This window comes from Mobula birostris, unplaced genomic scaffold, assembly GCF_030028105.1.
Source record: "Mobula birostris isolate sMobBir1 unplaced genomic scaffold, sMobBir1.hap1 scaffold_891, whole genome shotgun sequence".
Lineage (NCBI taxonomy): Eukaryota > Metazoa > Chordata > Chondrichthyes > Myliobatiformes > Myliobatidae > Mobula > Mobula birostris.
Window position 1 is genome coordinate 34,498 of NW_027278608.1, and position 70,474 is coordinate 104,971.

The 70,474-nt window shown below is 51.3% G+C and overlaps 3 protein-coding genes across 3 annotated transcripts in view; 2 read left to right on the plus strand and 1 right to left on the minus strand.

The window, feature by feature from the left end:
• Positions 1–2,658: 2,658 nt before the first annotated feature.
• LOC140193828 (haptoglobin-like) lies at positions 2,659–16,448 on the plus strand. Its single transcript, XM_072250980.1, has 7 exons — positions 2,659–2,730; positions 3,109–3,167; positions 7,465–7,596; positions 9,593–9,667; positions 10,751–10,888; positions 12,320–12,394; positions 15,003–16,448. Exons 1-7 carry the CDS (start codon positions 2,726–2,728, stop codon positions 15,776–15,778), a joined length of 1,260 nt encoding a protein of 419 aa, XP_072107081.1. The 5' UTR covers positions 2,659–2,725; the 3' UTR covers positions 15,779–16,448.
• A 9,916-nt stretch (positions 16,449–26,364) lies between these two features.
• On the minus strand, positions 26,365–39,441 carry LOC140193826 (NACHT, LRR and PYD domains-containing protein 3-like). The gene is made up of 10 exons (XM_072250977.1): positions 39,385–39,441; positions 37,822–37,993; positions 37,658–37,723; positions 32,651–34,406; positions 31,279–31,365; positions 30,977–31,147; positions 30,652–30,822; positions 26,940–27,110; positions 26,617–26,784; positions 26,365–26,452 (listed from the first exon to the last, which is right to left on the minus strand). The coding sequence occupies exons 1-10, from the start codon at positions 39,424–39,426 to the stop codon at positions 26,365–26,367; spliced, it is 2,892 nt and encodes a 963-aa protein (XP_072107078.1). The 5' UTR covers positions 39,427–39,441.
• Positions 39,442–54,892: 15,451 nt separating this feature from the next.
• The window catches only part of LOC140193827 (NACHT, LRR and PYD domains-containing protein 3-like), a 17,440-nt gene continuing 1,858 nt past the window's right edge, over positions 54,893–70,474 (plus strand). Inside the window, exons 1-7 of the mRNA XM_072250979.1 lie at positions 54,893–54,917; positions 57,375–57,541; positions 61,495–61,666; positions 61,765–61,830; positions 65,343–67,095; positions 68,504–68,590; positions 68,746–68,916. Coding sequence (XP_072107080.1) covers positions 54,908–54,917; positions 57,375–57,541; positions 61,495–61,666; positions 61,765–61,830; positions 65,343–67,095; positions 68,504–68,590; positions 68,746–68,916 — 2,426 coding nt within the window. The 5' untranslated portion in view covers positions 54,893–54,907. The remainder of the gene's footprint in view (positions 54,918–57,374; positions 57,542–61,494; positions 61,667–61,764; positions 61,831–65,342; positions 67,096–68,503; positions 68,591–68,745; positions 68,917–70,474) is intronic.

Consider the following 70,474-nt stretch of genomic DNA (forward strand, 5'->3'; position numbering starts at 1 on the left):
ACGACGAGGCAGACCGCAGGTTCTGGAGTCCGTCCTTTGAGAGAGCCAACAACCGTGGGATCGACGCATGGCGTGATGAGGCTTTATCTTGCAGAGGGTGACATCAGGTTAAATTGACACACACATTCGAGACTAGTGTATTTGTTTTTTGGAGAAAAGAGATTTTTGTTTGTAATTTTGTGTGCCCGTCGCGTTAATTCTTACAACTTAAACCTGAACAGGACCTTCAGCCCACGATGCTGCGCTCAGAATTGGAAGGCTCAAATTCGCTTTTCGGTCGGCTGGAGAGTCGGGGGAGGGGGTTAGGTTGAAGGGAGTCCGGGCCAAGAGCAAGGCCTGTCGGCCCTGATTAAGGGGTTAGGACGGGGAGAAGGGTGTCCTGAGTGCGGAAGAGGGCCCTGGAGTGGGTCAGAGCCCCGGAATAACACGCCAGGGTCTCGGATGAACTATTCAGTCGGCGCCTGATCGGGGCCGAGAATAACGGGCTCGAATCCGGAATAAAGTTCGGAGGGGGTCCGACAATAAAGTGTCTGAGTCTAGAACTGAGATTCAGGGATGAGGCCGGGCAAACCCTCTCGTGCCCCGAACTTGGCGATAATCTTTGTCAAAGATCTCCGGCCTGCCAGCGGTCATTTGGAGCAGAAATGACTACCGATTGGCGAATTACCAGCGATAATTATGATTTTGTTTTAAAAGGAAAAAGGAACAAGACTTGGTGCTTCTTTGCATCAATTCATCGTTCCGATTGAAGTTTGCAGCAGACACGGAGCGGTGCAGGCCCTTCGGCCCGCGATGTCGTGCTAGCCCTTTAACCCACTCCGAGATCAGCCCACCCCTGCGCTTCCACTTAACTCTTCGTTTTCCACCGTGTCTGTCTCGGAGTTTCTCAAACGTCCCGAGCGTGTCTGCCTCGGGCACCACGGACCCAAAAAAAATCTCCCTCTGACATTCCCCCCAGAGGGACAGAGAGGGGAGGGGGAAAGAGAGTGGGGAGAGCGAGGGGAGAGAGAGAGGGGGGGAGAGGGGAAGGGTGGAGAGTGCAAGAGGAGAGAGAGTGGGCAGAGGGGTGAGAGGGAGCGAGAGGGCAAGAGAAAGGGCGAGAAGGTGCTGTTAAGGGGAAGGAGGAAGTCGCGGAGATGGGGATGGGCGTAGGGAAGGAACGGAGGGGGTGACAGGGACGAGGAGGAACAATGGGGGGAGGGGGCAGAGGGAGGGGGAGAGGGGAAGGGAGAGGACCAGCCGGTGGTGTTTAGGGGAAGAAGGGGGTCGTGGAAATGGTGATGGGCTTAGGGGAGAGAGGGAGGGGGGTGGCGGGGAAGCGGAGGGGCGATGGGGGAGGGAGAGGGGGGGAAGAAAGTAATGAGAACGGGCAAAGAGGGAAAGAGAGGTTAGAGAGTGGGGAGAGCGAGGGGGAGAGGGGCAGAGAGGGGAGAGGACGAGAGAGAGTGGGGGAGGGCGAGGAGAGAGGGGAGGGAGTGGGGTGAGAACAGGAGAGAGAGAGTGGTTAGAGAGATGGGGATGATAGAGGGAAAGGCAGAAGAGGAGTTGGTGGTTTAGGGAAGGGAGGGGGTAGCAGGGATGGGGATGGGCATAGTGGAGGGAGAGAGGGGTTACAGGGACGTGGAGGAGCAATGGGGAGGGGGGACAGAGAGGTTTAGAGAGAGAGGGTGAGAGGGGGAGATAGGGAGACGGGAGTGAGCGGGGCAAGAGAGGGGGAGAGCGCCGGGAGAGTGTAGGGGAGAGAGAGGGGGGAGGGAAAGGGAGAGGACGAGGTGTTGGTGTTTAGGGGAGGGAAGGGGTTGCAGAGATGGGGTTGGGCGTGGGGGAGGGAGGGAGCGGTTAACGGAGACATGGTGTGACGATGGGAAGAGAGAGAGAGAGGGCAGAGAGATTAGGGGTGAGAGGGTGGAGAGAGAGGGGGAGACAGTAGGGAAGAGAGAGGGGGAAAGAAAGTAGGGGAGAGAGAGTAGGGGAGAGAGGGGAGAGAGAAGGGGCAGAGAGGAGGAAGAGAGTGGGGGAGAGAGAGGGAGGAAGGGGAGAGAGAGAGGGGGCAGAGAGAGGGGGTGGAGAGAGAGGGGGAGAGGGGGAGAAGGGGGGTGGAGAGTGGAGGAGAGAGGGCGGAGAGAGGGTGGAGAGAAAGTGGGGTAGAGAGAGGGAGAGAGAGGGGGAGATGGGGGACAGAGAGTGGGAGAGAGAGAGTGGGGAAGAGAGGGGGAGAGAGAGGGAGGGAGGGGAGAGAGAGTGGGGGGGAGAGAGAGCGGAGCTGGGGCCAGGATTGTACCCCCGCACCCACCCCCGCCCCGGGGACCCTGTCACCTCCCTCCCCGGCCCGCCCTGTCCCCGGCAGCCATCTACCGACTCATCACAACCCCAGTGTTTGCGGAGGGCCGGCCCTGTAAAAGGTCCCCCCTGCGGGCGAAAACTAACGATCGCTGCCCTCGGCTGGGGGGCGGGGGCCGGGCGCTTACCGGCAGCGATGTTTGCGTGGGAGGTTCGTTGACACCGCTTTCTCTGCCGCCTGCCGGCGGGGTCAAGCCCGCGAATTGCTGAGTCGTCGATACTACAGCGTCCATGTGGAATTTTACCAGCCGTCCAGGTACAGAGTCCGCGATGGACCTCCTGCCCTATAAAAGTAGGTCCCCCAGCACCCCTCACTCGTCAGTCAGCTCGGGTGAGGGTTGGTGCTTGGCAATCCGCAGAGAGAAGGAGGGAGACAGTCGTCAGCATGTGGTTAGTCGATCGTGTGGAGGGAGCTTCACTCTGTGTCTGACCCCGGGAGTATGTGATGGGACGGTGTGGAGGGAGATTAACTCTGTGTGTCTGACCCCGGGAGTGTGTGATGGGACGGTGTGGAGGGAGATTCACTCTGTGTGTCTGACCCCGGGAGTGTGTGATGGGACGGTGTGGAGGGAGATTCATTCTGTGTGTCTGACCCCGGGAGTGTTTGATGGGACGGTGTGGAGGGAGATTCACTCTGTGTGCCTGACCCCGGGAGTGTTTGATGGGACGGTGTGGAGGGAGATTCACTCTGTATGTCTGACCCCGGGAGTGTATGATGGGACGGTGCGGAGTGAGTTTTAATTAACTCAAACATTTTAATTTTTCCAGGTTCCTGGTTTTGAACTTTGTGGCCGTCTTCTCCTTGGTGGCTTCTGATCATCACATCGGTAGGCACCTTCCAAGCAGCAAAATGTTCCTCGCGGTAGAACTGATCAAAGAGATTGTGATGTCTGTGTCCTGCTCGGGTTCAGAGTTGACTTGCTCTTGGTCCGAGACTACCCCACGATAGGAAACATCCTCTCCACATCCACTCTATCTGTGTCCTCTGGTCCTAGACTCCCCTACTACAGGAAACATCCTCTCCACATCCACTCTATCTGTGTCCTCTGGTCCTAGACTCCCCCATTACAGGAAACATCCTCTCCACATCCACTCTATCTGTGTCGTCTGGTCCGAGACTCCCCCACTACAGGAAACATGCTCTCCACATCCACTCTATCTGTGTCCTCTGGTCCTAGACTCCCCCCACTATAGGAAACATCCTCTCCACATCCCCTCTGTCTAGGCTTTAAATATTCGATAGGTTTCAACGAGGTCACCCCTCATTCTTCTGAATTCCAGTGAATACAGGCCCAGAGCCGTCAGAAGCTCTTCATATGAGAAACCATTCAATCTAAGAGTCATTTTTGTCAATCTCCTCTGAGCCCTCTCCAGTTTGAGCACGTCCTTTCTCAGAGAAAGGGCCCAGAATTGCTCACAATACTCCAAGTGAGGTCTCACCAGGGCTTTATAAAGCCTCAACATTACATCTTTGCTTTTATATTCTAGTCCTCTCGAAATTAATGCCAACCTCGCATTTGCCTTCCTCGCCACCGACACAGCCTGCAAGTTAACCTTCACGGAATCCTGCACAAGTCCCTTTGCCCGTCCAATTTCTGAGTTTTCTATCTGTTTAGAAAATAGTTTAGGCCTTTATTCCTTCTGCCAAAGCGTATGACCGTCCACTTCCCGACTCTGCATACCATCTGTCACTTCTTTGCCCGTTCTCCTCATCTCCCCAAGTCCTTCTGTAGACTCCCTGCTTCCTCAGCGCTACCTGCCCCTCCTCCCACCTTCACCTCGTCCGCAAACCAGGGCATCACAGCAGGCCATCACTTCCGTCATCCATATCATTGACATATAACGCAACTAGCAAGCGTCCCCAACACAGGCGCACGGGTCACCGGCAGCCAGCCAGAACGGGCTCCCTTTCTTCCCACTCTTTGCCTGCTGCCAGTCAGCGGCTGCTCTATCCATGATGGAATCGTTCCTGCAATACCAAGGGCCCGCAGTTTGTCAGGCAGCCTCATGTGTGGCATCTTGCCAATGGCCTTCTGAAAATCCAAGTACGCAACGTCAACCGATGCTCCCCTGTCTATCTGGCTTGTTATTTCTTCAAAGAATCCCAACAATAGACAATTGACAATAGGTGCAGGAGTAGGCCATTCGGCCCTTCGAGCCAGCACCGCCATTCACTGTGATCATGGCTGATCATCCACAATCAGTATCCAGTTCCTGCCTTCTCCCCATATCCCTTGACTCCGCTAACTTTAAGATCTCCATCTAACTCTTTCTTGAAAGCATCCAGAGACTTGGCCTCCACTACCTTCTGGGGCAGAGCATTCCACAGATCCACAACTCTCTGGGTGAAAAAGGTTTTCCTCAACTCCGTACTAAATGGCCTACCTCCTTATTCTCAAACTGTGGTCTCTGGTTCTGGACTCACCCAACATCGGGAATATGTTTCCTGTCTGTAGCGTGTAGAATCCCTTAATAATCTTACATGTTTCAATCAGATCCGCTTTCATCCTTCTAAATTCCAGTGTTTACAAGCCCAGTCGCTCCGATCTTTCAACATATGACAGTCCCGCCATCCCGGGAATTAACCTCGTGAACCTACACTGCACTCCCTCAATAGCAAGAATGTCCTTCCTCAAATTTGGAGACCAAAACTGCATATTATACTCCAGGTGGGGTCTCACCAGGACCCTGTACAGCTGCAGAAGGATCTCTTTGCTCCTATACTCAACTCCCCTTGTTATGAAGGCCAGCATGCCATTAGCTTTCTTCACTGCCTGCTGTACCTGCATGCTTACTTTCAGTGACTGATGAACAAGGACACCTAGATCTCGTTGTACTTCCCCTTTTCCTAACTTGACACCATTCGGATTGTAATCTGCCTTCCTGTTCTTGCCACCAAAGTGGATAACCTCACACTTGTCCACATTAAACTACATCTGCCCACTCACCCAACCCGTCCAAATTTCCCTGCATTCTCATAACACCCTCCGCACATTTCACACTGCCACCCAGCTTTGTGTCATCTGCAAATTTGCTAATATTACTTTTAATCCCTTCATCTAAATCATTAATATATATTGTAAATAGCTGCGGTCCCAGCACCGAGCCTTGCGGTACCCCACTAGTCACCGCCTGCCATTCTGAATGGGACCCGTTAATCCCTACTCTTTGTTTCCTGTCTGCCAACCAATTTTCTATCCATGTCAGTACCCTACCCCCAATACCACAAGCCAGGCTAGATTTTCCATTGAGGAAACCATGCTGACGATGACCTGTTTTATCTTGTGCCTCCACGTACCCCGAAACCGCACCCTCATCCTGTCACAGGTTTATCAAACTCCGGTCGGGCCACACTTGGAGCAGTTCTGGTCGCCCCGTTGCAGGATGGGTGTTGGGGGCGGCGGGAGGGCTCTGGAGAGGGTGCAGGATTAGAGTGCGTGAGCTGTAACGTGAGGCCGAGCAAACTTTGTGCAGTTCTGGTCTCCTGACTTGAGCAAGGAGGTACTGACTTTGGAGACGATGCAGGGGACGTTCACCAGGTCTATTCCGGAGATGAGGAGGTTAGACTATGAGGGGAGATCGAGTCACCCGGGACTGTACTCACTATAATTCAGAAGAAAGAGAAGAGATCTTATAGAAACAAATCAAATTATGAGAGGGCTAGATAAGATAGAAGCAGGAAAGTTGTTTACCACTGGTGGGTGAGAACTAGGGGACACAGCCTCAAGATTTAGGGAGAGTGGATTGAGGACGGAGATGAGGAGGAACTGCTTTTCCCAGCGGCTAGTGAATCTGTGGAATTCTCTGCCCCAGGATACTCAGTAAACATACTTAAGCCAAGGCTGGGGCGATTTAGTCATAGTCATACTTTATTGATCCCGGGAGAAATTGGTTTTCGTTACAGTTGCACCATAAATAATAAATAGTAATAAAACCATCAATAGTTAAATAGTAATATGTAAATTATGCCAGGAAATAAGTCCAGGACCAGCCTATTGGCTCAGGGTGTCTGACCCTCCAAGGGAGGAGTTGTAAAGTTTGATGGCCACAGGCAGGAATGACTTCCTATGACGCTCTGTGTTGCATCTCGGTGGAATGAGTCTCTGGCTGAATGTACTCCTGTGCCCACCCAGTACATTATGTAGTGGATGGGAGACATTGTCCAAGATGGCATGCAACTTGGACAGCATCCTCTTTTCAGACACCACCGTCAGAGAGTCCAGTTCCATCCCCATAACATCACTGGCCTTACGAATGAGTTTGTTGATTCTGTTGGTGTCTGCTACCCTCAGCCTGCTGCCCCAGCACACAACAGCAAACATGTTAGCACTGGCCACCACAGACTCGTAGAACATCCTCAGCATCATCCGGCAGATGTTAAAGGACCTCAGTCTCCTCAGGAAATAGAGACGGCTCTGACCCTTCTTGTAGACAGCCTCAGTGTTCTTTGACCAGTCCAGTTTATTATCAATTCGTATTCCCAGGTATTTGTAATCCTCCACCACGTCCACACTGACCCCCTGGATGGAAACAGGGGTCACCGGTACCTTAGCTCTCCTCAGGTCTACCACCAGCTCCTTAGTCTTTTTCACATTAAGCTGCAGATAATTCTGCTCACACCATGTGACAAACTTTCCTACCGTAGCCCTGTACTCAGCCTCATCTCCCTTGCTGATGCATCCAACTCTGCCAGAGGAGGGGGAGTTAAGGGTTATGGGGGGAAAAGGCAGGTAAGTGGAGATGGTCAGATCAGCCGCGATCTGTTGGGGCAGGCTCGACGGGCCGAACGGCCGACTCTTGCTCCTATTTCTTACCTTCCAATTTCATGATGTACGTCTCCGATGCTAAGCCCAATTTCGCCTTGGACTTTGATGAATGGGGGTGGGGGGATTAACTTGGTTTAATTTACCATCCTGTCCGGTGAAAACCCCGTGAGGGCGAATGGCTTCTCCCAGTCCTAGTTCGACCTCACTGGGAACAGGGGAGGGTGGGGGTGCGGGTGGTGAGGAGTCAGTGAGAAAGAGCGGGTGGGGTGGGGTTCGCGACGGCGGCGAGGAGGAGGGGCCGCGTTCGTCGCTCACCAGACCTGTCCCCCCACTCCCCACCCCCCGCTCCCAACGCCAGACTGTGGACAGCCCGGAAAGGTCGATCACGCCGACGTGCGCTACCTGACTCGGGAGGGGCAGACGACGGTGGGGGCCGTGATCCAGTACGAGTGCAAGAAACCCCTGTGGGTCCTGGAAAACGCCGACAACGGTGAGTCGGGAGCCCGCGCTGGAGGGGCCGGCCGGTGGGGGAGTGCCCGGGGTGGGAAGGGGGTGGGGTCGCGGAACAGGGAGCTCGGTGTACGAGGGTGGGGGACACTCACACCGTGAAGGGCGGGGAGTGTCGAGGGACAGGGGGACTCCGGTGTACGAGGGTGGGGGACACTCACACCGTGAAGGGCGGGGAGTGTCGAGGGACAGGGGGACCCCTGCGTACGAGGGTGGGACACACTCACACCGTAAAGGGCGGGGAGTGTCCGTGACAGGGGGACCCCGGTGTACGAGGGTGGGACACACACACACACACACACACACCGTGAAGGGCGGGGAGCGTCGGGAACAGGGGGATCTCGGCGTACGAGGGTGGGACACACACACACCGTGAAGGGCGGGGAGTGTCGGGGACAGGGGACCCCGGTGTACGAGGGTGGGACACACACACACACCGTGAAGGGCGGGGAGTGTCGGGGACAGGGGGATCTCGGCGTACGAGGGTGGGACACACACACACACCGTGAGTGGTGGGGAGTGTCGGGGACAGGGGGGTTTAGCAGGGTGATTTTGGCCTGAAGGACACTCTTGCTCCGAGACCAGGTCGGGAGAGTGGTGAAGGGAGATGGGATGGAGAGGTGGCGGGGGTGGGGGGGAGGGGTTGATATTTCAATGTTAACACGACATTCTCCCTCTCCATTAATCGTCCTCTTCCCGCCTCCTTCTCTCCATCCACCTGTCTCCCAACTCTCTCCCGTCCACTCCCTCTGTTGTACACCCTCCATCTCTCTCTCTCTGTCTGTCCCCTTCTCCACCACGCTCTCACATTCCTCTATCCCTCGCGCTCACTCCCTCCTGCCGTCCTCATCTCTCCTTGCACGCCTTCTCTCCATCTGTCTCTTACACACACACGCACACATACCATCACTCTCCTCATCTGATCCTCTCCCTCTCTCTCCATCTCGCTCTCTCTATCTCTCTCACACTCTCTCCATCTCGGTCTCTCCCTTTCTCCAATTCCCCCCCACCCGTCTCCCCATCTCTCACTCTCTCCACCCTCTTTCTTGTTCTCCATCTCTTTCCCTCACCATCTCTCTTTTCCCTTCTCTTTTCTTTCCATTCCATCTTTTCATCCCTCTCTCTGTCTCTCTTTCTGTCTGTCTCTCTGTCTCCCTCTCTCTGTCTCTCTTTCTGTCTGTCTGTCTCTCTGTCTCCCTCTGTCTGTCTGTCTCTCTCTCTCTGTCTGTCTCTTTCTCTCTCTCTCTCTGTTTCTGTCTCTCTCTTTGTTTCTCTCTCTCCCTATCTGTCTCTTTATCTCTCTCTCTGTCTGTCTCTTTCTCTGTCTCTCTCTCTGTCTCTTTCTCTCTCTCTCCCTGTCTGTCTCTTTCTCTCTGTCTCTCTATCTCTTTCTCTCTCTGTCTGTCTGTCTGTCTCTCTGTCTCTGTCTCTCTCTCCCTGTCTGTCTCTTCCTCTCTCTCTCTGTCTCTCTCTCGCTCTCTGTCTGTCTCTCTGGCTCTGTCTGTCTCTCTGTCTCCATCTCTCTCTCTGTCTCTCTGTCCGTCCGTCGCTGTCTGTCTCTGTCTCTCTCTCTCTCTGTCTGTCGCTGTCTGTCTCTTTCTCTCTCTGTCTCTGTCTCTCTCTCTCTGCCTCTCACACGCCCTCACTTCCCCGTTCAATTCCGGTCTCTGTTACTCTGCCCCTCACCCTGTCCCACTCTTTCTGCCTCTCTCCCGCGCCTTCCCGAACCCCTTGCCCCTTTCTGGTCGCCGCCTCATCTGTCTTTCTCTCCCTCTGTCTGTCTGTCTGTCTGTCTCTCTCTCCCCCCACTCTCTCTCTCTCCCTCTGTCTGTCTGTCTCTCTCTCCCTCTGTCTGTCTGTCTGTCTCTCTCTCTCTCTCCCTCTCTCTCTCTCTCTCTCCCTCTCCCCCCACTCTCGCTCTCTCTCTCTCTTTCTCTCTAACTTTCGATTCTGTCTCCCCACCCGCTCCTGTTCCTCAGGCGTCTACATCTGCGCCGAAACCGGCAATTGGACGAACAGAAAGCTCAAGACAGAACTTCCCCAATGCAAGAAGGGTGAGAGAGAGAGAGAGGGGCGGCCAGCGGGGGGTGGGGGGAGCGGTGGCTGGGGTGGACGGGGAGGAGGGGGGCTGGTGGGGGGAGAGGGGGGCGGGTAAAGGTGGGGAAGGGGTCGGTGATGAGGAGAGGGGGGTGGGCGATGAGGGAAAGGGGGCCGGCAGGGAGGGAGAGGGGTCCGGCAGGGAGGGACAAGGGGGTCGATGAGGGGGCGAGGGGGTGGGCGATGAGGGAGAGGGTTCAGCGGGGAGGGAGAGGGGACCGGCAGGGAGGGACAGGGGTTCGGTGAGGGGGCGAAGGGGGTGGGCGATGAGGGAAAGGGGGCCGCTGGGGAGGGAGAGGGTTTGACGGGGAGGGAGAAGGAGCCGGCCGGGCGGGGCAGGGGGTCGGTGAGGGGGCGAAGGGGTGGGCGATGAGGGAGAGGGGGCCGCTGGGGACGGAGAGGGTTTGACGGGGAGGGAGAAGGGGCCGGCAGGGAGGGACAGGGGGTCGGTGAGGGGGCGAGGCGGTGGGCGATGAGGGAGAGGGGGCCGCGCTGGGGAGGGAGAGGGTTTGACGGGGAGGGAGAAAGGGTCGGCGGGGAGGGAGAGGGGGTCAGCGAGGGGGGAGAGGGAGCCGGGTGAAGGGGTGCGTCGGTGACAGGGAGAGGGGTTGGGCGATGAGGAAGAGGGGGCCGGCGGGGAGGGAGAGGGTTTGGTGGGAAGGGAGAAGGGGGTCGGCAGGGAGGGTGAGGGGTGGAGGGGGTGGAAGTGGGCGATGAGGGAGGGTTTGGCGGGGAGGGAGAAGGAGGTCGGTGAGGGGGAACGAGGGGGAGTGGGCGATGAGGGAGAGGGGACCGACGGGGTGGAAGGGGGCCAGCGGGAAGGGAAAGGGCGTCTAGTGAGGAAGGAGGGGGTTTGGGGAGGAGGGAGAGGATGTGGGCAAGGAGGGAGAGGAAGTGGGTGATGACGGAGTGGGGATGGTCGGGTGAGGGGGCGGGTGATGAGGGAGAGGGAGCCGGCAGGGGAGGGAGGGTCGGCGGGCTGGGACGAGCGGGGAGGACTCACAGGCGGGGGAATCTGACCTCTGGGTCTCGACCTGCAGTCATCGACTGCGGGCCGCCGAAGGGGATCGAGCACGGACACGTGGATCACCTGACCGATCACCTGGAAAACGACTACCTGTCCATCGTGAAGTACACCTGCCACTCCGACTACCGGGAGGAGGTGTACAGCGACGAAGGTGTGTGTCCGACCGAGCGACTGACGGGGAACGCCCCGGCCCCCCTCCGGTCCATAGATCACGCACATACACACACACAAACTGTATATCAGGCCTGTCCTTGTCCCACCCTCACTCTCCTCTCCCCCACACTCTATCCTCTCTAACCCCCACTCTCCCCTCCTCTTTGCTCCTCGCTCTCCCCCTCTCACCTCCAGTCCCTCTCCCCGTCATCCCTCTCTCCCGCCCCTCGCTCTCCCCTCCCCTCTCTAACCCCTCCTTTCCGATCTCTCCGTCTCACTTTCTCTTCCGCTTTCTCCCCTCCCTCTCTCTCTCCGCCCCCTCTCCCAACTGTCTCCCCCTTCCCTCCTTCTCTCTCCCCACTCATTCCCTTCCCCCAATCTTTCCCCAGTTCACCCCTCCATCTCTCTCCCCACTCTCTTCATCCCCCCTCCATCTCTCTCCACTCCCTCCCCCCCCCAGCCCTCTCTCCCATCACTGCCCGCTCTCTTCCTCTCCCTTCTCTCTCCACACTCCCTCCCTTCCCCTCTGTCTCTCTCCCCCCTCTCCCAACTGTCTCTCCCCTCCCTCCTTCTCTCTCCCCGCTCATTCCCTTCCCACAATCTTTCCCCAGTCTCCCTTCCATCACTCTCCCCACTCTCTCCCTCCCCCTCCATCTCTCCCTACTCCCTCCCCTCCCGCTCTCTCTCACCCCTCTCTCCCATCAGGCCCCAATTTCTCCCTCTCCCCCCTCTCTCTCCCCACTCCCCCCTTCCCCGTCTGCCTCTCCACTCCCTCTCTCTCTCCCTCTGTCCCTACTCTCCCTCCCCACTCCCTCCCCTCACCCCTCTGTCTCTTTCCTCCCTTCCTCTCCCCTCCCTCTCTCTCCCCCTCTGTCTCCACTCTCTCTCCCCTCTCCCTTGTCTCTCCCCACTCCCTCCCCTCCCCCCTCTGTCTCTCCCCTCCCTCTTTCCCTCCTTGTCCCGATTCTCACTCCCCTCCCCTTGTCTCTCCCTACTCCCTCCCCTCCCCCTCTGTCTCTCTCCTCCCTCTCTCTCTCCCTCTGTCCCTACTCTCTCCCCTCCCCCTTGTCTCTCCTCACTCTCTCCCTCTCTCTCCCCACTCCCTCCCCTCTCACGTCTGTCTCTCCCCTCCCTCTCTCTCTCCCTCTGTCCCTACTCTCTCCCCTCCCTCTTGTCTCTCACCACTCCTTCCCCTCATCCCCTCTCCCCTCCCTTCACCTCCCCTCCCCTTGTCTGTCCCCCCTCTGTCTCCTATAGATCCCCCTATACCCACTCTGCCTCTGCCATCCCTCTCTGCCCTCTCTTTCTCTATCCCCTCCTCCTTTCGTCCCTCTCTCTCCCCTCATCCTCGCCCTCCCTCTCTCCACCCGCCGCCCCCACCCCCAGCGGTGTTGTAATTTTTTAAACCCAGTTCTATTCCCATTTCCAGGACTCTACGTGTGTACCGAAACTGGTCACTGGATGAACAAGGACCTGGGAGAGAAGCTTCCCAAGTGTATCCCAGGTGAGTCCCAAACCCTGGGGGAGGCAGTGAGGGGCAGCAAAGATGGCGACTATGTCTTATTCAGAGTTCGGCGAGGTTTGGTTTGTCACCGAGAACACTCGAAAACTTCTCTAGTTGTACGGTGGAGCGCATTCTGACAGGCTGCATCACTGTCTGGTACGGAGGGGCTACTGCACAGGACCGAAAGAAGCTGCAGAGGGTTGTAAATCTAGTCCGCTCCATCTTGGGCTCTCGCCGACAAAGTAGCCGGGACATCTTCAGGGAGCGGTGTCTCAGAAAGGCAGCGTCCATGATTAAGGACCCTCCAGCACCCAGGGCATGTCCCTTTTCTCACTGTCACCGTCAGGTAGGAGGTACAGGAGCCTGAAGGCACACACTCAGCGATTCAGGAACAGCTTCTTCCCCTCCGCCGTCCGATTCTAACTTCTGGGATCCAGGGGTACAGGGAGACGGTTTCTTGAAAGTGGGGTCACGGGTAGACAGGGACCCCGGGGAGTGTTGTAGAACAGAGGGACCCAGGGGTACAGGGACACGGTTCCCTGAAAGTAGATTCACGGGAAGACGGGGACCCTGGGAAGTGTGGTGGAACAGAGGGACCCAGGGGTGCAGGGAGACAGACGGTTCCCTGAAAGGGGAGTCACGGATAGACGGGGACCCTGGGGACTACTGTAGAACAGAGGGACCCCGGGGAGTGTTGTAGAACAGAGGGACCCAGGGATACAGGGACACGGTTCACTGAAAATGGAGTCACGGGTCGATGGGGACCCTGGGGAGTGTTGTAGAAGAGAGGGACCCAGGGGTACAGGGACACGGTTCCCTCAACGTGGAGTCACAGGTAGACAGAGACCCCGGGGAGTGTTGTAGAACAGAGGGACCCAGGGATACAGGGAGACGGTTCCCAGAAAGTGGGATCGCAGGTAGATTGAATTGACTTTATTTCTTACAACCTTCACATACATGAGGAGTAAAAATCTTCACGTTACATCTCCATCTGAATTTGCAATTTATAGTAATTTGTAATAAATAGTATGTACAACAGGACAGTCAATATAACTTAGAAATAGAGTTGTGTCGGCTTGAATTAACCAGTCTGATGGCCTGGTGGAAGAAGCTGTTCCGGAGCCTGTCGGTCCTGGCTTTTATGCTGTGGTACCGTTTCCCGGATGGTAGCAGTTGGGGCAGTTCGTGGTTGGGGGTGACTCGGGTCCCCAGTGATCCTTCGGGCCCTTTTTACACACTCGTCTCTGTAAATGCCCTGAACAGTGGGAAGTTCACATCTACAGATGCGCTGGGCTGTCCCGCACCCATTCTCTGCAGGGTCCTGCGATTGAGGGAGGTACAGTTCCCGTACCAGGCAGTGATGCAGCCCGTCAGGATGCTGTCAATTGTGCCCCTGTAGAAAGTCCTTAGGATTTAGGGGGGCCCATATCAAACCTCCTCAACCGTCTGAGGTGAAAGAGGCGCTGTTGTGCTTTTTTCACAACACAGCCGGTGTGGACAGACCGTGTGAGATCCTCAGTGATGTTTATGCCGAGAAACTTAAAGCTGTTCACCCTCTGAACCCCAGATCGATCGATGTCAATAGGGGTTGGCCCGTCTCCATTATCCCTATAGTCCACGACCAGCTCCTTTGTTTGGTGTGGCTTTGACGGAGAGGTTGTTGCTCTCTGACGCCACTGTGTGAGGGCGATGACTTCTTCCCTGCAGGCTGCCTCGTTTAATATTTGAGATAAGGCCCAATCAGCGTAGTGTCGTCGGGCAAATTTAATTAAGAAGTTAAAGAGATAAACTATTCTTTAACTGGCTAACTTTCCGCATTTCATTTAAATGCGTAATTTATTACTCAGTTAAATGATAATTTGTCTGTTTTTTAAAAAAAATACTTTAAATCCATGATTAGGTGGGACAGCCGCTTAATTGGTCCGAAATGCGCCGGTCCTGATGTGGCCCAACGGACGGACATCGTTTAAAACGTTATATTACATCATATTTCGACAATATAACATATATTTTAAAGTGTAATGCAAACATTTTTCTGTTGTTTAAAGGCGAATAACGGCCCCTTCTCTCCTTCCGACGCCCCCTTTCTCTCTCTCCACTTCTCCTCAAACTCCTTCTCTCTCCCCCATCTAATCCCCTCTCGCCAATGCTCTCCCATTCCTCTCTCCCCCTTTTCCCTTCTCTCTTCCCCCTCTCCTTCCCCATACTTCACCCTTCTCGCCTTCTGCCTTTCTCCTTCTCTCCTCTCTTCCTCCTCTCTCTCATCTGTCTCCTCTCTTTCTCCCTCTCCTCTCTTTCTGTATCCCCTCTCGTCTCTCTCCCTCCCTTGTCTTTCCTCTCCCTCCCCTCTCTTTCTCTCTCCGCCCCTCTGCTCTGATCTCTCTCTCCTCTCTTTCTCTCTCTCCGCCCCTCTCTCTTTCCTCTCTCTCCTCTCTTCCTCCCTCTCCGCTCTGACTGCTCTCCTCTCTCTCCCCTCTCTTTCTCTCTCGCCTCCCCTCTTCTCTCGTCTCTCTCTCTCCCCTCTCCCTCTCTCTCTCTCATTCTCCCTCTGCCTCTCTCTCTCCCCCCCCCCCCCCCCACCTCTTCACACCACCCCCTCCCGGGACAGTGCACTGCGGCGAGGCGATAACTCTCCTGCACTCGGAGAAGGAGACCGACCACACCGAGCTGGTGACCCACGGGGCCGCGCCCTGGACGGTGCTGCTGGAGCGGGTCAGCAACCCGGGCGACCTGCGCAACGCCGTGCTGATCGACCACCGCTGGGCACTGACAAGCGTTCACAACTTCGGCACCGAGGACGAGAAGGAGGCCGCCGGCGTGTTCACCGTCCACGTCGGCGTGGAGGACGCGACCGACCTGCGCACCGGCCGCCGCTACCGCGTCGAGCGGGTGGATTTCCAGAGCGCCGTGTCGAAGGAGGGCGAGGCGTACCGCAACGACATCGCCCTGCTGAAGCTGGCCGAGCCGGTGGCGTTCGGTGACCATGCCATCCCCATCTGCCTGCCGTCCGTCGACTACGCCACGGTTGGCCGGCTCGGGGTGGTGGCCGGCTGGGATCTGGACCACAAAGGCGGCGCGCACCACGTCACCTACGCGACGCTGCCGGTCGCCCCGAGGGACGCCTGCGCCCAGCATTTCGTCGACCAGCACCCGGGCCTCTTCCCGGCCGACATGAGAGAGCAGTTCTGCACGCACGCCGTGGAGCAGCGCCCCGACGCGGCCCAGCGGGACCAGGGCGCCGTCTTCCAGGTCGAGGTGAACGGCACCAACTACGCGGCCGGGGTGCTGAGTTACGACGACCCCGGCGAGGACCACAACCACGCTGTCTTTACCAACGCCTTCGACCATATCAACTGGATCAAGGGGGTGATCAGAGTTCACTGAGGGAGACCTCCACACCGCCCATTCCTCCGTGCGCCTGCCACGACCCCCTCTCCCGTCCTCTGTGGCCCCCCACGCCCACCGAGTCTGCCCCACCCTCTTTCTCCCCCACCCCCTCTCTCCTTCTTCGCCTCCCCTCCCTCTCTCTACGCCCCCCCATCCCCGCGCGTCTGCCCCGTCCCCAGGTTCCTAGGTAGCTCCTCCCGCCTCGCTCCCAAATGAGCCGGATTGTCTCCTGCCCACGCTCCCAAGGACGGAGGCCCTGCGTTCCCCGCCACCGACCCCAATCCCAATCCCAAATATCAGACGCCCCCCCCCCACTCCTCCTCCGCCGCTCCCCCCCCGCCCCCCCCGGAACTGATCGGACGGGAGCACTCGATCCCATCCCCGATCTGTCACCTCGCACCCGATTTACAGAGGGGTGACGGGGGTAAGCAATTGTCCCGGACCCCGGCTCAGTGGAAAGGTTTCTAGCCTGCCCCCTCCGCCCGCTGCCTTCCTCTTCTCGATCACGTCCCGGCTCGGTTTCCACCCCCACCCCGCACTCCATCTCCGACACGCCCCCAGCGAGGCAGCGCCGGTGCCCGGGCAAACGGGGCCGTTTTCGTTTCCTTCCGGAAGGCGAAGAATTTCTCTGCGGAAACCCACCGCCAATAAATTCGGTGGAAGAGAACTCGGTGTCTCCCGTGTCGTTTGTTCAATTCGCTTGTCCGGGTTCGGGCGGGGTCGGAGGAGTGGGGGGGGGGGCCGGGCTGGAACGAGGGGTATGGCGGAATAGGTGTGTAGTGGGGAGGGTTGAGTCGGGCCGGTGTTCTCGAAGTTGGGGAGTGTCCTGAGCTCGTTGGGAATGGTTGGCGCAGGGAGAGCAGGAGAGGGGTCAAGCCGTCCAGAATATTGGAAGGAATCTCCTCCGGTTACTTGTTGGCCCCTTCTGCGACGCTACGCCCCCCCCCCCGCCCACATTCCTTCCCCTACATCCCTCGCCACCTCCGTGAACCCGCTCCCTCCCCCTACGCTGATCAGACATGGGAGCTGATACCCAATTTCCCTCCCGTCCCCAGCCTCCCGTCTTCTTCCCGTATCTCTCCGCTCCCTGACCGATCGAGAAGCGGCCGAACTCTGCCTGAAATTCACGTGAAGACCGGGCCTCCTGTGGCAAGGAATTCCACAGACTCCTCTCTCTGGGTAAAGAATTTTCTCCTCGTCTCGGCACCCCGGCCCCCACCTCTGTTCTGAGGCCGTGCCCGCTGGCCTCAAACTTCCCCGCCGCGGTGCATACAGGCCCAGAGCCGTCAGACGCTCTTCATGTGACAAGCCGTTCAGTCCCGGAATCATTTTCGAGAACCTCCTTTGAACCCTCTCCAGTTTCAGCACATCCTTTCGAAGATAAGGGGCCCAATACTGCGCACAATACTCTAAGTGAGGCCTCACCAGGGCTTTATAAAGCCTCAACATTACCTCCTTGCTTTTATATTGTAGTCCTCTCGAAATTAATGCCAGCCTCGCATTTGCCTTCCTCACCACCGACTCAGCCTGCAAGTTAACCTTCAGGGAACCCTGCACAAGTCCCTTTGCCCCTGTAATTTCTGAATTTTCTTCCTGTTTAGAAAATAGTCTTTGCTTTTATTCCTTCTGCCGAAGTTCATGGTCGTCCACTTCCCGACTCTGTATACCATCACTTCTTTGCCCGTTCTCCTCATCTCCCCGGGTCCTTCTGTAGACTCCCTGCTTCCTCAGCACTACCTGCCCCTCCTCCCACCTTCATCTCGTCCGCAAACCAGGGCATCACAGCAGGCCATCACTTCTGTCATCCATATCATTGACATATAACGCAAAAAGCAAGCGTCCCAACCACAGGCGCACGGGTCACCGGCAGTCAGCCAGAACAGGCTCCCTTTCTTCCCACTCTTTGCCTCCTGCCAGTCAGCGGCTGCTCTATCCATGATGGAATCGTTCCTGCAATACCAAGGGCCCGCAGTTTGCCAGGCAGCCTCATGTGTGGCACCTTGCCAAGGGCCTTCTGAAAATCCAAGTACGCAACGTCAACCGATGCTCCCAAGTCCACTTACACCTCAGGTATTTTTTTTAAATTCCTCTCCCTTTAGAAAATAGTCGACGCTTTCATTTCTTCTACCGAAGTGCATGGCCATACACTTCCCGACATGTATTTCATCTGCCACTTATTTGGCCTTCCAAGTCCTTCTGCCGTGTCACGTACCCCGTGACGGGTTAAAGAAACAGCAGAACACTTTGGACTCTGGTATGGCTACTCACTGATACTCTGATATTATTTATTAGTAACTACGCAGTACAGTCATATATAACCGGATATATCAACCAGGTTCGCAGTGTTACGTATATATAGGGGTGCAAATATAACTTCCAAACGATTGAGCTCGGGGGAAACAAGGCTTAGAGTCTTGAGATGGTAAAGTATAAAAGTATAAAGCTCTGCGATCGAGAATCTCCGGAGGCGAAGGCCCCGAAACCTCGGCTTTGCGTATCGCCTGTTGCCGGGGCCGGGGTCGAAACACTCGGCAGAGATGGTGCTCGGTGCATCGGTGTCGGGGAGCTGGTCGGAGGCTCGGAGTTTTCCGGACGCACTCGGGAGTCGGTCTGTGGTCGGGTGCTTCCGAGATGCTGCATCGGCGAGTTGGCGGCGCTGGAGGTTCACCGTCTGCGTGAGGTGATGGGACTTCCGAGAGACTCTGAGACTGTTACTCTGCCCATGGTCTGTTGGTATCAAATTACGGTATTGCTTTGCACTGTTGTAACTATATGTTATAATTATGTGTTTTTTGTTAGTTTTTAAGTCGGTTTGTCATGTGTTTTCGTCATATCCTTCTGGAAAAACATTTTTATCATTTCTTAATGCATGCATTACTAAATGACAATAAAAGGGGACTGCGTGTCCTTATAATCATAATCATAAGTTCAGTTCATCCACGGAATAGTGATGAGAGAGATGTTTGTAATCCAAAAGGCGAATGTTGTGAGATTAGATTAGATTATGAGGACGCTCAGTCCTCTTTTATTGTCATTTAGAAATGCATACATGCGTTAAGAAATGATACAATGTTTCTCCGGAGTGATATCACAGAAAACAGGACAAACCAAAGACTAACACTGACAGAACCACATAATTATAACATATAGTTACAACAGTGCAAAGCAATACCATAATTTGATGAAGAACAAACCATGGGCACGGTAAAAAAAAAGTCTCAAAGTCCCCGAGTCGATCGACTCCCGAGTCCCCGATAGCAGGCGGCAAAAGGGAGAAACTCCTTGCCGTAAATCTCCAGGCACCGTCAACTTGCCGATGCCCTGGAAGCAGCCGACCACAGCCGACACTGAGTCCGTCCGTCCGAAAACTTTGAGCCTTCGATACCGCCACCCAATCGCCGTCCTCTGCCGAGCGCCTCCGACCTAGCCCCGGCCGCCGAAACAAGCAAAGCCGAGGATTTCGGGGCCTTCTGCTCCGGAGATTCCGGTTACCACACAGCAGCAGCGGCGGAGAAGCGGATATTTCAGAAGTTTCTCCAGATGTTCCTCCGTACTCTCACGTCCGTCTCCATCAAATCAGAATTGTGCACGGTCCCCTACTTGACAGATAACAGATATCATTCACCGGAGAGGCCGCGCCCACACTGCCGTCGCGCCGCCATCTTCTCCTCCTTCTGTTTCGGTATTCCACAGATTCCGCAACTGCAATACAAAATAACAATAGTGATAGGGTTTTATCTCCGAAGTTGTTCCACTCCATATACGAAATATCACCGACAGTGAGCTTCAGCGAATATCCTTTCAACACAAGCGGTACCACAACCGAATTCAGCTACGGGACATCCCGAAGTGGTGGCCACAGGATACTCAGACAGAATCCACGTATGGATTATCACCAACAGTAGCTTATCACAAAGGGGACCCTGTTCAAGGGAACCACCACCCAAGCAAGGGTCGACACACCGGTAGATTCCACAAGGTTACCCCAAACACACAACGTGATAGCCACTTATCCAGCTCCACGACATACGAAATAACCCTAAAAGTGATTTGCCACAGGGGTGTCTTTCTTCAGTGAGCTACCACACCCAAACAAGGGTAACACACAAGTGGTATTCACGAAGGTTTCCTCTCACCAGAGAACCCACTCTTGTGGACTAACTACGTGACAGTCACACCTTCGCATTCGAATGGAACTCAAACTCACCCTTATGGGCTACTTAGAGAGAGAGTCCAAACAGTGACCTCTTTGTCACTTGGTTTCTTCTGTTTCAAACTTTCCACTCCCCTCTTCTCTTCCTTTAAAGTCACCGAATGGGACCACAACAAGGGGACTGTTCTTCTGTAGTGAGGTTATCAACCCAGGCGAGGGTTGGCCACACGAATAACTCCCCACTGGTCACACCTTGTCCACACTGCGAGAGCCACCGATCGATTCTGCTGATCGATCCTTCCCCCGCCCAAAAAAAACACCTTTCTTCGGGCATAACAAAGTTCACCCAGTGTCCAAAACCATGTGTCTGTTTGTCTATCAGCTGACCTTCTAGTTATCCCACGGTGGGTGGGGGTGTTGGTGAAGTGGGTGGTGACCAGTTACAGGAGGCGGCCGGCCGCATGGCGGAACGAAAGCCGTGATGTCACTGTGCGGGGCAGGATGCTCGATGGGCTGAGTGGCCATTTTCCTGCCTGGTACGTTCACAAGAAAAGCGTTGACCGCAGAGATCTCGTAAACCGATTTAATGAGGACAGGCCCTCAGGCATTCAAATTATTTGTCGCTGAAACAAAACCAGTCATCGTAGTAATTCAATCATCCAGACAGTTGACAGAGATGATAAACAATGAACCCAGCACCGATCCCTGCGGCACCCGACTGGTCACCGGTCTCCAGTCAGACAGTTAAAACATCTTCTACCACTTGCAGCCTCCTCCCGAGAAGTTGATGCCGAAACCAATTTACCTCCTCATCAAACACATTGATGAAGGAAGAGCAGTAGATGTAGTGTATATGGATTTCAGCAAGGCATCTGATAAGGTACCCCATGCAAGGCTTATTGAGAAAGTAAGGAGGCAGGGGATCCAAGGGGACATTGCTTTGTGATCCAGAACTGGCTTGCCCACAGAAGGCAAAGAGCGGTTGTAGACGGGTCATATTCTGCATGGAGGTCAGTGACCAGTGGTGTGCCTCAGGGATCTGTTCTGGGACCCTTACTCTTCGTGATTTGTATAAATGACCTGCATGAGGAAGTGGACGGATGGGTTAGTGAGTTTACTGATGACACAAAGGTTGAGGGTGTTGTGGATAGTGTGGAGGGCTGTCAGAGGTCACAGTGGGACATCGATAGGATGCGAAACTGGGCTGAGAAGTGGCAGATGGAGTTCAACCCAGATAAGTGTGAGGTGGTTCATTTTGGTAGGTCAAATATGATGGCAGAATATAGTAGTAATGGTAAGACTCTTGGCAGTGTGGAGGATCAGAGTGATCTTGGGGTCCGAGTCCATAGGACACTCAAAGCAGCTGCGCAGGTTGACTCTGTGGTTAAGAAGGCATACGGTGCTTTGGCCTACATCAACGGTGGAATTGAATTTAGGAGCTGAGTGGTAATGTTGCAGCTATATAGGACCCTGGTCAGACCCCACTTGGAGTACTGTGCTCAGTTCTGGTCGCCTCACTAGAGGAAGGATGTGGAAGCCCTAGAAAGGGTGCAGAGGAGATTTACAAGGATGTTGCCTGGATTGGGGAGCCTGCCTTCTGAGAATAGGTTAAGTGAACTCGGCCTTTTCTCCTTGGAGCGACGGAGGGTGAGAGGTGACCTGATAGAGGTATACAAGATGATGAGAGGCATTGATCATGTGGATAGTCAGAGGCTTTTTCCCAGGGCTGAAATGGCTTCCACAAGAGGACACAGGTTTAAAGTGCTGGGGAGCAGGTACAGAGGAGATGTCAGGGGTAAGTTTTTTTACTCAGAGAGTGGTGAGTGCGTGGAATGGGCTGCCGACAACGGTGGTGGAGTCGGATACGATAGGGTCCTTTAAGAGACTTTTGGACAGGTACATGGAGCTTAGAAGAATAGAGGACTATGGGTAAGGATAGTAATTTCAAAGGTAAAGACATGTTCGGCACAGATTTGTGGGCCGAAGGGCCTGTATTTTGGTGTACGATTTCCATGTTTACTTCATCTGGAATGTCAACTCCCAGAAAATGCTTGACTAACTACCCATGTAAAACTCGGCGAAACACTTTGCCGAATTCTTCTACACTATTCTGGAATACTTTTAATCGGGTAAACTACCTGTTGTTTCTCCCAAAGATGGAATTATCACGTCGTTGCACTCTGATTCCGGACCAGCACCATTCTAGCACATTTGTTAAGAGTTACACTCAGTTCCCGCTTCCCCGCCGGCAGAGTGTTTACATAATTCATGTTTATTTTCCCCACTACCGCGTCTCCGTCGTCATGAGATTTAGAAACATATAAACATCGAAAACCGACAGCACGGTACAGGCCATTCAGCTCAGAAAGTTGTGCTGGAATATTCCTATCTTAAAAATTACTAGACTTCCCCATAGCCCTCTATTTTTTCTAAGCTCCACGTACCGATCCAAAAGTCTCTGAAAAGACCCTATCGTATCAAAGCTTCACTCTGTGTGTCTGACCCTGAGAGTGTGTGATGGGACGGTGTGGAGGGAGATTCACTCTGTGTGTCTGACCCCGGGAGTGTGTGATGGGACGGTGTGGAGGGAGATTCACTCTGTGCGTCTGACCCTGAGAGTGTGTGATGGGACGGTGTGGAGGGAGATTCACTCTGTGTCTGACCCCGGGAGTGTGTGATGGGACGGTGTGGAGGCAGATTCACTCTGTGTCTGACCCCGGGAGTGTGTGATTGGACGGTGTGGAGAGAGATTCACTCTGTGTCTGACCCCGGGAGTGTGTGAGGGGACGGTGTGGAGGGAGATTCACTCTGTGTGTCTGACCCCGGGAGTGTGTGATGGGACGGTGTGGAGGGAGATTCACTCTGTGTCTGACCCCGGGAGTGTGTGAGGGGACGGTGTGGAGGGAGATTCACTCTGTGTGTCTGACCCCGGGAGTGTGTGAGGGGACGGTGTGGAGGGAGATTCACTCTGTGTGTCTGACCCCGGGAGTGTGTGATGGGACGGTGTGGAGGGAGATTCACTCTGTGTCTGACCCCGGGAGTGTGTGATGGGACGGTGCGGAGGGAGATTCACTCTGTGTGTCTGACCCCGGGAGTGTGTGATGGGACGGTGCGGAGGGAGATTCACTCTGTGTGTCTGACCCCGGGAGTGTGTGATGGGACGGTGCGGAGGGAGCTTCACCCCGTGCTCAACGCCGGTAACAAATCATGCTTGACTAATCTATTGGAGCTTTTTCAGGATGTAACCAGGAAGATAGACGCGGGAGATCCAGTGGATGTGGTGTACCTTGACTTTTTGAAGGCATTTGATAAGGTACCACATAGGAGATTGGTGGGTAAAATCAGAGCTCATGGCATTGGGGGGAGGATATTGATATAGATAGAAATCTGGTTGGCAGATAGAAAGCAAAGGGTAGCAGTGAATGGGTGTTTCTCGGAATGGCAGGTGGTGACTAGTGGGGTGCCACAGGGCTCGGTATTGGGACCACAGCTGTTTACGATTTACGTCAGTAATTTGGAGGAAGGCATTGTGAATAACATCAGCAAGTTTGCTGATGATACTAAGCTGGGTGGCAGTGTGACATGTGATGAGTATGTTAGGAGATTTCAAGGTGACTTGGATCGGCTGGGTGAGTGGGCAGAGACTTGGCAGATGGCGTTTAATGTGAATAAATGTGAGGTTATTCACTTTGGGAGCAAGAACAGGAAGGCAGATTATTATCTGAACGGTGTGGAGTTAGGTAAGGGAGAAATACAAAGAGATCTAGGAGTACTTGTTCATCAGTCTCTGAAGGTGAATGAGCAAGTGCAGCAGGCAGTGAAGAAGGCTATTGGAATGTTAGCCTTTATTACAAAGGGAATTGAGTACAAGAGCAAGGAAATCCTTTTGCGTTTGTACAGGGCCCTGGTGAGACCACACCTGGAGTATTGTGTGCAGTTTTGGTCTCCAGGGTTAAGGAAGGACATCCTGGCTGTGGAGGAGGTGCAGCGTAGGTTCACTAGGTTAATTCCTGGGATGTCCGGACTGTCTTACGCAGAGAGGTTAGAGAGACTGGGCTTGTGCACGCTGGAATTAAGGAGATTGAGGGGGGATCTGATTGAGACATATAAGATTATTAAGCGATTGGACAAGGTAGAGGCAGGAAATATGTTCCAGATGCTGGGGGAGTCCAGTACCAGAGGGCATGGATTAAGAATAAGGGGTGGGTCATTTAGGACAGAGTTGAGGAGGAACTTCTTCTGCCAGAGAGTTGTGGAGGTGTGGAATGCGCTGCCTCAGAAGGCAGTGGAGGCCAATTCTCTGGATGCTTTCAAGAAGGAGCTAGATAGGTATCTTATGGATAGGGGAATCAAGGGTTATGGAGACAAGGCAGGAACCGGGTATTGATAGTAGATGATCAGCCATGATCTCAGAATGGCGGTGCCGGGTCGAAGGGCCGAATGGTCTACTCCTGCACCTATTGTCTATTATCTATTGTCTATTCCATCCCCCATCCCTTTCGTACTTGGGTCCTAAGTGAAATCACGTCTGACATTACACTCGATTTTAACTGTCTGCCGGGGCTGTTAGCCACGATGAGGGTGGGAGGTAAAGATGAGATCCTCGGCAGCCAGAGTCTGCAAATCCCACGTCGCTTAGCCTGGAGAGAGACGCTGCTGTACCAGTGTGAGGAGCTCATAGTCATACTTTATTGATTCCGGGGGAAATTGGTTTTCGTTACAGTTGCACCATAAATAATAAATAGTAATAGAAACATAAATAGTTAAATAGTAATATGTAAATTATGCCAGTAAATTATGAAATAAGTCCAGGACCAGTCTATTGGCTCAGGATGTCTGACCCTCCAAGAGAAGAATTGTAAAGTTTGATGGCCACAGGCAGGAGTGACTTCCTATGACACTCTGTGTTGCATCTCGGTGGAATGAGTCTCTGGCTGAATGTACTCCTGTGCCCAACCAGTACATTATGTAGTGGATGGGAGACATTGTCCAAGATGGCATGCAACTTAGACAGCATCCTCTTTTCAGATACCACCGTGAGAGAGTCCAGTTCCGTCCCCACAACATCACTGGCCTTACGAATGAGATAGTTGATTATGTTGGTGTCTGCTACCCTCAGCCTGCTGCCCCAGCACACAACAGCAAACATGATAGCACTGGCCACCACAGACTCGTAGAACATCCTCAGCGTCGTCCGGCGGATGTTAAAGGACCTCAGTCTCCTCAGGAAATAGAGACGGCTCTGACCCTTCTTGTAGACAACCTCAGTGTTCTTTAACCAGTCCAGTTTATTGTCAATTCGTATCCCCAGGTATTTTTAATCCTCCACCATGTCCACACTGACCCCCTGGATGGAAACAGGGGTCACCGGTATCTTAGCCTTAATAATAAATAAAATAATAATAACACTAAGTGAGAGAGTGGTATCAGACCCATTATTGCAGATCACCGGGTCCGGGGGCAGCAGTAATCCCCGGTCACTGTTTCTCCTCTAGCGAGACTCCAGTCCGACACCCAGACAGGAAGTTGCAGCGTTTTATTCATTTCATCATGACAAATGTAAATTGAAGACTGTGTGAGCTGCTAACGTGTCCGGGTATAAATAAACTGCTCCCGACTCACGCACAGTTACACACAATTCACCGACCGGGCACAACGGGTGACAGATTGAATAATCGGTCCCGTTTCTCACCGTCAGTCTGCACCGGAGAACCGATGATTATATAATCACACGAGGAAATCTGCAGATGCTGGAATTTCAAGCAACACACATAAAAGTTGCTGGTTGAACGCAGCAGGCCAGGCAGCATCTGACGAAGGGTCTCGGCCCGAAACGTCGACTGTGCCTGTTCCTAGAGATGCTGCCTGGCCTGCTGCGATCACCAGCAACTTCTTTGTGTGTTGCTTGATCGTAAAGTCACACTTCAGGGCCGTGTCCGGGATCGCTGCAGATCCTGGGTCACTGCCGAGGTGTCTGTCAATTTAACATCATTCTATCGGCCAGTCTGCCCAATGCATTGTCCTCAACAAAGGGAGCAAAAGGATTCTCTCCTGGGATAATCCAGCCCCGGGACACCGGTGTCCCAGGCCGAATCCTGGACTGCCCACCCCCTCCCCCCGCCCCGGGCTCATCCCGGCTGTGTAATTCCCCGGGGTCTCACGTGTTTGTGCTTCTCCAACCCGGACATCCGGCGGCAGCGGAGGCGCCGGACAACAGGCAGAAGTACGTCACTGCGGGACCGCTCCCGAACGTCACAGAGCGGGAGACTGGATGCATTTCCGGTAGAACCGTCGGGAACTGAACCCGGAGCGCGGCGAGTTAAAGGGAAGGGCGGGAGTTAAAGGGGAGGGCGGGAGTTAAAGGGGAGGGGCGGGGAATCGGCCAAAATGTCCCCATCCCGCGGGCGGGGATGTTCACACATTCAGATGTTCACAGATCCACTCTCAGTCCGGCTCTGGGTTCCTGCAGAGATCTCAGTTCCTTCTCCCCGGTCTCACTGAACTGATTCCAGTCCAGCCTGAAACAGATGGGAGAATAGAGATGAAATAAACAGATCACACAACAGCGTTAGTAACAGGCGACTGGGGTTAATGTTTCAACAACACTCACAGACAAATATCACCAGAAAACCCGCGGATCCGCTGATATTTTATCAGACTGATCATTAACACAAACACTCACCCGATCCGCTCCAGACTCGGGAGGGTCAGTATGAGGCGGCGGAGAGCGGGGACAGATCGGTCTGTGAGTGAGTTTGATCCCAGGTGCAGCTCCGTCAGTGATGGTTTTGTACTGAGAGCGGAGACGAGATCCTCGGCACCAGAATCTGTGAGACCGACACGGGTCAGCCTGGAGATGAGAGAGAGTGAGGGTGATGGACACAGAGAGACAGGAGATGGTACAGATCCCCAGTGTTTATCAGTAACACAATTACTGATCACATTAATGTTCAGTGTCAGGCACCCAGTGACTGTAAACACAATCTCCCACAGTCTGGTACTTACCGCAGTTTCCGTATTTTACACTCCGGGTTCCTCAGAGCCGCAGACACCAGTTTCACTCCTGAATCTCCCAGTTCATTATCACTCAGGTTCAGCTCCGTCACTGATGGGTTTGTACTGAGAGCGGAGGCGAGATCCTCGGCACCAGAATCTGTGAGACCGACACAGTTCAGCCTAGAGATTAGAGAGAGTGAGGGTGAAGGAAACAGAGAGACAGGAGATGTCATACGCAGGGAGGGGGCGTTGGGCACGGACCCAAATGCAAGGCACAGACGCTGACGTACTACGAACCGGACTAGGCGTCTCAAGAAGGCAAGGGAAGTCGGGAGGAAACCATGCTGGACATGGACACGGACCCTGGACGAGACAAGGACACCGGGCCTGGGCTAGACCTTGGACTGGGAGAGTTGGACCTGGACGAGGAACTTGAAACAAGGAGCCGGACTAGGACTCCGAGCCAGAGACTGGACAGGGACCCGGAACATGGGTCTTGACTCGGGGTCGGAGTCCGGATCCAGGCGAGGACTCGGGACTAGGAACAGGCCAGACAAGATAATGGTTCAGGGAATACGAACCCTTGACATGGACTGGACGAGGCTCTAGGACGAGGCTTGGACTAGGAGAGGTTCTGGGACGTGACGAGAGACTCCAGGGCGAGACCAGGGATCCCCAGCGCAGGATGAGGTACTTCAGCACTGGGCTGGGCGTGAAACTCCGGATTCGGCTGGGCCCTTGGACTGGACGAGGTACTCCTGGACGGGACCCGGCTTGGTTTGACTGGGCTTGGCTGAGCTCTTGGGTACTTGGACTGGTGTCTTGGGTACTTGGACTGGGCTTGGTTGGCTCTTGGGTACTTGGCGGGGCTTGGAGTCGGGACTCCTTCTTGGGTCTCGGAGCCACCGGAAATCTTCTAGGGCACAGGGTCAGGATGCTTTCCAGGACGCAGGGCCGGACCCTTCTTAGGACGCAGGGCCCGAGGTGGCTGCGGAGGTAACTTTCCGTGGTAACCGCCAAGGAACTTGCCGTGGCAACTGTCAGGGATACAGAAGAAAGGGAAGGGAAGGGAAAGAAAGGGAAGGTCAGGTCAGGTCAGGGAAGATCATGTCGGATCTTAAAGACTTCACGGACCGAACCAGGACAGGAGACGGTGTAATCCCCAGTGTTTATCAGTAACACAATTACTGATCACATTAATGTTCAGTGTCAGACACCCAGTGACTGTAAAGACAATCTCCCACCGTCTGGTACTAACCAAAGTTTCTGTACTTTACACTCCGGGTTCCTCAGAGCCGCAGACACGAATTTCACCCCTGAAGTTCCAAGTTTACTATTAGTCAGGTCCAGCTCCGTCAGTGATGGGATTTTACTGAAAGTTGAGACGAGATCCTTGGCAGCAGAACCTGTGAGATCAACACGGTACAGCCTGGAAATGAGAGCGAGAGTGAGGGTGAAGGACACAGAGAGACAGGAGATGGTACAAATCCCCAGTGTTTATCAGTAACACAATTACTGATCACAGTAATGCTCAGTGTCAGACGCCCAGTGATTGTAAACACTATCTCATAGTCAGAGTCATACTTTATTGATCGGCGGGGAAATTGGTTTTCGGTACAGTTGCCTCATAAATAAATAAATAGTAATAAAACCATAAATAGTTAAATAGTAATATGTAAATTATGCCAGGAAGTAAGTCCAGGACCAGCCTATTGGCTCAGGGTTTCTGACCCTCCAAGGGAGGAGTTGTAAAGTTTGATGACCACAGGCAAGAATGACTTCCTATGACGCTCTGTGCTGCATCTCGGTGGAATGAGTCTCTGGCTGAATGTACTCCTGTTCCCACCCAGTACATTATGTAGTGGATGGGAGACATTGTCCAAGATGGCATGCAACTTGGACAGCATCCTCTTTTCAGACACCCACCGTCAGAGAGTCCAGTTCCACCCCCACAACATCACTGGCCTTACGAATGAGTTTGTTGATTCTGTTGGTGTCCGCTACCCTCAGCCTGCTGCCCCAGCACACAACAGCAAACATGATAGCACTGGCCACCACAGACTCGTAGAACATCCGCAGCATCGACCGGCAGATGTTAAAGGACCTCAGTCTCCTCAGGAAGTAGAGATCGCTCTGACCCTTCTTGTAGACTGCCTCAGTGCTCTTTGACCAGTCCAGTTTATTGTCAATTCGTATCCCCAGGTATTTGTAATCCTCCACCATGTCCACACTGACCCCCTGGATGGAAACAGGGGTCACCGGTACCTTAGCTCTCCTCAGGTCTACCACCAGCTCCTTAGTCTTTTTCACATTAAGCTGCAGATAATTCTGCTCGCACCATGTGACAAAGTTTCCTACCGTAGCCCTGTACTCAGCCTCATCTCCCTTGCTGATGCATCCAACTATGGCAGAGTCATCCGAAAACTTCTGAAGATGACAAGACTCTGTGCAGTGGTTGAAGTCTGAGGTGTAAATGGTGAAGAGAAAGGGCGATAAGACAGTCCCCTGTGGAGCCCCAGTGCTGCTGATCACTCTGTCGGTCACACAGTGTTGCAAGCACATGTACTGTGGTCTGCCAGTCAGGTCGTAAAGAATCCATGATACCAGGAAAGCATCCACCTGCATCACTGTCAGCTTCTCCCCCAGCAGAGCAGGGCGGATGGTGTTGAACGCACTGGGGAAGTCAAAAAACATGACCCTCACGGTGCTCGCTGGCTTGTCCAGGTGGGCGTAGACACGGTTCAGCAGGTAGACGATGGCATCCTCAACTCCTAGTCGGGGCTGGTAGGCGAACTGGAGGGGATCTAAGTGTGGCCTGACCATAGGCCGGAGCAGCTCCAGAACAAGTCTCTCCAGGATCTTCATGATGTGGGAGGTCAATGCCTCCGGTCTGTAGTCATTGAGGCCGCTGGGGCGCGGCGTCTTCGGCACAGGGACGAGGCAGGACATCTTCCACAGTACAGGAACCTTCCGGAGCCTCAGGCTCATGTTGAATATTTGGCGAAGTAGTCAACATAGCTGAGGGGCACAGGCTTTGAGCACCCTGATCTCCCACAGTCTGGTACTTACCGCAGTCTCTGTATTTTACACTCCGGGTTCCTCAGAGCCGCACACACCAGTTTCACTCCTGAACCTCTCAATTTATTATCACTCAGGCTCAGCTCTGTCAGTGATGGGTTTGTACTGAGAACGGAGACGAGATCCTCGGGACCGCAATCTGTGAGACCGACACGGGTCAGCCTGGAGATGAGAGAGAGTGAGGGTGAAGGACACAGAGAGACAGGAGACGGTACAGATCCCCAGTGTTTATCAGTAACACAATTACTGATCACATTAATGCTCAGTGTCAGACACCCAGTGACTGTAAACACAATTTCCCACATTCTGGTACTTACTCCAGTTTCTGTATTTTACACTCCGGGTTCCTCAGAGCCGCAAACATCAGTTTCACTCCTGAATTTCCAAATCGATTATCACTCAGGCTCAGCTCCGTCACTGATCGGTTTGTACTGAGAGCGGAGACGAGATCCTCGGCACCAGAATCTGTGAGACCGACATTGTTCAGCCTGGAGATGAGAGAGAGTGAGGGTGATGGACACAGAGCGACAGGAGACGGGACCAATCCCCAAAGTTTATCAGTAACACAGTTACTGATCACATTAATGTTCAGTATCAGACAGCCAGTAATTGTAAACACAATCTCCCCCAGTCTGGTACTTACCCCAGTTTCTGTATTTTACACTCCGGGTTCCTCAGAACCGCAGACACCAGTCTCACTCCTGAATCTCCCAGTTCATTAACACTCAGGTCCAGCTCAGTCAGTGATGGTTTTGTACTGAGAACGGAGACGAGATCCTCGGCACCAGAATCTGTGAGACCGACACAGTTCAGCCTAGAGATTAGAGAGAGTGAGGGTGATGGACACAGAGACACAGGAGACGGGACAAATCCCTAAAGTTTATCAGTAACACAGTTACTGATCACATAAATTTCAGTGTCAGACACCCAGTAACTGTAAACACAATCTCCCCCAGTCAGGTACTTACCACAGTTTCTGTATTTTACACTCCGGGTTCCTCAGAGCCGCAGACATCGGTTTAACTCCTGAATCTCTCAATTTATTATCACTCAGGCTCAGCTCCGACAGTGATGGGTTTGTACTGAGAGCGGAGACGAGATCCTCGGCACCAGAATCTGTGAGACCGACATTGTTCAGCCTGGAGATGAGAGAGACAGGAGACGGTACAAATCCCCAGTGTTTATCAGTAACACAATTACTGATCACATTAATGTTCAGTGTCAGACACCCAGTGACTGTAAACACAATCTCCCAGACTCTGGTACTTACTCCAGTTTCTCTATTTTACACTCCGGGTTCCTCAGAGCCGCAGACACCAGTTTCACTCCTGAATCTCCCAATTCATTGCCCGAAAGTCTAAACACAAACAGACAAATTGATAAACAAAGTTTTTCCCTCAGTGGGACTGAGGGAATTACTCTCACTCGGATATTTCAGGAACCATTAAACACTTCAGTAAATCACTGATCGGAGTTCCCATCACTGCCCATCTCCAGGGTATTCACTGAATGTCAGTAATTTAGTCTGTCGGTGTGACCCTGTAAACTCCTCAAATTCCAGCTCATTCCCCGATGCTTAGAAAAGTGGTTCTGACCTCAGACGGTGGGAAGAAGCAGGGCCAGAGGGTGGGAGAAAGTCCCACAGAGAGGAAGATTTGTGAATGGGAAACTGTCGATGGGAGATGGTAGGAGAGATCCCACAGGAGGAAGCGGGATGGGGAAGAGAGATCCCACAGGAGGAAGAGGGATGGGGAAGAGAGATCCCACATGAGGAAGAGGGATGGGGAAGAGAGATCCCACAGGAGGAAGGGGGTAGGCAAGACTGATCCCACAGGAGGAAGGGGATAGGGAAGAGAGATCCTACAGCAGGAAGGGGATAGGCAAGAGAGATCCACCAGGAGGAAGGGGATAGGGAAGAGAGATCCCACAAAAGTAAGGGGGTTGGGGAAGAGAGATCCCACAGGGGGAAGGGGGAAGGGGAAGAGAGATCCCACAGGAGGAAGGGGGTGGGGAAGAGAGATTCCACAGGACGAAGGGGGTGCGGAGAGTTCCCACATGACTAAGAGAGGTCGACAGTAGAAAGGGATGCGGAAGTAGATCGCTTGTGAGGGGATGGTGTAAATTACGGCCCAGAATCAGCAGAGGACATAACCATTGGGGGGCTGTGTAGTGAGCACAGTCACAGGTGGATTGATGGTGATATCATACACGGGGAAGGGCAGGGAAGCACAATCTCACAATAGTATCTCTTTCCTTCTTGCTGGGACAGTCTGCTGACGGTCTCTTGTCCTTCACCGGGAAGTGGGTGTGAATCTCTGACCCACCTGCTGCAGTCAGTGTCGGTCTGGGTGTCAGTAACAGTGAGAAGGAACATTGTTAATAGACGTTTTCAAGGCTAGGAGTAACACGTCCATTCCTGTGATTTACTACCACTGAACCAAAGGCCGTTGTTCACTGATTTGATGAATGCTCCAACATCCCTTCGCAAGGAACCATAGAAACCTCCCGTCCTTGGGGAATTGCTGACCGACTCCCTGGTCATTTGTCACAAATCTTCACAATCTGATTCACTGCAGTTTTACCCGAATTCCTTTCACAATGGAACAGTTTCACCGTTCAGAGCGAGAGATAAATCGAGTTACCCCAACTCCTGGCACTTGTGCAGCCCTGGTCCCAGCCGCTGGATTCCTTCACACTGAATGTGGCAGTTCCCCAGGTTGAGGTGTTTTATTGTATCACAGAATCCGATGACATGAGACAGGACCGCGCAGTCAATCGGGGTCAGTGTCATTCCACTGAATGAAAGTGTTTCCACAGATCCCAGTGCGGCCTGAGCCAGTCCACGATTCTGAGACTCAAACAGGTAGTGCAATGTGTTCAGGAGGCTCCTTTTACCAGCTTCACTCCCCGTGTTTCCACTCTGGCGTTTAACCTCCTCCTTCACCCAGTCAATCACCCGGCAGATAGTTTGATGAGGAAATGGACCCAGAAACTCCTCCAGGCCCCGAGCTGTCAGTGGGGAGGAGAGACCAGCAATAAAACGGAGAAATACCTCAAATCGCCCATCTGTAGTGTTGTGGGCTTCAGTGAGGAATTTCAGGATATCCCCGGGATGCGGATCCAGGAATTGTGCGAGTGCAGCTACAAACTCTTGGATGGTGAGGTGAGGGAATGTGTACACCACGCTCCGGGCAGAATCGTCTCTCTCCAAAAGCTCCATCAGGAACCCGGACAGGAACTGGGAAGGCTGCAGACTGTAGTTGATCAAATCTCCACTTGTAAACACAATCTTCTTCTCGAACACTCCTCTGAAGGCCATCTGACCGACCCTGAGTAACACATCACGGGGGTTCTCAATCTCACGGCCGTGGTTTTTCAGGATGTTGTAAATATAGTAGGAATATAGTTGGGTGATGGTCTTGGGAATTCGCTGCGGGTCCCTGACTCTTTGTGTGAAGAAGGGGCCCAGTGCCAGAGCGAGGATCCAGCAGTAGGAGGGGTTGTAGCTCATGGTGTACAGGATCTCGTTCTCCTCCACGTGTTTGAAAACAGCTGCTGCCACCGTCTGATCTTCAAAATGCCTGATGAAATATTCCTTCCGTTCCTCACCAACAAAACCCAGGATTTCAACCCAGATACCGATCTCTGCCTTTTCCAATAAATGTAACGCAGTGGGACGGGTGGTCACCAGCACTGAACACCCTGGGAGCAGCTTATGCTGGATTAAATTGTACACAATGTCAGACACCTTGCACTTGAATTCAGGGTCGGTGCATGTGGACCGAGGTTCTGTGTTTCCCCGCCTGTCAGCAAAATCAATTCTGTCCTTGAATTCATCCAAACCATCGAATATAAACAGCAATCCCTCTGGGTTCTTCCAGACCTCTCTCAGGATATTCCCGAAGTAGGGATACTGATGCAGAATCAGTTCTTTCAGGTTTATCCTGCAGTTAATCGAGTTCAAATCCCGGAATCTGAAACTGAAGACAAACTGGAATTCCTGATATATTTTTCCCGTGGCCCAGTCATAAACAATCTTTTGTACCAGTGTGGTTTTCCCGATCCCTGGGACTCCGGCCACTGCTGAAGACAGCCCGGATTTGTTTCTCATTAAAGATCTTTTCAGTTTTTGAATAGAACTCCTTTTGAATAACTGATCGGTCCGGATTTTTTCCAGCTTTCCCTGGAGATGTTTCTGTCTCCACTCCTCGTGGTCTCTGCCTCTCGCCAGCAGCTCGTGTTCCACCAGTCTCCGATCTCGAACGGTAGAAACGACCGTGAGCTCAGCGTATCGATCAACCAGTTGGAAAACCTTCACCTTCTCCCTCATCAGGATCGTGTTGACTCTCAGTGTTTCAGTCTGTGCCCGCAGAGTCTCCTTGTGTTTCTGTCGAACATCTTAGGATGGACAGAAAGAGGTCGTCACTGCCTGATCTGATGAAGATGGAGCACACAACAGAGTTTCTTTGAATAAAAAAAAAATGATAAAGACATTGCTTGGGTGAAATCGGGGGATCAGAGGTAAGAGTGTCTGAAAATGAACGATGGCCCTCAGGATTGCTGCCAGTGCCCGCGCCCCCCCGCCCCCGGCTACAGTTTCAATAGGAATAGAATGAGGTGCAGAGGAATGCGTGGCTGAAGATTTGGAGCAGGGGGCAGGGATTCAGATTTCTGGATAATTGGGATCTGTTCCGGGGCAGGTAGGACCTGTAGAAAATGGACGGGTTGCACACGAATCCGGTGGGGACCAATATTCTTGCTGGAGCTGTTGGGAGTGTTTTAAACTAATATGGCAGGCGGATTGGAGCCAGCATGGTAGAGCTGAGGATGAACCAACAGGTTTACAAGTAGATGGTGGGGGTAACATGAATGATTGAGTTCAATTAACAAGTCAATGATTGGGTTCAAATACAGACAGGCAGAGATTCCCGAGGATTTCACCTGGTCCCTGAGCTCCTCCATCCTGATCAAAATGGCGCAACAGCGCCTTTATTTCCTGCGGAGCATCAAGAAAGCTCACCTCTGTCCCAGGATACTGACGGACTTTTTACCGCTGTACCATTGAGAGCATACTCACCAACTGCATGTCAGTGTGGTATGGCAATTGTCCCGTATCGGACCGCAGAGCGCTCCAGCGTGTGGTGAAAATAACCCAGCGGATTATCGGCAGCCAATTGCCCACCATTGAGAACATTTACCATACACGCTGCCTGTGGAGGGAAATCTCCGGAGGGAAAGGCCCCGAATCCTCGGCTCTGCCTGTTGCTTGGCGGCCGGGGCCGGGGTCGAAGCTCTCGGCAGGGACGGTCCTCAGTGCTCGGTGTTGGAGGGCTGGTCGGACGGAGGCAGCTAGTTTTCGGACCGACTCAAGAGTCGGCTGCGGTCGGGTGCTTCCAGTGCATCGGGAAGTTGTCGGCGCTGGAAGTTCACGGCAGGGAGAGTTTCTCCCTTCTACTGTCTCCGTGAGATGATGGGGCTATCGAGACTTCGAAACTTTTTATTTTCCGTGCCCATGGTCTGTTCTTTATCAAAATACGGTATTGCTTTGCACTGTTGTAACTAAATGTTATAATTATGTGGTTTTTGTCAGTTTTTCAGTCTTGGTCTGTCCTGTGTTTCTGTGATATCATACTGAAGGAACATCGTATCATTTCTTAATGCATGCATTTCTAAATGACAATAAACGAGGACTGAGTGTCCACATAATCTAATCTACTGTTTTAGAAGGGAGGAAGACAAAAGAAGGAAAACTATAGGCCAGTTACCCAAGCTTCAGTGAACGGGGAAGTGTTGGAGTCTCTTATTACGGTTGCGTTTCCGAGGTACTTGGAGATCAATGAGGAAATAAGTTAGCATGGTTTCTGTTGAAATTCACCGTGGAAGTAAGAATCAGAGTGGAGAAATGAGAGTCAGTGGATGCCATTTACTTGGATTCTCAGAAGGCATTTGATAAGGTGCCGCACAGCAGACTGCTTAACCAGACAGAAAATCTATGGCGTCACAGGGAAGACACTGGCATGTGTAGCGGATTTACTGACAGGCATCAGGCAGCAAGTGGGAATAAAAGTGACCTTTTCTGGTCATCTGCCGGTGACTGGAGGTTTTCCGCCGGGATTAGTATAGGGACCGCTGCTTTTCAAATTGTTTATCAATGATTTAGATGATGGAGTGAATTTATTTGTGACAACGTTTGCGGATGATACAAAGAGGGGTGCAGGGGTAGGTAGTGCGATTGCAACAGGACTGAGAGAAAATAGAAGAATGGGCAAAAAAGTGGCGGATGGAAATGTGTGATCATGCGTATTGGTAAAAAGAGCAGACTGTTATCAAACTGGGAAGAAGGTCCAGTCGTCAGAGGTGCAGAGGGACTTCGGAGCCTCGGGCAAGACTCCCAGAAGATTAATTTAAAAGTCGAATCTGAGGTAAAGGCGGCAAATGCAACGTTGGCATTTATTTAAAAGAGAATCGAATATAAATGCAAGGAGAAAATGCTGAGCCTTTTCAAGACTGTAGTCAGGCCGCACTTGGATTACTATCAACGGTTTCCGGAAAGATGTGCTGTCATTAACGAGAGTCGACAGGAGATTCACGAGGATGATTCCGGGAATGAAGGGGTTAACATATGAGGTGCGTTTGGGCAACTTTAGGCCTGTACCCACCGGACCTTTGAGGAATGCAAGGGAATCTCTTTGAAAGCAACAGAATGTTGGAAGGACCAGGTGGGGTGGGCGTGGGAAGGATGTTTTCCCATGGTGAGTGTATCCAGAACTACTGGGCACACAGTGTCAACATTGAAGGGCGATCCTTCAGAACAGCTAAGGAGGACTTTCTTTAGCTAGAGAGTAGTGAACCTGTGGACTGCTCTGCTACAGACGGCGGTGGAGACCAAGTCCATGGGTATATTTACGGCAGAAGTCAGGGCATCAAAGGACATGGCGAGAAGGCAGGTGTATGGGGTTGAGTGAGAACCGGGATCAGCCATGATGGAACGGCGGAGCAGACTCGATGGGCTGAATGGCCTAATTCTGCTCCCATGTCTTGTGGTCTTATGCAGGAATAGCAAGAAATCTCGGCTCCACTTTGGATGGGTGGTGTGAGACTTCCCTGGCTGGAGTTGGGTGTTCCAGTTGGAAGGGTTTGGCCTGAGTTTTGTCAAGTCTCCAGCTACCCGGCGCTGCGGAAAGGGGAACACCGAGGCTTCCTCTCTGAGCGACGAGAACGTCTGCTGATCAAACTCACAGAGGCCTCCGGGTGCACAGCCCGAGACACGGTGTTGTGACAAATGCAGATTGCTTCCTGTCCCCCAGATACAGCAACAAACACCTGTCTCCCAGACTCTGACAGTCTCTACACTGGCCTCTCAAGACGGGTATTCAGAATCAGAATCAGAATCAGGCTTATTATCACCGGCATGTGGTGAAATTTGTCAGCTTAGCAGCAGCAGTTCAATGCAATACATAATCAAGCAGAGAGAGCAAAAGAAGATAATAAATAGAAAATAAAAGCATTACAAATAAATAAACAAATTAATTACATATATTGAATAGATTATTTTTTAAACCGTGCAAAAACAGAAACACTGTATATTACACTGTATTCAGACTCTCAGAGCGAAATAAAGGCTTTGAGATGTCCGGTCCATCGCTTACCTTTCAGATGCGCGGGCACTTCAGATAAACGCCGCACAGTGTCCATGTAGGCGAACTGTCCGTCACCTGTTCAAACAGATTAACCTGCATGAAGTCTGTTCTGTGTAATACTGTGAATTCATCAGCATTTACATCAGTAACACACAGTGTATTGTTCACCGTACCACTTTCCCGTATTTCCTCCAATATTCTGCTCAGCTTAGGTAAGTGGTGATGTAGTTTGACAAAGGATTCCCACATCACCCTCCGGGCCCCGGAGCCCTTCTCCATCACCAGATCCAGGAGGAGTTTGGAAGCGGCCGCTCGGGTTCCCTGCTCCGCCAGCTCAGTCACGCTCTATAATGAACAACGGGGAATATATTGAGATGTGAGAGAGGTATACAAGTTTATAAAAGGTACAGATAGAGTGAGTGCGAAAAGGCATTTACTGCTGAGGTTGGGTGGGACTGGAATTAGAGCTCATGGAGTAACGATGACAGGTGAAAGACAATATGAGGGGGAACTTGTTCACTCAGAGGTTGCTGAGAGCGTGGAACGTGCTTCCATCGGAATTAGTCGATGTACATTCGTTTCGAAAATTTAAGATCAATCTGAATAAGTTCATTCAATGGGGGAGTTATGGACGTCTCTAGTCCGGGTTCAGATCAATGGGACTTAGTGGATAATAGGTCGGCGTGGACTAGATGGGCCGAAGAGCCTGTTGCTGTACTGTAGAGTTCGATGACGACGGGTAGGTCAAACTATGGCGGGGTCACTGTTGATTTTACCCCGGGGTAATTGCTGGTGAATCCCAGCAGGCTCACACTCAACGGTCGGGCTCCAGACTACAGCTGGGAATTGGCAGTGAGGAGCAGCCAGGAAATTCAGGACTGTTGTGCACGTGTGACAGACCAAAGCCAACTGGCGGTAATGTTGAGAAAGAAGTTTGGGCTGAAGTTGTCAGCAGCCTCACGTGGAATGTAGGGCTCGGTGCGGTGTGCGGTTCCTCACTAAAATTCAGTCTGGGTGCCAATACCTGAACGCACTCCGGTAGCACACGGACCATTTCAAAGACGTTTCTTTGTAATTCTGTGTTAGCTGCAGATGCTTGGAGTATTTTCAGTGATGGAAATGTTGCACTTTCCAGTGTTAACAGTACATGCTGCGGTAATTATAAACTCAAATTGGAACAGTCACGAGGGACAGTAGGTAACAGAACCATGAGAGCGTGTTGGGATATTGATCAAAAATATGGTCGGCAGTTCAAATGAGAACCGATAGTCAGTGTTACCTGGTCAATTGAAAATGAGCTTGAAGAAATGAGAAATGAGCTGAGGAATAAGTCGCCATATATTTGATTTGCGGGAATCCCGTGGGTCACCAGCAGAACACAGACTGGTGAATGGCCATTAAGGTCGAACATTGAGAACATGATGTGATGTCAGACAGAGTGGTGTAAAGTGCTTCTCTGTCCGCTTGCAATGTCCGTCGAGTGTTACATTATTAAAGTCAACTGTTAATCATTGTCTGTCTCCTAACCTGTCTAAAAATGAACGCGGTCAGAAAACTGGAGAGGAGCTTGTATTGGTGAATAAACGTGCAGGGTTACCGCAGATGAAAAGACTTTTCTTGATGTTGACCACAAGCACTGCAGGGTTTACACTGCCCAGAGGAGCCGCTGCGCCGGGTCTGTCGGTCTGTGATGGATTCCGCCGAATCTACACAGAGTCTATGTTCCTGACACTTACGTGATACTCTGGCCCGGTGAAGTGATCCTCGCCCATTAACATGAAGCCGACTCCCTCCACGCCCTCCTCAATCGCCCACTCCAGTCGCTCCACGTAGAAAGTGGTCAACAGGAACAGTTGGTGATCGTCACAGTTTGCCAGGAAAGAGGAGATGGCGGAGTTCAGATCTGCAGTCGGTCACAGAATATAAAATAGTCGAGTGTACCATGCGTATGCGGGTTCGCTGCCAGTTAAAACCAATCCCATCTTCCGGACCATGGTCAATATCCCTCCGGTCCCGGTCTACTTAGGAGTTCAAACGCCTCTCAGAAGCTGCTGAGTATCCGTTTCCAGTCCCTCCCTCGGCAGTTCATTCTAGACACCGATCACTCACTGTGGAAAGCATGCGTCCGATACCCCCTTTAAACTCTACCCTCTAACCTTCAGCCTGTGCCCTCTGGTCTTTATGGTGAAACACGTCAGCCCCCTCTCCAGACCCTCCACACCATTCCCGTGATGAGGCTACCAGATTTGTGCTCTCATGGTCTGGATCGGGGTCCCTTTAAATTTACCTTGTTTATGTTACGATCCGGACCGTTGATTCCCTGTTTTCCCGTGTCCTTCGACTTTGGTGATTAGCGGCAATTAACGCTCGGCTGAACCGGTAGTTTATAGTCTCCGGCTTTCAGCCGTTCGGTGCGGGAGGGTCTGCAAAGTCATGGCGTGCCAGTGACCTCTGGCCAGAGCAAGCCTAGTCTCCGCCCGAAGCGAGTGTCGGTAATTCGCCTTTCCCCACCGGAGCAAACTTGTCAAGTTACCTCGCCAAAGCGAGCCTGCAAAGTCTCCTTATCGAGGTGGGTCCATCAGTTAACCCGCTGGAGGGAATGAAGAACCGCTGTCTACTGTTCCTGGGCCGAGTCGAGAGCTCGCCACTACCCGGAGGCTCGAAGTCAAGTCCTGTCCCTAGTGGCGTTCAATTACCATGTCAAGTCCTGAGTCTGGCGGCTTCCCAGTTCTGAGTTAAGTCCTGGCCCTGGCGGTCTCTGATTCCTGTCCTACCCCCTTGTCTGAATCCCTTCTCTGCTCCTCTCGCCTCTAGCCCTCGTCTGCAGCCCCCGCCTGCACTTCGGTCTAGTTCCATCGCCGGAGCTAGATAGATACTGTCTGGTGTTCATTCTGTTGGTCTTGTCTTGTCATGTCCTCGCCTCCGTGGGGGTAAGTCTGGCCGTCTTGCCGTTGCCCCACGGGGAGTCATGTCTTGCCTTGTCATGTCCTCGCGTCGGTGGGGTAAGTCAGGCTGTTTTGCCGTTGCCCCGCGGAGGGGCATGTGTCCCGGCCCTATGTCCTGTACCCAAGGAGGGGTCCCGGCTCTCTGTTCTGTGTATGTGTCCATGGTTCCATGTACCTGCTCTCCCGAGACCGAGGCTCTGTTTTCCATGTTCCTCCTCTCCCTAGCCCATGTCATGTCCATGCCTGGTTCTGGGGTCCGAGCCCGAGGCAAGACCCAGGTACTGGGTCCTTGCCCAGTCTCGGGCTCGGAGTCCATACCCTAGCCGCTTCATGTCTCCTGTTCTGTGTGTGAGTCCCAGCCCTATGTCCTGTACCCTAGGAGGGGACCCGACTCTGAGTTCTGTGTGTGAGTCCATGGTTCGATGTACCTGCTGACCCAAGACCGAGGCTCTGTTTTCCATGTTCCTCCTCTCCCTAGCCCATGTCATGTCCATGCCTGGTTCTGGGGTCCGAGCCCGAGGCAAGTCCCAGGTACTGGGTCCTTGCCCAGTCTCGGGCTCGGAGTCCATACCCTAGCCTCTTCATGTCTCCTCTAGTTGTGGGAGCCGATTCCGAGTCTCTGCCCAGACCCTTGGTCCCAGCCTGGTCGTAGTCCTCAGTCCTTGGCCAGTTCGTTACTCCTGCTCCTGCCTTGCTCTCCTGGTATCGAAGAATAAACCAAATCTAAGTAACCTCACAAGATGTGTCTTACATTTGGGTCCACCCTTGCTCCCAATGCCCCGCCATTGTGACGTGCGCGCAATACTGAAATTGTCTCTTAACCGACATTCATCCAGTGACAGCCCAACTTCAACAAACCCCAGCAACACACATCAAAGTTGCTGGTGAACGCAGCAGGCCAGGCAGCATCTCTAGGAAGAGGTAGAGTCGGCGTTTCAGGCCGAGACCCTTCGTCACATTAACTCATCGTCAGCGCGGTACCAATTGTGTTGCCGCGTTCACCGAGCTGTGCCTTTCCATCGCAAGACCCGTCCGTAAATCAATCTTATTAACGGTCACTGTGCACATCGCGCGCGAACTTGACCCCCCAAAGAGCCGCTTCGCACTTGAATTAACTGAACTTGGCGACTCTCTGTTTATCTTTCTAATGGGATGCTGAACAGCTTGACAACAGTCCCAAATTAACCCAACTCCGCCAACTCTGTACATCAACGAATCAGTCCACCCAGTAATACATAGTTTATCATTACTTTATTTACATCAGACAGGGCGCAAGGCGAAACTTTGACCCTTCAGGACACTACTGGTCACAGACTTTCAGCCAGAATAACGCTCCTCCAGTCCTGACTCCATTTTATGTGCCCGAGACAACTTTGAAATCGATTTACAAATTCTCTGATTAAGATTCCTCAACCCGAAACGTCGATAGTTAATTTCTCTCTATAGATGTTACCTGAGCCTTCAACAAGACATCAACTCGCCGCGCGAGTGGGAGAATGAAATTTAACATCTCAACGTGCTGCATTATGAGAGTGACCCACAAGAAAAGTTTTTAGCACCATCAGTACTTCATGGGAAACGGTGCACTCCAGGAAGTAAAACACTACCCCGAACTGTCAGATAACCTTAGCTGGCAGAACACATCAACCAAACCATTTCAAGTTCCAACAAAATCCTTGGCCTTTCACCGCGTAAATTCTCGAATGGCTGGAAAACCACAACAGAAATTGCTTATAAAACTCTCGTCCGTCCAAGACTTGAACACTGTAACAGCCATTTTGGGATCCCTACCAAACCATTCACATCAGTAAACTTGAGAAAGCACGAGAAGAGCTGCCAGGTTTGTAACCGGTGATTACAGAAAGACCAGCAGTGTTACAGGTATGCTTCAGGACCTCAGATGGGACACCCTCCAAAGACGCCGCACGTTAGCCAGGCTTTCTACTGTTTATAAAGAAACTCGTTCATTAACTCCATCCCACGAGTCACGTTTTGTACAACCAGAATAAGAGAGCAGCAACCCTCCTAAACCAACCCCTGAACTACCAGACCATTCAGACCAACAAGGACAGCTACCGCTACTCACTGTAACAGAGGACAATCCAGTTTGGGATACCCCTGCCGCCACACATTAAAATCCGCAGCTGATAGTAAAACTTCCAAGTCGCTGCTCTTAAACACCGCAATTTAAATTGCAACTGCATGCATGAGAGACTGCGCGTTTGTAGCCCAGCGGCGCGGTCGGTCCAGTATGGACAAGTCAAGACAACACCTGCTGAGTTCCTCCAGCACTTTGCGCGGTACCCTCCCTACTTATCATCTCGTTTTACTTTAATCCTATTCACCAAGGACATTTCATTGCTTCGGTAGCCCCCTCCCAACCTACCCACAGATTCCCTTTTCAAAATGTCTCCTGTTCGCTGTCTCCTGCATCCATCCCGTTCTCCCACAATAAAACGTTATTTAACTCGGCCACAGAAAGCAGACACCGGGATACTCCCCTCACCTCCACTGAACAACAACCCGAAAATCCGGGCAGAATTCACCATTGCCCTTCCAAAAAAAAAAAGAGAAACAACATCGGCTTCTCTCACTGGCTGTTGGAGGCATTTCCCACATCAGGATGGACCAAATACTGACAGAAATTCTGTCTTCTCCCTGGACTGTTACATCGCCCGCTGCTGTATTCCTGTCTGAATTTCGCCCACACCCACCAAATCCAGGAGCCGCTTCTCCTCTCACTCAGGTGAAGATCGGCACGGCGAGCGGAGTGATGCGACCATTCCCGTTGTTAGGTCCCTGCGCTGGACCTGGTGAATCGCTCCAGTGCTCAAGGTCGCCTTACCAGTAGGATCAATCACTCCGATTGATGGTACCTTCTCCCTGCCCCGTATCGCCCAGGTTTATTCCATCTGAACTATTGATGATTTGACTACACGGGTACCACGAGGACAGAGCTTTAATGAGAAAGAGCCCAGTGAACATACCTCTGTCCATTCTGACTCTGACTGACGCTGGTCGATTGCCGTCCTCTTGTCTGCCGTCCGGGCGGAAGAAAGCCCCACTTGCTGGCGATGACCTGAATTACACAAACAAAACAGAGTGAGTCCGCTCCTCCGCCCTTCACGATTTGACCACTTTTGCAAGGTCTCAGCTGACTCTCATACGTTCCAGGGAGTGAATGGAGATCGGAACAAACACCTCCAAATGAACAGAATGTTCAAGAGGGAGCGATGCATTGAAGCTGAAGATGCCAACAGATTTGCGATAAGAGGAGATCGATTGAAGAAGATTAGAGAAATCAAAGGAGCATTTCATGTAAAATGAGAATAGGAATGAGTCTGGCTCTATTCTCCTGGTAGGGTCACCCCATGGCGGTAAGGACGAGGGTGAGGTCCCTGACAAAGAACAATCCAACCAAGACCTCAACGGCGGAACAGACGGACGAAGAAACTTCGAACTCAACGGCTGCGAAGGCGGATGAAGACTGCAACAAATCCGTCAACTCCAATCGTTCTGGTTTCCATGCCATTGAAATCAGTTGGTTGATTTGTGAAGTATCGTGTGCTTCTTGGAGTGCAACATCAGGTACACGTTAAACAAATACACTCACAGGCGCCTTCACTCTGTGGGCCACTTCTTCAGAGCGAAGACCCTCATCCTCGACCTCGAGGGATAGCCACGATGATGATGATGATAGGAAGAGACGAAGAAGGGAAGGACCTTACAGAAGCAGAAGACATGATAAAGAGTTGGCAGGAACACACAGAAGAATTATGGAGAGATCCAACAGCAAAGACCACCTGCAATGACTCCCTCATCGATCTGGAGCCGGACATTCTGGAAAGTGAAGCCGAATGGGCGATTGAAAACATTGCCAATAATAAGACTTCAGGATGTGACAGGGTTCCTGTCGACCCACAGGTGAAGTGTCGCCTCACCTGGAAGGACTGTCTGCGGCCCTGAATGGTAGTGAGGGTGGAAGTGTAAGGGTATGTGAAGGAATTGTTCCTGTGTCCTGATATACTGCGTCCGGTGCTCCCGATGTGGCCTTCTATATATTGGCAAGACTCGACGCAGACTGGGAGATCATTTCGCTGAACACCGACACTCTGTCCGCCAGAGAAAGCAGGATCTCCCAGTGGCCACACATTTTAATTCCACGTCCCATTCCCATTCTGATATGTCTATCCACAGCCTCCTCTACTCTAAAGATGAAGCCACACTCAGGTTGGAGGAACAACACCTTATATTCCGTCTGGGTAGCCTCCAACCTGATGGCATGAACATTGACTTCTCAAACTTTCGCTAATGCCCCACCTCCCCCTCGTAACCCATCCGTTATTGATTTATATACCCACACTCTATTACTCTCTCTCCTTTTTCACCCTCTGTCCCTCTCACCATACCCCTTGCCCATCTTCTGGATTTCCTCCTCCCCCTTCTCTTTCTCCCCGGACCTCCTGTCCCATGATCCTCTCATATCCCCTTTGCCAATCACCTGTCCAACTCTTGGCTCCATCCCTCCTCCTCCTGTCTTCTCCTATCATTTCTGATCTCCCCCTCTCCCCTCCCACTTTCAAATCTCTTACTAGCTCTTCTTTCAGTTAGTCCTGACGAAGGGTCTCGGCCTGAAACGCCGACTGTACCTCTCCCTAGAGATGCTGCCTGGCCTGCTGCGTTCCACCAGCAACTTTGATGTGTGAGGCCAAATGATGGACTGATTTGGAAGGTGCGGGTTGTTGTTCTGTGAGTCTCGGTGCTCAGGGTCTGCGTGCAAAAGCAGCTGCCTGTCCGTGCAGATACCACAGAACAGGGAGCGGCCGTTCCGCTGAAATCAAATCCAAACCGGTTCGACAAGATGCTGTTGCTCAAATGTGAAGGAAGTTCAATGTTGTATTTAACCCCTTCTGCTACAGGGAAGAGCGGTAGAACCAACGGCGCGATGTGAAGAACATTACTGGGGTCTGGAAGGTCGACTGTTGACTCTTTTCCACAGATGCTGCCTGGCCTGCTGAGTTCCTCCGCCATTTTGTGTGCGTTGCTCGGATTTCCAGCATTTTGCTCTTTTCTCTTGTTTGAGAGAGATCGGTGACAGATCACTGCCCCGTGGGATATTTCATATGTTACTACCGGGGTGAAAGATGCCTTCTGCTCGCACTCAGTAGAAACCGCTCTCGTTTCTCTGAATCCATTTGGACAGTAATTGACTCGTTAACATGAACATGTCAGGACTCCCTCCTCCCACTACGTTCACTCCCGATCCCGACCAAAGCCCTGCCTCGCTGTCAACGCTGAATACTTGTACAGAATCATAGACAACGCTTACCTCTGATGTTGTAACCGGACGGCGTTCAGTGTAGTCCCGGGAAATCACAGTCTGACTTCCCCGGTGATCGACAATGGTCCCGTACCGGTATGCTCACCCTGTACGGAGAGCTGAGTCTGAGCTGCTGCTCCCGAGGTCACTCGGCTGTGATGTGTCCGTCGCTCACTACAGATGGACAGGGCCGGGTGAGCCGGGGTAGAGCGGGACTGCCGCAGTCCGGGTCACACTAACTCTCACCGGCTCAGGACGGGTCCGACAGCGGGAGGAGGCGGGAGTGGGATCAATGTAGCAACCGTAAAGAGGAAAACAAACAGGCTGCGCTAACCATTCTGTCCGGATTCCCGTGTAAATCTCTCCTTTTGCTTTCATCGCAATCAGCGGGGCGGAGTTTCTCTGTTCAACTCAGCGAGTCCCAGGCTGCGAATTTGATCCAGCCCGGGTTCTGGGAGGGTCTGAGTTCTGTGTGGTCTTTCTGCAAGTTTCTAATCAGGCAGATCAGAAGTCTAGGCATCCCCATTTCTTTAAGGATTTTCCATTGTTTATTATGGCCCACACTGTCGAAGGCTTCAGAGTGGTCAATAAAAAAGAGGTAAATACTTTTCTGGAATTCCCTCGATTTCTCCATCAACCAGCGTAGGTTGGCAATTTGCTCTCTGGTGCACCTAAAGCCAGCTTGTACATCTGGCAGTTCTCACTCCATATATTGCTGGAGTCTTGCTTGCATGATTTGTAGCACTAACTTGCTAGCATGTGAAATGTTTCCGTAATTTGAACATTCCTTTACATTTCGCTTCTTAGGTTTTGAGATAAAAATGGATCTTTATCCAGCTTAAAGGTAATTGTTGTTCTGCAATTAAACCAAATACATTCGACTCTCTCTCTCTCTCTCTCTCTCTCTCTCTCTCTCTCTCTCTCTCTCTCCCCCCCCCCCCCCCAAATGCATCAGGCTTCTTTAGATTTAAACCGCTGAAGTTAAAATAGAACATTTTGGCCGCAGTGAGCAAAGGTATGTTTGGAGAAGAAAGGGTGCAGAATTTCATGAAAAGAACACCTCTCCAACTGTTAAGCACGGGGGTGGATCGATCATGCTTTGGGATTGTGTTGCAGCCAGTGGCATGGGGAACATTTCACCGGTGGAGGGAAGAATGAATTCGATTAAATACCAGCACATTCTGGAAGCAGACATCACACCGTCTGTAAAAAAGCTGAAGGGGAAAAGAGAATGGCTTCCACAATAGGATAATGATCCTAAACCCACCTCAAAGTCCACAATGGACTACCTCAAGAGGCACAAGCTGAAGGTTTTGCCATGGCCCTCACAGTCCTCCAACCGAAGCACCATCGAGAATCTATGGATAGACCTCAAAAGAGCAGAGCATGCAAGATGACCCAATAATCTCACAGAACTAGAAGCCTTTTGCAAGGAGGAATGGGCGAAAATCCCCCAAACAAGAATTGAAAGACTCTTAGCTGGCTACAGAAAGCGTTTACAAGCTGTGATACTTGCAAAGGGGGTGTTACTAAGTACTGACCATGCAGGGTGCCCAAACTTTTCCTTCGGGCCCTTTTCCCTTTTTGTTATTTTGAAACTGTAAAAGATGGAAATAAAAATTCTTCTTGCTTGAAATATTAAAGAAATATGTGCTCTTTAACCTGACGCCTTTTGGAAATCAGGTCACCTTCTACTCACCAAGCTATTCAGTCCTCCTCTTCCCGCTGACGGGCCTGTCCTGGGCTGGTAGATGTGGGTAAGAGAGGAACTGAGACAATCTAACTTTACCCAGACTTCTCCGGCCCTGATCAACTGTAACCGGCGACGGACTCTTTGTAACGGTGTCCTGGGGATCAGTAGCTTAGTCTGAACTCTCCAAACAGACTAACCACACAGGTCCTGGTCCACTGTCACTCGCCGAGTAAGTCAGACTGTTGTTCCCCTGGACCGCACTGAACCCCGTCTGAGATCAGCGCCAGAGGTAAGTGTTGTCCCTCATTCTCCACAGTCAGTGAACGTTGACAACGATGCTCAGCATTGTCCTGGAGCAGCAGGGCATTCAGTGGGAGAAAGGACTCCCGACTCGTTAAAAAAAACGACACAATCGGGTTAAAATAATAACGTCGACGCCTATAAACACAAATCAGGGTGGCTTCTGCTGAATCGGCGCCGAACGTATCTTTCAGCCTGATAGTGATATCAGAAAGGTCCGACGGTACAGACATCCGTCTCTGATCTCCCCATCCCTCCATCCTAGTCTCGCCCTCACTCTCTATCTCTCCTCCTCTCCCTAGGTCTTCAACTCCTTCTATCCCTCCCTCCTGGTGTCACACTCACTCGCTCTGTCCTTTTATCCTCTCTCTCTTTCTTGAACTCTCTCTATCCCTCTCTCTATTCCTCTAACCTTCCTGTTCTCTGATTCGCTCTCTCTATCCCTCCTATTCTCTCTCTTTCTTTAAATCTATCACTCCTTCCCTCTATTTCTATCTATCTCTCTTTCTCTGTCTCTATCTCTCTCTACATATACATCGCTCTCATCTCTCCCTCCCTCCCTCTCTCTCTCTCTCTCTCTCTCTCTCTCTCTCTCTCTCTCTCTCTCTCTCTCTCTCTATTTATCTACCTATCTTTCCAATTAGGAAAGGTAATACTCGGAGCAACAGGCCGACCGTGAAAAGGTATCGCAGGTGAAAACGCTGCAGATCAGTTCATTTAAATAAATCGCCAAAAAATAAAAAGGATATTAAAACTGCGAGTGGAGGGAGTTTGTGGTGAAATGAAATACTGGAATCCCACAAATTCTGGTAGCAATTATAACAAATAGATGCTAAGTTTGGAGATTCCAGGTAACTTTCTTTCCAATATAATTAACGTTTCGTCGTGTTATTTTTTTTTTGCTGTAAAAGAAGTGTTTAAATATAATATTACGCCCACTGTGCACACAGTTGAAACTGACCCTGGATTACGGGACTGGTTAGATTTGGTTTCAGCAGAAAGGCTGCTCTCTAATCTGAGGGATATTTCCGTGTGTGATCCCGTCTGCAGTACAGGCCGCTGCTTGCACGCAGACACTGAGCTCCGAGGCTCCAAGAAACAAAAACTCAACATCCCCTAAATATCTCCTGCCGGATTTGTCGGAAGGAAGTTGGAAGAAAACGACCTGAAAATATATCCACATGTAGATGGAAAATTCTTGACGTATGAAGTTGAGAATATTTTAAATTCTGATATTTCTGTTACTTTGGGTGGATTCATGTCTGTGTTTGCTCTGCGTGTTTCCATCTGATCTTTTAAAAGTCCTGTAGAACCATAGACTTTGATTTTGTTCAAGGCCTCGACACACAACAAACAGTCTGGGGGTGGGGCGGTGGGTGGGGGTGTTGGTGAGGTGGGTGGTGACCCGTTACAGGAGGCGGCCGGCCGCATAGCGGAACGAAAGCCGTGATGTCACTGTGCGGGGCAGGAGGCTCGATGGGCTGAGTGGCCATTTTCTACCTGGTACGTTCACAAGAAAAACTTTGACCGCAGAGATCTCGTAAACCGATTTAATGAGTACTGCCAGGGGACTCCCCCACCCCTCCGCTTTCCGCAGGGATCAGTCCCTCCGCGACTCGATAAGCGATAAGCTTATCCCACGGATCTCCCACCCGGCACTTATCCCTGTAAGTGCAAGTGCTACACTTGTTCCTACACCTCCTCTCTTGCCACCATTCAGGGCCCCAAACAGTCCTTCCAGGTGAGGCGACACTTCTCTTGTGAGTCTGTTGGGGTCGTCTATTGCATCCGGTGCTCCCGGTGCGGCCTCCTCTACATCGGTGAAACCCGACGCAGATTGGAGTCCGCTTCGTCGAGCACCTCCGCTCCGTCCGCCACAACAGACAGGATCTCCCAGTAGCCACCCAGTTCAACTCTGCTTCCCATTCCCATTCGGATATGTCCATACGTGGCCTCCTCTACTGCCATGATGAGGCTAAACTCGGGTTGGAGAAGCAACACCTCATATACCGTCTGGGTAGTCTCCAGCCCCTTGGTACGAACATAGAGTTCTCCAACTTCCGGTAATTCCCTCCCCCTCCCTTCCTCTATCCCTATATCACTCTGCCCCCTCCCCCAGCTGCCTATCACCTCCCTCATGGTTCCGCCTCCTTCTACTACCCATTGTTTTCCTGCCTATGACGTCCCGGCTTCCCCTCCCCCACCCCTTTGTCTTTCCAATTAGTGGTTTTTCAACTGAACCTACCAGCCTTCTTCCAACCCTCCCCCACCTTCTTTCTTCAGTCCTGACGAAGGGTTCCGGCCCAAAACGTCGAATCGTCGTTTCCACGGATGCTGCCCGACCTGCTGAGTTCCTCCAGCGCGTTGTGAGTGTTCAGCTGAAAGTCTACCCATGTCAGGCAGACGTTCTTACACAGAGGGCGGTGCCCAGAACCTCCCATAACCCGGGCTGGATCAAATCCGCAGCCTGGGACTCGCTGAGTTAAACAGAGAAATTCCGCCCCGCTGGTTGCGATGAAAGATAAAGGAGAGGTCTACACGGGAATCCGGACAGAAAGGTCCTTTTCCCTCTTTAGGGTTGCTACATTGATCCCACTCCCGCCTCCACCCGCTGTCAGACCTGTCCCGGGCCGGTGAGAGTTAGTGTGACCCGGACTGCGGCAGTCCCGCTCTACCCCGGCTCACCCGGCCCTGTCCATCTGTAACGAGCGACGGACACATCACAGCCGAGTGGCCTCGGGAGCAGCAATTCAGACTCAGCTCTCCGTACAGGGTGAGCATACCGGTACGGGGCCATTGTCGGTCACCCGGGACGTCAGACTGTGATTTCCCGGGACTACACTGAACACCGTCCGGTTACAACATCAGAGGTAAGCGTTGTCTATGATTCTGTACAAGTATTCAGCGTTGACAGCGAGGCAGGGCTTTGGTCGGGATCGGGAGTGAACGTAGTGGGAGGAGGGAGTCCTGACATGTTCATGTTAACGAGTCAGTTACTGTCCAAATGGATTCAGAGAAACGAGAGCGGTTTCTACTGAGTGCGAGCAGAAGGCATCTTTCACCCCGGTAGTAACATATGAAATATCCCACGGGGCAGTGATCTGTCACCGATCTCTCTCAAACAAGAGAAAAGAGCAAAATGCTGGAAATCCGAGCAACGCACACAAAATGGCGGAGGAACTCAGCAGGCCAGGCAGCATCTGTGGAAAAGAGTCAACAGTCGACCTTCCAGACCCCAGTAATGTTCTTCACATCGCGCTGTTGGTTCTACCGCTCTTCCCTGTAGCAGAAGGGGTTAAATACAACATTGAACTTCCTTCACATTTGAGCAACAGCATCTTGTCGAACCGGTTTGGATTTGATTTCAGCGGAACGGCCGCTCCCTGTTCTGTGGTATCTGCACGGACAGGCAGCTGCTTTTGCACGCAGACCCTGAGCACCGAGACTCACAGAACAACAACCCGCACCTTCCAAATCAGTCCATCATTTGGCCTCACACATCAAAGTTGCTGGTGGAACGCAGCAGGCCAGGCAGCATCTCTAGGGAGAGGTACAGTCGGCGTTTCAGGCCGAGACCCTTCGTCAGGACTAACTGAAAGAAGAGCTAGTAAGAGATTTGAAAGTGGGAGGGGAGAGGGGGAGATCAGAAATGATAGGGGAAGACAGGAGGAGGAGGAATGGAGCCAAGAGCTGGACAGGTGATAGGCAAAGGGGATATGAGAGGATCATGGGACAGGAGGCGCGGGGAGAAAGACAATGGGGGGGGGGAAGGCCACAGGATGGGCAAGGGGTATAGTCACAGGGACAGAGGGAGAAAAGGGAGAGAGAGAAAAATCATGTGTGTATATAAATAAATAACGGATGGGGTACGAGGGGGAGGTGGGGCATTAGCGGAAGTTTGAGAAGTCAATGTTCATGCCGTCAGGTTGGAGGCTACCCAGACGGAATATAAGGTGTTGTTCCTCCAACCTGAGTCTGGCTTCATCTTTACAGTAGAGGAGGCCGTGGATATCCGTTTCCAGATTTTCCTATTTCAGGCGAGCGCATCTACACTTCCTGTGTCGATTGTGGGTGTTTTGAACTCTTCCCTTCAATGGCCAGAGGAAGCAAAGACCGCGATTCTGTTGAAGGCCGAGATTTCTGATCAACAGCGGGTTTGAAGTGTTACTGAGATAGACATGGGGAATTACGGAATGAAATTTCAGATCAGTTCAGCAATGATCTCATTATCTGCAGCAGAAGTTTCGAGAGGTCGGGTGATCCAGTTATGCGTGTTGTTGTGTTGACTGGAAAAAATCTGACAATTTAATTAATGTAAGCTTACTAGTGTCTGAAGGGAGATATGATTTCATTTATCTAGTTGAACTGAACACAAAGAGTTTGCTTTATTTAATGATTTGCATTCAGCTCTGTGCATTAAATGTGAGCCGCAACTGCATTAGGGGATATAACTCCTGACTCACTGGGTGAGCCGGCCAGCACGGCCCGGGACCGAGGGACCCGCTCCCCGTTGCCTGTCCCTGTCTCTGCAGTCTCCCCATCTGCCGCGCGTACCCGCCCACTGCCCGCGCGCGCCCTCTGGCGGAGCATCGTCACCGGCGCGCTCCCGGGCTGGCGTGGTGACGACTTAATCACGCTGCGCGCACCCGGCGTCTGTCATCCGCCTTGAAGCGACGTGAGATCTACTTATCTCCCATTGGTGGCTGCAAATGCCAATTTAGCACGGCAGCCAATGGGAATCTGGGCTTCATCATTAAGGCGTTCCGTCCCGTCGACTCGCCACATGTTCACTACCCTGACAGACGGGGAATTTCCAATGAGCTCTTGTTTTTCAATGCCACTCTTCCTCGACCAGGCGCTTGCGAAGCTGTAAGGGCGACGGGTTGAAGTGGGAGAACAGGTGGTTTACCTCCTCTGAACTAGCGAGGACGTAGAATATTTGTAGCGGACACCGTTAAGGTGTTGACCTGCTAGTGCGGTGCGGGTGTGATTTTGTGGGCAAGGAATGATCTTACTATATAACCCCGTGACTGGCTTTTGTTTCAGGGGTCTGGGTGTAAAGAACGGAATAAAGAGACCCACCTTGGTCCAACAGGCTCTCCCGGTGGGTGTTGTGGGGACAGATGCTTGGAGTATGGTTGTTCCCTAGCTGCATTAGCAATTTATCTGAGGGACAAAATGCAACATTTACAAGTCTGTTATTGACTGAGAACATTTACATCTACATTTGCAATATTTACAAACGCAAACACAAGGAAATCTGCAAATGCTGGAATTTCAAGCAACACACATCAAAGTTGCTGGTGGAACGCAGCAGGCCAGGCAGCATCTCTAGGAAGAAGTACAGTTACAGGCCGAGACCCTTCGTCAGGACTAACTGAAGGAAGAGCTAGTAAGAGATTTGAAAGTGGAGGAGGGGGTAGGAGGGAGCGATCCGATATGATTGGAGAAGACAGGGGGGGGGGGGATGGAACCAAGAGCAGGACAGTGATTGGCAAAAGGGATACTAGAGGATCATAGGACAGGAAGCCTAGGGAGAAAGAAAAGGGGGAGGAGAAAACCCAGAGGATGGGCAAGGGGTATAGTGAGAGGGACAGAGGGTGAAAAAGGAGAGAGAGTAATAGAGTGTGTGTGTGTATATAAATCAATAATGGATGGAGTACGAGGGGGAGGTGGGGCATTAGCGAAAGTATGAGAAGTCAATGTTCATGCCATCAGGTTGGAGGCTACCCAGACGGAATATAAGGTGTTGTTCCTCCAACCTGAGTGTGGTTTCATCTTTACAGTAGAGGAGGCTGTGGATAGACATATCAGAATGGGAATGGGACGTGGAATTAAAATGTGTGGCCATTGGGAGATCCTGCTTTCTCTGGCGGACAGAGTGTAGGTGTTCAGCGAAATGATCTCCCAGTCTGCGTCGAGTCTCGCCAATATATAGAAGGCCACATCGGGAGCACCGGACGCAGTATATCAGGACAAAGGAACAATTCCTTCACATACACTTACACTTCCACCCTCACTACCATTCAGGGCCCCAGACAGACCTTCCAGGTGAGGTGACACTTCACCTGTGGGTCGATTGCAACCCTGTCACATCCTGAAGTCTTATTATTGGCAAAGTTTTCTGTCACCCATTCGGCTTCACTTTCCAGAGTGTCCAGCTCCAGATCGATGAGGGAGTCATTGCAGGTGGTCTTTGCTGTTGGATCTCTCTATAATTCTTCTGTGTGTTCCTGCCAACTCTTTATCATGTCTTCTGCTTCTGTAAGTTCCTTCCCTTCTTCGTCTCTTCCTATCATCATCATCATCGTGGTTATCCCTCGAGGTCGAGGATGAGGGTCTTCGCTCTGAAGAAGTGGCCCACAGAGTGAAGGCGCCTGTGAGTGTATTTGTTTAACGTGTACCTGATGTTGCACTCCAAGAAGCACACGATACTTCACAAATCAACCAACTGATTCCAATGGCATGGAAACCAGAACGATTGGAGTTGACGGATTTGTTGCAGCCTTCATCCGCCTTCACAGCCGTTGAGTTCGAAGTTTCTTCGTCCGTCTGTTCCGCCGTTAAGGTCTTGGTTGGATTGTTCTTTGTCAGGGACCTCACCCTCGTCCTTACCGCCATGGGGTGACCCTACCAGGAGAATAGAGCCAGACTCATTCCTATTCTCATTTTACATGAAATGTTCCTTTGATTTCTCTAATCTTCTTCAATCGGTCTCTTCTTTTTTCCCCCCAAATCTGTTGGCATCTTCAGCTTCAAAGCATCTCTCCCGCTTGAACATTCTGTTCATTTGGAGGTGTTTGTTCCGATCTCCATTCACTCCCTGGAACGTATGAGAGTCAGCTGAGACCTTACAAAAGTGGTTTAAATCGTGAAGGGCGGAGGAGCGGACTCACTCTGTTTTGTTTGTGTAATTCAGGTCATCGCCAGCAGGTGGGGCTTTCTTCCGCCCGGACGGCAGACAAGAGGACGGCAATCGACCAGCGTCAGTCAGAGTCAGAATGGACAGAGGTATGTTCACTGGGCTCTTTCTCATTAAAGCTCTGTCCTCATGGTACCCGTGTAGTCAAATCATCAATCGTTCAGATGGAATAAACCTGGGCGATACGGGCCAGGGAGAAGGTACCATCAATCGGAGTGATTGATCCTACTGGTAAGGCGACCTTGAGCACTGGAGCGATTCACCAGGTCCAGCGCAGGGACCTAACAACGGGAATGGTCGCATCACTCCGCTCGCCGTGCCGATCTTCACCTGAGTGAGAGGAGAAGCGGCTCCTGGTTAAGGTGGGTATGGGCGAAACTCAGACAGGAATACAGCAGCGGGCGATGTAACAGTCCAGGGAGAAGACAGAATTTCTGTCAGTATTTGGTCCATCCTGATGTGGGAAATGCCTCCAACAGCCAGTGAGAGAAGCCGATGTTGTTTCTCTTTTTTTTTTTTTGGAAGGGCAATGGTGAATTCTGCCCGGATTTTCGGGTTGTTGTTCAATGGAGGTGAGGGGAGTTTCCCGGTGTCTACTTTCTGTGGCCGAGTTAAAGAACATTATATTGTGGGAGAACGGGATGGATGCAGGGGACAGCGAACAAGAGTCATTTTAAAAAGGAAATCCGGGGGCAGGTTGGGGGGGGGGCTACAGAAGCAATGAAATGTCCTTGGCGAATAGGATTAAAGTAAAACGAGATGATAAGTAGGGAGGGTACCGCGCAAAGTGCTGGAGGAACTCAGCAGGTGTTGTCTTGACCCGTCCAAATCTGCACCGACCGCCGCCGCTGGGCTACAAACGCGCAGTCTCTCATGCATGCAGTTGCAATTTAAATTGCGGTGTTTAAGAGCAGCGACGTGGAAGTTTTACTATCAGCTGCGGATTTTAATGTGTGGCGGCAGGGGTATCCCAAACTGGATTGTCCTCTGTTACAGTGAGTAGCGGTAGCTGTCCTTGTTGGTCTGAATGGTCTGGTAGTTCAGGGGTTGGTTTAGGAGGGTTGCTGCTCTGTTATTCTGGTTGTACAAAAGGTGACTCGTGGGATGGAGTTAATGAATGAGTTTCTTTATAAACAGTAGAAAGCCTGGCTAACGTGCGGCGTCTTTGGAGGGTGTCCCATCTGAGGTCCTGAAGCATACCTGTAACACTGCTGGTCTTTCTGTAATCACCGGTTACAAACCTGGCAGCTCTTCTCGTGCTTTCTCAAGTTTACTGATGTGAATGGTTTGGTAGGGATCCCAAAATGGCTGTTACAGTGTTCAAGTCTTGGACGGACGAGAGTTTTATAAGTAATTTCTGTTGTGGTTTTCCAGCCATTCGAGAATTTACGCGGTGAAAGGCCAAGGATTTTGTTGGAACTTGAAATGGTTTGGTTGATGTGTTCTGCCAGCTAAGGTTATCTGACAGTTCGGGGTAGTGTTTTACTTCCTGGAGTGCACCGTTTCCCATGAAGTACTGATGGTGCTAAAAACTTTTTTTGTGGGTCACTTTCATAATGCAGCACGTTGAGATGTTAAATTTCATCCGCCAGGAGGACGCCCACTCGCGCGGCGAGTTGATGTCTTGTTGAAGGCTCAGGTAACATCTATAGAGAGAAATCAACTATCGACGTTTCGGGTTGAGGAATCTTAATCAGAGAATTTGTAAATCGATTTCAAACTTGTCTTGGGCACATAAAATGGAGTCAGGACTGGAGGAGCTTTATTCTGGCTGAAGGTCTGTGACCAGTAGTGTCCTGAAGGGTCAAAGTTTCGCCTTGCGCCCTGTCTGATGTAAATAAAGTAATGATAAACTATGTATTACTGGGTGGACTGATTCGTTGATGTACAGAGTTGGCGGAGTTGGATTAATTTGGGACTGTTGTCAAACTGTTCAGCATCCCATTAGAAAGATAAACAGAGAGTCGCCAAGTTCAGTTAATTCAAGTGCGAAGCGGCTCTTTGGGGGGTCAAGTTCGCGCGCGATGTGCACAGTGACCGTTAATAAGATTGATTTACGGACGGGTCTTGTGATGGAAAAGCACAGCTCAGTGAACGCGGCAACACATTTGGTAGCGCGCTGACGATGAGTTAAGGTGTTTGCTAAAGTTGGGCTGTCACTGGGTGAACTTTGGTGAAGAGACAATTTCAGTATTGGGGACAAATCTGGTAACCACGTCACGGGAATGGTGTGGAGGGTCTGGGGAGGGGGCTGACGTGTTTCACCACAAGTACCAGAGGGCACAGGCTGAAGGTTAGAGGGTAAAGTTTAAAGGGGGTATAGGACGCATGCTTTCCACAGTGAGTGATCGGTGTCTGGAATGAACTGCCGAGGGAGGGACTGGAAACAGACACTCAGCAGCTTCTGGGAGGTGTTTGAACTCCTGAGTAGACCGGGACCGGAGGGATATTGATCATGGTCTGGAAGATGGGATTGGTTTAAATTGGCAGCGTGCCCGCATACGCATGGTACACTCGACTATTTTACGTTCCGTGACCGACTGCAGATCGGAACTCCGCCTTCTCCTCTTTCCTGGCAAACTGTGACGATCACCAACTGTTCCTGTTGACCACTTTCTACGTGGACCGACTGGAGCGGGCGATTGAGGAGGGCGTGCAGAGAGTCGGCTTCATGTTAATGGGCGAGGATCACTTCACCGGGACAGAGTATCACGTAAGTGTCAGGAACATAGACTCTGTGTAGATTCGGCGGAATCAATCACAGACCGACAGACCCGGCGCAGCGGCTCCTCTGGGCAGTGTAAACCCTGCAGTGCTTGTGGTCGACATCAGGAAAAGTCTTTTCATCTGCGGTAACCCTGAACCGCTATTCACCAATACAAGCTCCTCTCCAGTTTTCTGACCGCGTTCATTTTTAGACAGGTTAGGAGACAGACAATGATTAACAGTTGACTTTAATAATGTAACACTCGACGGACATTGCAAGCGGACAGAGAAGCACTTTACACCACTCTGTCTGACATCACATCATGTTCTCAATGTTCGACCTTAATGGCCATTCACCAGTCTGTGTTCTGCTGGTGACCCACGGGATTCCCGCAAATCAAATATATGGCGACTTATTCCTCAGCTCATTTCTCATTTCTTCAAGCTCATTTTCAATTGACCAGGTAACACTGACTATCGGTTCTCATTTGAACTGCCGACCATATTTTTGATCAATATCCCAACACGCTCTCATGGTTCTGTTACCTACTGTCCCTCGTGACTGTTCCAATTTGAGTTTATAATTACCGCAGCATGTACTGTTAACACTGGAAAGTGCAACATTTCCATCACTGAAAATACTCCAAGCATCTGCAGCTAACACAGAATTACAAAGAAACGTCTTTCCAATGATCCGTGTGCCACTGGAGAGCGTTCAGCTATTGGCACCCAGACTGAATTTTAGTGAGGAACCGCACACCGCACCGAACCCTACATTCCACGTGAGGCTGCTGACAACTTCAGCCCAAACTTCTTTCTCAACATTACCGCCAGTTGGCTTTGGTCTGTCACACGTGCAGAACAGTCCTGAATTTCCTGGCTGCTCCTCACTGCCAATTCCCAGCTGCAGCCTGGAGCCCGGCCGTGAAGTGTGAGCATGCTGGGATTCACCAGCAATCACCCCATGGTAAAATCAACAGTGACCCCGCCATAGTTTGACCTTCCCGTCGTCATCGAACTCTACAGTGCAGCAACAGGCTCTTCAGCCCATCTAGTCCACACGGTCCTGTTATCCGCTCAGTCCCATTGATTTGAACCCGGACTGGAGACGTCCATAACTCCCCCATTGAATGAACTTATTCAGATTGATCTTAAATTTTCAAATCGAACTACATCGACTAATTCCGATGGAAGCACGTTCCACGCTCTCAGCAACTTCTGAGTGTACAAGTTCCCCCTCATATTGTCTTTCATCTGTCATCGTTACTCCATGAGCTCTAATTCCAGTCCCACCCAACCTCAGCAGTAAATGCCTTTTCGCACTCACTCTATCTGTACCTTTTATAAACTTGTATACCTCTATCACTTCTCCTACACTCTATGAAATAATGTCCTAAACCTATTCACACTTCCTCTATATCTCAGGTCCTCAAGTCCTGGCAACAATCTGTAATTTTTTTTTTCCTGCACTCGTTCAATCTTAATGATATCCTTCCGAGAGGTAGGTGCACACATTGCTTCAAATTCACCCGATTACCTGTGTCCTGCGCCTTGGGGATGTCTCCCTCCCCGTACAGCCCGTCGGTCAACCTCTCAGCCTGCTGAATGATCCAGCGCCAGCTCTTGTTCCTGAGCACGGTCTGTACGGAGCTGCGGCTGGATGCAGTTCCTGAAGGTGCGGTTGTCAGGGGCGCTGGAGGTCTCCCTGTCTTGCCGCACCCGGTAGGAAGAGCACTGCACCATCCTGCCTGGCAATCCCACTGTCCTAAGGGTGAAAAGGAGGTAAAATATCACCCAAAAGTTACATAGAAAACATAGACACAGAAAATAAGTGCAGGAGTAGGCCATTCGGCCCTTCGAGCCTGCACCGCCATTTATTATGATCATAGCTGATCATCCAACTCAGAACCCCGCCCCAGCCTTCCCTCCATACCCTCTGATCCCCGTAGCCACAAGGGACAGATCTAACTCCCTCTTAAATATAGACAATGAACTGACCTCAACTGTTTCCTGTGGCAGAGAATTCCACAGATTCACCACTCTCTGTGTGAAGAAGGTTTTCCTAATCTCGGTCCTAAAAGGCTTCCCCTTTATCCTCAAACTGTGACCCCTCGTTCTGGACTTCCCCAACATCGGGAACAATCTTCCTGCATCTAGCCTGTCCAATCCCTTTAGGATTTTATACGTTTCAATCAGATCCCCCCCTCAATCTTCTAAATGCCAACGAGTACAAGCCCAGTTCATCCAGTCTTTCTTCATATGAAAGTCCTGCCATCCCAGGAATCAATCTGGTGAACCTTCTTTGTACTCCCTCTATGGCAAGGATGTCTTTCCTCAGATTAGGGGACCAAAACTGCACACAATACTCCAGGTGTGGTCTCACCAAGGCCTTGTACAACTGCAGTAGTACCTCCCTGCTCCTGTACTCGAATCCTCTCGCTATAAATGCCAGCAAACCATTCGCCTTTATCACCGCCTGCTGTACCTGCATGCCCACTTTCAATGACTGGTGTATAATGACACCCAGGTCTCGTTGCACCTCCCCTTTTCCTAATCGGCCACCATTCAAATAATAATCTGTTTTCCTATTTTTGCCACCAAAGTGGATAACTTCACATTTATCCACATTAAATTGCATCTGCCATGAATTTGCCCACTCACCCAACCTATCCAAGTCACTCTGCATCCTCTTAGCATTCTCCTCACAGCTAACACTGCCACCCAGCTGCGTGTCATTCCCAAACTTGGAGATGCTGCATTTAATTCCGTCATCCAAGTCATTAATATATATTGTAAACAACTGGGGTCCCAGCACTGAGCCTTGCGGTACCCCACTAGTCACTGCCTGCCATTCTGAAAAGGTCCCGTTTATTCCCACTCTTTGCTTCCTGTCTGCTAACCAATTCCCCACCCACATCAATACCTTACCCCCAATACCGTGTGATTCAGTTTGCACACTAATCTCCTGTGCGGGACCTTGTCAAAAGCCTTTTGAAAATCCAAATATATCACATCCACTGGTTCTCCCCTATCCACTCTACTAGTTCCATCCTCAAAAAATTCTATGAGGTTCGTCAGACATGATTTTCCTTTCACAAATCCATGCTGACTTTGTCCGATCATTTCACCACTTTCCAAATGTGCTGTTATCACATCCTTGATAACTGACTCCAGCAGTTTCCCCACCACCGACGTTAGGCTAACCGGTCTATAATTCCCCGGTTTCTCTCTCCCTCCTTTTTTAAAAAGTGGGGTTACATTAGCCACCCTCCAATCCTCAGGAACTAGTCCAGAATCTAACGAGTTTTGAAAAATTATCACTAATGCATCCACTATTTCTTGGGCTACTTCCTTGTGCACTCTAGGACGCAGACCATCTGGCCCTGGAGATTTATGTGCCTTCAATCCCTTCAATTTACCTAACACCACTTCCCTACTAACATGTATTTCGCTCAGTTCCTCCATCTCACTGGACCCTCTGTCCCCTACTATTTCTGGAAGATTATTTATGTCCTCCTTAGTGAAGACAGAACCAAAGTAATTATTCAATTGGTCTGCCATGTCGTTGCTCCCCATAATCAATTCACCTGTTTCTGTCTGTAGGGGACCTACATTTGTCTTTACCAGTCTTTTCCTTTTTACATATCTATAAAAGCTTTTACAGTCAGTTACCTAAAGCCTCCGCCTCTCCTCTCTGACACAAAGACTCGACTCCCCACTAAATCTCTGGCTCACTCAGACTGTGTCTGCTCCGCCTAAACCTAGCCCAGTGGATGATTGTCCCGCAATCCGTGGCGTGCAGGAACTCCCCACTGACCCCCCGCCCTCACTTATCGCGACGAACACTTCAATGGGTCTTGGTGACCTGCGGCGAGCAGAATGTTCTGGGTCAGTCCATGTTCAGGGTAGATTTCAACCCGTCCCTCCGCTCCTCAATAGATTCCCCGTTGTTCATTACAGAGTGTGACTGAGCTCGCGGAGAAGGGAAACCGAGCGGCCGCTTCCAAACTCCTCCTGGATCTGGTGATGGAGAAGGGCTCCGGGGCCCAGAGGGTGATGTGGGAATCCTTTGTCAAACTACATCACCATTTACTGAAGCTGAGCAGAATATTGAATGAAATACGGGAACGTGGTACGGTGAACAATACACTGTGTGTTACAGATGTAAATGTTGATGTATTTACAGTGTTACACAGAACAGACTTCATGCAGGTTAATCTTTTGATACAGGTGGCGGCCAGTTCGCCTACATGGACAGTGAACGGGTTTTATCTGAAGAGCCCGCGCATCTGAAAGGTAACGGATGGAACGGACATCTCAAAGTCTTTATTTTATCTGGTTAAGCAGTCTGCTGTGCGGCACCTTATCAAATGCCTTCTGAGAATCCAAATAAATGGCATCCACTGACTCTCATTTCTCTACTCTGATTCTTACTTCCACGGTGAATTCCAACAGAAACCATGCTAACTTATTTCCTCATTGATCTCCAAGTACCTCGGAAACTCAACCGTAATAAGAGACTCCAACACTTCCCCGTTCACTGAGGTTTGGCTTACTGGCCTATAATTTTCCTTCGTTCGCCTTCCTCCCTTCTTAAACAGCAGATTAGATTAGATTATGAGGACACGCAGTCCTTGTTTAACGTCATTTAGTGATGCATGCATTAAGAAATGATACAATGTTCCTCCAGTATGATATCACAGAAACACAGGACAGACCAAGACTAAAACTGACAAAAAACACATTATTATAACATATAGTTACAACAGCGCAAACTGTTACGTACCCCGTAACTGGATTGCCAAACCAGCCGAAATGAACCACTTAGTTGGAGTCTGGATTACTGGAACTAAGAAAGTTTTACTAGAGAAATAAGTAACACAGTACCCTAATAGTAAGGATATAAATGCAACAGGTTAGCAATGATAAAACAGACATGTACACAGAACTAGGATAATAGGATCAATGAAACTCTATCGCAGTCTAGGGGTAAAATGATCAATCACAAGTGACGCAGATTTCAGTTCAGTTTAGTTCAGTTGGCAGTAATCGCCGTCGTGCCGTTGGGAAGAAAGAGAGCGAATGCTGATATTCAAATCGGATTCAAACAGACCTTTGATATTCCTCGCAGTCAGCTTTCGGGCGAGCCCTTTGTAATGTCTTCTGAGGTCACCGACTGTCACCCCTCCATTCCGGATACGATCGTTCTTCTGCCGTGAACCCGGCACCCAGGCAAGGGCGGACACACACAGAAGGTTCCCGCCGACGTACCTTTCCACCCTGTGCGTCTATGGTCGGTCCCGCGATCAGACCTCCAAAACTCCCACCAACTTGGGGGGGCACAAGGCACTTCCAGGGTCTCGTTATCTCGTGGTGTCGTGGTATGTCCCTTGCCTTAGTGAACCCACCATCTACTTGTAAACCTGTTGGTTCATCCTCAGCTCTACCATGCTGGTTCCAATCCCCCTGCCATATTAGTTTAAAACACCCCCAACAGCTCCAGCAAGAATATTGGTCCCCATCGGATTCGTGTGCAACCCGTCCATTTTCTACAGGTCCTACCTGCCCCGGAACAGATCCCAATTATCCAGAAATCTGAATCCCTGCCCCCTGCTCCAAATCTTCAGCCACGCATTCCTCTGCCACCTCATTCTATTCCTATTGTCACTGTCGGGGGGCACAGGCAGCAATCCCGAGAATGCTGCTTTTGAGGTCCTGCTCCTCAGCTTTCTTTCTAACTGCCTGTGTTCTGTTTCCAGACTTCCTCCCTTTTCTCTTCCTATGTCGTTGGTACCAACATTTACCACGAATTCTGGCCGCTTAACCTCCCTTATTAGGATATTGTGGACGCGTCCAGAATCATTTCGGACAATGGCAGCTGGGAGGCAAAGTACCCTCCGTGTTTCCTCTTCGTGTCCACAGAATCACCGCCCTGTCCTCCTGACTTCACAGTCCCCTATTACCGCTACCATCCTCGTCAGTTTCCTGCTCTTCCGCGCATCATCCGGGAGTTGCCTGAGTTCGTGTAGCAGCTCCTCCGAGAACAAGAGACTGTAGACTAGCGCTGGGCATGTTACAGCGTGACTGGCTCAGTGTTGAAAAGGAAACAGAAATTTCAGCCGCTCCGAAATGATATCGTCTTTGCAAGTAGGTACCATGTACAATCCTGATTTGATGGAGACGGACGGAGAAGCACAGAGGAACATCTGGAGAAACTTCTGAAATGCCCGCTTCGCTGCCGCCGCTACTGTGCGACCCAGAATCTCCGGAGACGAAGGCCCCAAATCCTCTTCTTAGCCTATTGCCTGTTGCCCGGGCCGGCGTCGAAGCGCTCGGCAGAGATGGTGCTCGGCGCTCGGTGTCGGAGGGCTGGTCGGAGGCTCGAAGTTTTCAGACGGACTCAGAGTCGGCTGTGGTCGGGTGCTTCCAGGATGCTGCATCGGGAAGTTTGCGGCGCTGGAGATTCATCGCAGGGAAAGTTTCTTCCTTCTACCGTCGGCGTGAGATGATGGGACTTTCGAGAGAATTTGAGACTTTTTTTTTTTACCGTGCCCATGGTCTGTTCTACATCAAATTACGGTATTGCTTTGCAGTGTTGTCACTATATGTTATAATTATATGGTTTTGTCAGGTTTTCAGTCTTGGTTTGTCGTGTGTTTCTGTGATATCATTCTGGAGGGACATTGTATCATTTCTTAATGCATGCATTGCTAAATGACAATAAAAGAGGACTGCGCGTCCTCACAATCTGAAAAAAAAAAGCATGTTCCTTTTCTGTGGCTCAGTACTGACATCTTAAACCTAAAGGAGTGTCAAGAGTATCAGGTCCGTTATGAGAAAGTAAAAGTCGGTAGAACAAGTAAGTTGCCTCTGCAGTGTCGCAATTTTCAGCAGAAATCAGTGAAACCACCCGCTCCACACAACCCTCCTCTCCAGAACCTCCTGTTGGTGGCCGCTGGAACCCCGGGGAATCTGCAAACTACGAACAGAGGGGAGAGCGGAGCCTTCTGTTGTGGCGTGGGTGAAATCACCAGAGAGACAGAGTCACTGGTAGATACAAAGCAGCTTCTATATTCGACACAACAAGCAGGCATCATATGGACGGAGACGCTTTCGGTAGAAAGGCCTGCTAGCCCAATGTGGGCTCGATATTTGTATGCTGAAGACAAAGGCAATTGGTACTTAAAAAGTTATAGACAATGCACAGATAATGTTTCCTATTGAAGCTACATACGAAATATCACACCGTCTTTTCCTTCCGTCGCCAACATGTCTGGGTTGGTATCCACAGCCTTTAGGAATGTAAGTTAAGTCTGCGATACATTTATTTGGCATTTCCCGTGCTAACATAGAAGACAATTAATGTTTATAATGTATAGATAATACTGTGTTCGAAATTACAGCACCAGCTGGAAGGGCCGAATGGCCTACTCCTGCACCTATTTTCTATGTTTCTATCAGGTTAAACTACGGCGCCAGAAGCATCTGGTATTCACACCTTTTTAGTGCGCTCATTGTCGTGGACCCAATCCACAGTAATTTGTCAAATAGAAATCTGGTGGTCAAAGTCATTTACGTGTAAACGAATCATCTCCTCAAAAATCTCACTCTAACACCTTTAACAGCTGATCTGATTCAGATCAGAAACGTTTCTGGGCTATCGTTCATTTTCAGACACTTTTATCTCTGATCTCCCGATTTCACCCAAGCAATGTTTTTAACATTTTTTTTATTCAAAGAAACTCTGTTGCATGCTCCATGTTCTCATCATGATCAGGCAGTGACGACCTATTTCTGTCCGTCCTAAGTTGTTCAACAGAAACACAAGGAGACTCTGCGGGCACAGACTGAAACACTGAGAGTTAACACGATCCTGATGAGGGAGAGGGTGAAGGTTTTCCAGCTGGTTGATCGATACGCTGAGCTCACGGTCGTTTCTACTGTTCGAGATCGGAGACTGGTGGAACACGAGCTGCTGGCGAGAGGCAGAGACCACGAGGAGTGGAGCGAAGAACTTCTCCAGGGAAAGCTGGAGAAAATCCGGAGGGATCAGTTATTCAAAAGGAGTTCTGTTCAAAAATGTAAAATGTCTTTAATGAAAAACAAATCCGGTATGTCTTCAGCAGTGGCCGGAGTCCCAGGGATCGGGAAAACCACACTGGTACAAAAGATTGTTTATGACTGGGCCACGGGAAAAATATGTCAAGAATTCCAGTTTGTCTTCAGTTTCAGATTCCGAGATTTGAACTCGATTAACTGCAGGATAAACCTGAAAGAACTGATTCTGCATCAGTATCCCTACTTCGGGAATATCCTGAGAAAGGTCTGGAAGAAGCCGGAGGTGTTGCTGTTTATATTCGATGGTTTGGATGAATTCAAGGACAGAACTGATTTTGCTGACAAGCGGAGAGACACAGAAGCTCGGTCCACATGCACAGATCCTGAATTCAAGTGCAAGGTGTCTGACATTGTGTACAGTTTAATCCAGCACAAGCTGCTCCCAGGGTGTTCAGTGCTGGTGACCACCCGTCCCACTGCGTTACATTTATTGGAAAAGGCAGAGATCGGTGTCTGGGCTGAAATCCTGGGATTTGTTGGTGAGGAACGGAAGGATTATTTCCTCAGACATTTTGAAGATGAGACGGTGGCAGCAGCTGTTTTCAAACACGTGGAGGAGAACGAGATCCTGTACACCATGAGCTACAACCCCTCCTACTGCTGGATCCTCGCTCTGGCACTGGGCCCTTTCTTCACACAACGAGTCAGGGATCCGCAGCGTGTTCCCAAGACCATCACCCAACTGTACTACTATATTTACAACATCCTGAAAAACCACGGCCGTGAGATTGAGAACCCCCGTGATGTGTTACTCAGGGTCGGTCAGATGGCCTTCAGAGGAGTGTTCGAGAAGAAGATTGTGTTTACAAGTGGAGATTTGATCAACTACAGTCTGCAGCCTTCCCAGTTCCTGTCCGGGTTCCTGATGGAGCTTTTGGAGAGAGAGGACTCTGCCCGGAGCGTGGTGTACGCATTCCCACACCTCACCATCCAAGAGTTTGTAGCTGCACTCGCACAATTCCTGAATCCGCATCCCGGGGATATCCTGAAATTCCTCACTGAAGCCCACAACACGACAGATGGGCGATTTGAGGTATTTCTCCGTTTTATTGCTGGTCTCTCCTCCCCACTGACAGCTCGGGGCCTGGAGGAGTTTCTGGGTCCATTTCCTCATCAAACTATCTGCCGGGTGATTGACTGGGTGAAGGAGGAGGTTAAACGCCAGAGTGGAATCATGGGGATTGAAGCTGGTAAAAGGAGCCTCCTGAACACATTGCACTACCTGTTTGAGTCTCAGAATCGTGGACTGGCTCAGGACACGCTGGGATCTGTGGAAACACTTTCATTCAGTGGAATGACACTGACCCCGATTGACTGCGCGGTCCTGTCTCATGTCATCAGACTCTGTGATACAATAAAACACCTCAACCTGGGAAACTGCCACATTCAGTGTGAAGGAATCCAGCGGCTGGGACCAGGGCTGCACAAGTGCCAGGAGTTGGGGTAACTCGATTTATCTCTCGCTCTGAACGGTGAAACTGTTCCATTGTGAAAGGAATTCGGGTAAAACTGCAGTGAATCAGATTGTGAAGATTTGTGACAAATGACCAGGGAATCGGTCAGCAATTCCCCAAGGACGGGAGGTTTCTATGGTTCCTTGCGAAGGGATGTTGGAGAATTCATCAAATCAGTGAACAACGGCCTTTGGTTTAGTGGTAGTAAATCACAGGAATGGACGTGTTACTCCTAGCCTTGAAAACGTCTATTAACAATGTTCCTTCTCACTGTTACTGACACCCAGACCGACACTGACTGCAGCAGGTGGGTCAGAGATTCACACCCACTTCCCGGTGAGGGACAAGAGACCGTCAGCAGACTGTCCCAGCGAGAAGGAAAGAGATACTATTGTGAGATTGTGCTTCCCTGCCCTTCTCCGTGTATGATATCACCATCAATCCACCTGTGACTGTGCTCACTACACAGCCCCCCAATGGTTATGTCCTCTGCTGATTCTGGGCCGTAATTTACAACAACCCCTCACAAGCGATCTACTTCCGCATCCCTTTCTGCTGTCGACCTCTCTTAGTCATGTGGGAACTCTCCGCACCCCCTTCGTCCTGTGGAATCTCTCTTCCCCACCCCCTTCCTCCTGTGGGCTCTCTCTTCCCCTTCCCCCTGTGGGATCTCTCTTCCCCATCCCCCTTACTTTTGTGGGATCTCTCTTCCCTATCCCCTTCCTCCTGTGGGATCGCTCTTGCCTATCCCCTTCCTCCTGTAGGATCTCTCTGGCCTATCCCCTTCCTGCTGTGGGATCTCTCTTCCCTATCCCCTTCCTCCTGTGGGATCTCTCTTCCCCATCCCTCTTCCTCATGTGGAATCTCTCTTCCCTATCCACTTCCTCATGTGGAATCTCTCTTCCCTATCCACTTCCTCCTGTGGGATCACTCTTCCCCATCCCCCTTCCTCCTGTGGGATCTCTCTTCCTCATTCCCCTTCCTCCTGTGGGATCGCTCTTCCCCATTCCCCTTCCTCCTGTGGGATCTCTCTTCCCCATCCCGCTTCCTCCTGTGGGATCTCTCCTACCATCTCCCATCGACAATTTCCCATTCACAAATCTTCCTCTCTGTGGGACTTTCTCCCACCCTCCGGCCCTGCTTCTTCCCACCGTCTGAGTTCAGAACCACTTTTCTAAGCATCGGGGAATGAGCTGGAATTTGAGGAGTTTACAGGGTCACACCGACAGACTAAATTACTGACATTCAGTGAATACCCTGGAGATGGTCAGTGATGGGAACTCCGATCAGTGATTTACTGAAGGGTTTAATGCTTCCTGAAATATCCGAGTAAGAGAAATTCCCTCAGTCCCACTGAGGGAAAAACTTTGTTTATCATTGTGTCTGTTTGTCTTTAGACTTTCGGGGAATGAACTGGGAGATTCAGGAGTGAAACTGATGTTTGCGGCTCTGAGGAACCCGGAGTGTAAAATACAGAAACTGGAGTAAGCACCAGAATGTGGGATATTGTGTTTACAGTCTTTGGGTGTCTGACACTAAACATTAATGTGATCAATAATTGTGTTACTGATAAACACTGGGGATCTGTACCGTCTCCTGTATCTCTGTGTCCTTCACCCTCACTCTCTCTCATCTCCAGGCTGACCCGTGTCGGTCTCACAGATTGTGGTCCCGAGGATCTCGTCTCCGTTCTCAGTACAAACCCATCACTGACAGAGCTGAGCCTGAGTGATAATAAATTGAGAGATTCAGGAGTGAAACTGGTGTCTGCGGCTCTGAGGAACCCGGAGTGTAAAATACAGAGACTGCGGTAAGTACCAGACTGTGGGTGATCAGGGAGCTCAAAGCCTGTGCCCCTCAGCTATGTGGAGTACTTCGCCATGTATTCAACATGAGCCTGAGGCTCCGGAAGGTTCCTGTACTGTGGAAGATGTCCTGCCTCGTCCCTGTGCCGAAGACGCCGCGCCCCAGCGGCCTCAATGACTACAGACCGGTGGCATTGACCTCCCACATCATGAAGACCCTGGAGGGACTTGTTCTGGAGCTGCTCCGGCCTATGGTCAGGCCACACTTAGATCCCCTCCAGTTCGCCTACCAGCCCCGACTAGGAGTTGAGGATGCCATCGTCTACCTGCTGATCCGTGTCTGCGCCCACCTGGACAAGCCAGCGAGCACCGTGAGGGTCATGTTTTTTGACTTCCCCAGTGCGTTCAACACCATCCGCCCTGCTCTGCTGGGGGAGAAGCTGACAGCTATGCAGGTGGATGCTTTCCTGGTATCATGGATTCTTTACGACCTGACTGGCAGACCACAGTACGTGTGCTTGCAACACTGTGTGTCCGACAGAGTGATCAGCAGCACTGGGGCTCCACAGGGGACTGTCTTGTCTCCCTTTCTCTTCACCATTTACACTTCAGACTTCAACTACTGCACAGAGTCTTGTCATCTTCAGAAGTTTTCGGATGACTCTGCCAGAGTTGGATGCATCAGCAAGGGAGATGAGGCTGAGTACAGGGCTATGGTGGGAAACTTTGTCACATGGTGCGAGCAGAATTATCTGCAGCTTAATGTGAAAAAGACTAAGGAGCTGGTGGTAGACCTGAGAAGAGCTAAGGTACCGGTGACCGCTGTTTCCATCCAGGGGGTCAGTGTGGACATGGTGGAGGATTACAAATACCTGGGGATACGAATTGACAATAAACTGGACTGGTCAAAGAACACTGAGGCAGTCTACAAGAAGGATCAGAGATGTCTCTATTTCCTGAGGAGACTGAGGTCCTTTAACATCTGCCGGTCGATGCTGCGGATGTTCTACGAGTCTGTGGTGGCCAGTGCTATCATGTTTGCTGTTGTGTGCTGGGGCAGCAGGCTGAGGGTAGCAGACACCAACAGAATCAACAAACTCATTTGCAAGGCCAGTGATGTTGTGGGGATGGAGCTGGACTCTTTGACAGTGGTGTCTGAAAAGAGGATGCTGTCCAAGTTGCATGCCATCTTGGACAATGTCTCCCATCCACTACATAATGTACTGGGTGGGCACAGGAGTACATTCAGCCAGAGACTCATTCCACCGAGATGCAGCACAGAGTGTCATAGGAAGTTATTCCTGCCTGTGGCCATCAAACTTTACAACTCCTCCCTTGGAGGGTCAGACACCCTGAGCCAATAGGCTGGTCCTGGACTTACTTCCTGGCATAATTTACATATTACTATTTAACTATTTATGGTTTTATTACTACTTATTTATTTATGGAGCAACTGTACCGAAAACCAATATCCCCGCCGATCAGTAAAGTATGACTCTGACTATGAGATAGTGTTTACAGTCACTGGGCGTCTGACAGTGAGCATTACTGTGATCAGTAATT

Coding starts and splice junctions, on each gene's coding strand:
- LOC140193828 (XM_072250980.1), top strand. Junction 3,168..7,464: donor GGCTTCTGATCATCACATCG/GTAGGCACCTTC, acceptor TCCCAACGCCAG/ACTGTGGACAGCCCGGAAAG. Junction 9,668..10,750: donor ACTTCCCCAATGCAAGAAGG/GTGAGAGAGAGA, acceptor CTCGACCTGCAG/TCATCGACTGCGGGCCGCCG.
- LOC140193826 (XM_072250977.1), bottom strand. CDS start 39,426: ATGTTAATGGGCGAGGATCACTTCACCGGGCCAGAGTATCAC. Junction 37,724..37,821: donor GGAGGAAATACGGGAAAGTG/GTACGGTGAACA, acceptor CTGTTTGAACAG/GTGACGGACAGTTCGCCTAC. Junction 34,407..37,657: donor AGTGCCCGCGCATCTGAAAG/GTAAGCGATGGA, acceptor GTCCATCCTAAG/ATGTTCGACAGAAACACAAG.